This window comes from Lagenorhynchus albirostris, chromosome 10, assembly GCF_949774975.1.
Source record: "Lagenorhynchus albirostris chromosome 10, mLagAlb1.1, whole genome shotgun sequence".
Classification (NCBI taxonomy): domain Eukaryota; kingdom Metazoa; phylum Chordata; class Mammalia; order Artiodactyla; family Delphinidae; genus Lagenorhynchus; species Lagenorhynchus albirostris.
The window spans coordinates 45,757,271-45,818,218 of NC_083104.1; the positions used below are offsets into that span (position 1 = coordinate 45,757,271).

Below are 60,948 nucleotides of genomic sequence, written 5' to 3' on the forward strand. Positions count from 1 at the left end.
CTGCAGCCTCCTCTTCATAGTCTTTTCTAGTTCCCCGAACACGGATCGAACCCATGCCGTCTGCATTGGAAGCACGAGGTCTTAATCACTGGACCACCAGGGAAGCCCCTGGGTAGTCTTTTTAATATTAGCCATTCTGGTGTTAGTATAGATGTAACATATTGTGGTTTTAATTATATTTCCCTAATGACTAATTACGTTGAGTACCTTTTTCATATCCTTTTTGGCCATTTGGATATTCTTTTTGTGTAGGTAGTAGCATTGGGCTGAGGGTTCTAACTGTACCTGCAGGGGCTGGCATGGTTTGAACTTCCACTGGCACCAGGAGAGGGAGCCCCCAGGGTTTCTTACAGGCCCGTCGAGGTGTGGAGCAATAGGAGAAGAGGGAGGAAAGAGGCTTGAAAGCTGTTAGTGATCAAATATCAATAATGAAGTTAGACTCTTTATTACAATGTTGCTCAGATCTGTGGTGGTAAGATAATAAATCTGAAATAGCCAATACTCACCTCGTTGCCTACACTTGGAACACAAGATAAATAAGTATGAAAATGAGATACTGGTTATCTTAACCCTTTGGTCTGGACCAGGGAACTAGCCCTTAAATGTGATGTGTCCTGCTTGGCTGAGCTGTGACTGTTTTCCAGGTGAGAACTAGTGGTAGAATTTCAGGAAAAAACATACAGTCGTGACATAAGCATGGATCCTTGACTCCCCAAGTAGTACTAAGCTTAAAGAATATGTCTTATGTAAGTTATTTCTTCTCAATTCTCACAGAGACTGTGGAATAGAGAGGGAAGGCATCATTTTATATTTGCTTGTATAAGGAATATAAATGTTAATTAGCTCGCCTGTAGTTACTGCTTTCTGGAGCAGTAATTTCAGACAAGGATTTTGAAATACAAGGTCAAAGTGTATTTAAACATTCTAATAATGATTTCATTATTTTAACATTAAAGTACATGCTGACCATAAGGTGGTTTACAGCCTCATCCCTGGTCATGTGCCTTGAGTCTAAATTTTCTCTGACCTGCCATTAGAGACAAAGTTTAAGAATTACTGCATAAGGGATGCAACTCTTAATAAACAAGGTCCTAATGTTCCAGAAACAAAAGGAGCCACCTGGAGGGCGCAAAGGGCAGTGGGACTGGCAGGCCCTAACTCGCCCCTCTATAATCTGTTGTCTTTCCCTGAGAGTTACTGAATTTTCTCCTCTTTGACAGTGTGTCTGACCCCTAGTTTACTCAGATATGGTTCCTCTCTAGCCAAGGCAAGGACAAAAATCCATTTTACACTTTTCCCCAATTCCATGAGTGGTAGAGCCTAGATTTTGAGGCTTACTTTTTCCATCTATAAAATGGAGACTATAACAGCTACTTGTGGGGATATTATAAATATTTTTTAAAAAATTAAATGCGCACGAGAAAACCTTGCACTATACACCTGATCATTGTGGGTGCTCGGTAAGTGTAGCTAATTACTCGTTGAATTCATCCATTCTGGAAGTTGATATAACTGATATAGACTCCGAGCTTCCTTTAGGCAAGGGTGACTAACCCCCTGGCTTGCTCCGTACTGTCCCAGTTTTAGCACTGAAAGTTTAGCATCCCAGGAAACCCCTCCTCAGGACACAAAAAGTCCCAGTTTTTGGTGATGGATGTAGAAGTCTGGGGGAGAATATAGAACCCCACAGGGCTACATGAAAAATAGGGGCTGAAAGCAATGCTATTTTTAGTGTCAGATGGATATGGCGTAGATTATCTGCCTTCTGTAGTTGCTGTTGCTTATTTTTTCCCCTTACCATTGATGCAGGCAACCATGATTTATGGTTCACAAAAATGGAGCATTCATTGTAACATCACTCCAAATGATGTGACTTAAACGTCCACCTTAAGAGTGTTGTAATCATGAGCACTAACAGTCTATTTTACATTTTGCTTGTGAATTAACTATTGGACTTTGTATTGAGATAGTGCTAGTTTAATTTTTGACACTGAATATCATGACCATGTTTTCTAAGAGTTCAGATAATGAAAGCAAGAATGATTATCCTACCAATACCAGTATGACACAGACATCACTGAAAAAGAAGGCTAAATGGCTTATTTTTATTGAGATATAGTTGATTTACGATGTGGTGCCAGTCTCTGCTGTACAGCAAAGTGACTCAGTTATACACATACAGACATTCTTTTTTTTATATTCTTTCCCATTATGGTTTATCCCAGTAGATTGGATATAGTTCCCTATGCTATATGGTAGGACCTTGTTGTTTATCCATTCTAAATGTATAGTTTGCATCTACTAACCACAAACTCCCAGTCCATTCCTCTCCCTCTCCTCTTCCCCCTTGGCAACCACAAGTCTGTTCTCTATGTCTGTGAGTCTATTTCTATTTTGTAGATAGGTTCATTTGTGGCATATTTTAGATTCCACATATAAGTGATATCATATGGTATTTGTCTTTCTCTTTCTTAGTATGATAATATCTAGTTGTATCCATGTTGCTGCAAATGGCATTATTTCTTTCTTTTTTATGGCTGAGTAGTAGTCCATTGTATATATGTACCACATCTTCTTTATCCATTCATCTGTTGATGGACATTTAGGTTGTTTCCATGTCTGGGCTATTATGAATAGTGCTGCTATGAACATAGGGATGCATGTATCTTTTCGAATTATAGTTTTGTCCAGGTATATGCCCAGGAGTGGGATTGCTGGATCATATGGTAATTCCATTTTGAGTTTTCCGAGGAACCTCCATACTGTTTTTCATAGTGACTGCACCAACTTACATTCCCACCAACAGTGTAGGAGGGTTCCCTTTTCTCCACACCCTCTCCAGCATTTGTTATTTGTAGACTTTGGAATAATTAGTGATGTGGAGCATCTTTTCATGTGTCCACTGGCCATCTGTATGTCTTCTTTGGAGAAATGTCTATTAACGTCTTCTGCCCATTTTTCGGTTGGGTTGGTTTTTTTGGGCTTTTTTTTTGAGTTGTATGAGCTGTTTGTATATTTTGGAGATTAAGCTCTTGTCAGTTGCATCAGTTGCAAATATTTTCTCCTATTCCATATGTTGTCTTTTCATTGGTTTCCTTTGTTGTGCAAAAACTTGTAAGTTTGATTAGGTCCCATTTTTTTTTTTGTGGTACGCGGGCCTCTCACTGCTGTGGCCTCTCCCATTGTGGAGCACAGGCTCCAGACGCACAGACTCAGCGGCCATGGCTCACGGGCCCAGCCGCTCCACGGCATGTGGGATCTGCCCAGACCGGGGCACGAACCTGTGTCCCCTGCATCGGCAGGCAGACTCTCAACCACTGCGCCACCAGGGAAGCCCCATATTATTATTTTTAAATTAAATCTAGGTAATATCTGTTTAAGTAGTCCTATTACATTTCTGTTATCTTTTTAAGCAATCTTACATTTATATAGCTTAAGAATATACAATGATATAGTTTATATAAATATCCAATAAAGAGTTTAAATAAATTACTATATGAGAGGAGAGAAAGAAACCAAAATTTTGTTATATTTTTCTCACATATTTTTCATTGCTACTAATTACTATTGCTAAGTAGTCCTATTTTTGTTTTGTTTAAATAATAGAATTTATGAAACAAAAATAAATAATATAGAATAATAGATAATTTAATATGACATCTGTTTCTATATTTTTATGTTGAAGTAATAGCACATATATGTATAATAATTTGTTATATATTATGTTATTATGGGACTTTTTGGTATGATAGGGCTTTTTTTCTGACCTGGGAACCCTTTTGTCCTAGATTGACTCTCCAAGCGCTTGGCCCTCCTACCTGTATGCCTCAACTTTTACTATAATAATGTCATGGAACAAACTTCTCTAAGACTCAGTGATTTCCAGCCGCAGCGTTTATCCTCATGCCTCTGGGGTGGCTGGGTGTGACTCCAAGCAGTGAATTGGGCTCAGGTCTGTCCCACGTGTCTCATTCTAGGGCTCAGACTAGAGGGTAGTGGCTACCCAGGGCTTGTTCTTTACATGGTGAACCCCCAGAATGAAAGCCAAGTGATGCTGCACAAGCAGATATAATGCCTCTACTTGCTCCCATTCTAACGGTTATGGTGAGTCCATGGCCAAGCCAAACGACAGTGGCACAGACACATGTTCTGCTCACAGCAGGGCGAAGGGGAGTGAATATTTGCTGAGCGATAATCAAAGCAATGCCAGCCCCCTGGGAAGAGCTTCCTGTGGGCCCCACTCAATGACTTCCATTTACTTCCCATCGACTGTCCCTTTTCGCAAGTGGTGTTGTGAAATACGTAACTCTTTTGGCTGAATATACTGCTGCCCTCTAAAATACAGGGATTCAGTGAGCAAAGATAAAAAGAGAAAATGTAAACTGGATGTTAGCCACAAAGGAAGCTTCTTTCTTATTCATTCATTCCTTCATTCATGGATTCAACAAATGTTTTTGAAAGTTTGTCATGACACAGGCTTTGTTCTGGATGATGTAATTTATATGAACCCATTATATGGTTGTAGGAATCCAGGGAGGTGGGCTGGGCAGGGATGATGGTTCTTATTTGTCAGGCGAGGAACGTGAAGCCATTGGAGCAGAGTTGCTTTACTGAGTACCCATAATTGGTGAGCGGCAGATTCATTATTGAACCCCAGTCTTCTCTCTTATTCCTTTATTCAAAAGCATTTACTGAGCAGTTACTTGGTGCTAGGCAAGTGGACACAGAAGGCCCAGAATGGTCCCTTCCTCTAGGGAGTCCAAGGTCCATGAGAGAGACCAACAAGGTAATAACTTCAGGGAACATGCTGTGCTGGGTCTTCAGAATAGAGAGGATTTGGGGGTGGGGGTGAATGGCGGTGGAGGTGTGTCCGGTTAGAAATGAGTGTATCAAGAAAAGGCTTTGAGGGACTTCCCTGGTGGCGCAGTGGTTAAGAATCCACCTGCCAATGCAGGGGACACAGGTTTGAGCCCTGGTCCGGGAAGATTCCACATGCTGCGGAGCAGCTAAGCCTGTGTGCCACAACTACTGAGCCTGCACTCTAGAGCCCACGTGCCACAACTAATGAGCCTGCACTCTAGAGCCCACGTGCCACAACTACTGAGCCCACGTGCCACAACTACTGAAGCCTGCGCGCCTAGAGCCTGTGCTCTGCAACAAGAGAAGCCACCGCAATGAGAAGCCCATGCACCACAATGAAGAGCCGCCCCTGCTCGCCACAACTAGAGAAAGCCCACGTACAGCATCGAAGACCCAACGCAGCCAAAAATAAATTAATTAAAAAAAAAAAGGCTTTGAGGTGAAGGGAATTGCACTTAAGAAGGTTTAGAAATGTGTAAGAGGCCTGAGAGGTCATCAGAAGTCAAACGCTGAAGGACCTTGAAAGCTATGCTGAGGAATTTGCATTTAATCCCAAGAGTTATGGGGAGCAGGCCAGTGGCAGGTCCACATTTACATTTTTGTAGTGATGTGCAGGATGGATTGGAAGGAGCAAAAGCAGGGCCTGGGAGTCCCTCCAAGAGTTCTGTGAGTGAGACAAGAGTTTGGGTCAAAGAAGTGGCAGTGAGAATGGATAGGAGAGAGATTCCAGAATCATTTAGAATGGCCATTTAGACGTGGGAGCCAAGAAAGAGGAGTTGCTTAGCTCAGCAGTTCTCAGCCTGGCTGTGCTTTAGCATTAATTATGGTGCTTAAAAAAATGGATAGATTCTCAAGCCTTGGAAATTTTGATTTAGTAAGTCTGAATTGGAATGAGACATGGAACCATACCAAGGAGTGGGCCAGTTGTGGGAATTCCCTGGTGGTCCAGTGATTAGGACTCCTCGCTTCCGCTGCAGGGGGCACGGGTTCCATGCCTGGTCGGGGAACTGAGATCCTGCAAGCGCAGGGCACAGCAAAAAAAAAAATAGTAGCCAGTTGGGCAGCTGTCTGCGGTACCAATTTATAAGGAGCTCTAAAAGTCATTAGAGCAAATTGTAAGTCTGACTCCTTGGGAACGGTTCAGGTGAAGATAGATTCACTCCGCGATGAAGTAGGAAGCTCTCTCTGGTGGAAATAGTAAAATATTCCTCACTAGCACCAACCTGTCTCAGTTGAATGTTTCTCACTTGCAAGCTCCACTGTGTAACCAGAGGCCCTACCAGTATCCTGGGAGCAGCCAACTTGCAAGCAGCCCAAGTTCTGAAAGTAAATACTGCCTGGAGTGCTGTTTCCTAGAAAGGAGGGATTCATTGGTTGTCTAAATTTAATATAACTTCATAGGATTTCAGAGCTGGAAGGAATCAGTGTCAATTAGGAGTTAGTGAAGAAAGGGAAGGCAGGAGTCTAGGCAGGATCTTGTGGAAGGCAGGTGGATGATTGCAGAGCCCACGTGCATCCCCAGCTGGATAGCTTATCTGCTTCCTCAGCTGTGGTCATTCCTGGACACTGCTCACGGTCATTCTGGGTTGTAAAAGTGGCAGTTGTTCATTTACGAATGGAGTTCCTACATTCACCATCTGGGTAGTTGATCCTTCTCTGAGCAGAGTATCAGGTGAACAGAATGGTGCTGAGCTTGGGAGTCGGGCTTCAGAATGTAGGGTTTTCACTCCCTGTTCGTATGCGACCCTTCACTTGTCTGGACCAGGTCCTGGAACAGCTTTTCCCAAGGGTGTCCCATGAGTCCTGAGAGATGACTCCTCTGAAAAAGAGTTCTACATCCAGTAAACCTGGGAAAAACTGGGCACTATCCTCCTGTCTCAGAAAACCTCAACATATATTAGCATCAAAGGCTCTGGCAAGTCCTATTGCCAAAAACAAAAACAAAGAAACTGTGCTCAGTGTTCTCAAACTTGACCAACAAAATCCCTGCCTTTAAAATTCCTTTTCTATATAACAGATACATTCTGTAGAAGACCACAAAGCTCTTTGAAAACATTAAAGAAATGTCTCTGTTCTACTCTCAAGTACAGTGTTTTTCAAACTATACTCAGTAGTGGATGTTAGGGAAATAGAGTGATTAGAGACCACCGTTAAAAATAATTAAGATGTGGCTTCCCTGGTGGTGCAGTGGTTGAGAGTCTGCCTGCTGATGCAGGGGACACGGGTTCGTGCCCCGGTCGGGGAGGATCCCATATGCCACGGAGCGGCTGGGCCCGTGAGCCATGGGCGCTGAGCCTGCGCGTCCAGAGCCTGTGCTCCACAACGGGAGAGGCCACATCAGTGAGAGGCCTGCGTACCACACACACACACACACACACACACACACACACACAAATAATAATAATTAAGATGGAATAGAATTGAACATATTGGAGTGCACTACGGGTAACAGTGATTTATAAAACTTTGTTTTAGTTACGTTTGTACGTGTATGTTTGTGTAAAAGGTCATGACAAAGAATGTACATCTTATGTGGGTTGCAGTCAGAAAAGGAGACTCAAAAGACCACGTCGTCTCCCCAAACATCTGGAGAGAACACAAAAAAGTTTGTACTGTCTGTCCCTCTCCCCCGTCCTCTACATTCCTCAGCCAGCACTCAGATTCTCAGTTCTCGCCGTCCTCCCTATGCACAAATAAGCTTTGGTTTTCAGCACCGCATCCTGCCTCCTGTTCCTGGCTTATCGATTTCTTCCTCTTTCTCACGTGCTCTAGCAAATAGACTTTGGTTTACTAAACTACTAACTGACTATCTGGCCTCAGGAAAGTCACTTCAACTGCCTAATCCTCAGTTTCCTTATTTGAAAAATGATGGTAATAAAATTTCTCTCTTAGGATTGCTTGTGATGATGAAATGAAATAACCTCTGGAAAGCATCTGGAACAAGATAAGGACTGAAAAAAATACTTTCCTTTCCATCTGTTGTAGCCCCAGCACACACACACACACACACACACACACACACACACAATTTAAGGAGACCCTCTTAAGAAGCACTGTCATCAGTGACAACCTCAAAGCATTCTGTAGCAGGGAACTTCTGGGAACATACCAGTTTTTGTCCATCTAACATGGTTTGTACTAGTTTCAATCTTGGAGGGTAATATTTTAGCCTGGTTCCCAGATTCTGAGTCCTACTGCTGACACTATCTCCACCTCCACCTTCTTGCCTGCAGGCTGTTAAGAATCCTGAGATACAAGGTTGGGCTGCTTAGGGACACTGGTCTCAAAGAGGTCCAGGCACTGGTAGAAGGTCACTGAGCTGTTTACAGAGGGGCCAGCCCCCAATTCCAGGGCTATGGGCTCCAAGCCCAGTCTTCTCTCCAACAAGGAGCATGAAGACCCCGGGGACACAGGGCCCTGCGTTCACATCCTTAGCAGAGAGGTTGGTATCAGTGGCTTACTGCAGCAACTTAAACACTGATTAGTTCTCAAGGAGAAAACCTGTTCATCGTTAATGATCTTAAGTGGTCAACGGATCCTCCTTCCGTGTTTCCTTCCAAATCGCCCTTGGGGACTGGGCCCAAGCAAGGCTATGAGATGCCAGTAAAGTTGTCTTTCTGAGGCTTTGCAGGGGAAAGCGATAGTTTGGGAGACCCTCCGCAGGAACCCCCGGGTTGCCAGGGGCTCACGGTGCACCGCACCCCTTGGAGGAGAGATCGAGGCGATGTCCCCAGGCCTTGCGCAGCGCCCCTCGCCCCCCAGCCTCGGCTCATCACCCAGCGGACCGGCGGGCGGGGCCCATTCCTTCCTAGCACCTGGGCCCCTGCTTCAGGCGGCTGCGGCTGCTCGAGCCCGGGGCAGGGCTTTTATTGTGAAAGGAGCTCCCCCCTCCCGCGCTTTCGGGGAAGTGGGGAGGCTGGGCCGGGACTCGACGCCAGGACTTTGCAAACTCTGCAAACGTCCCTAGCTGATTGAGGAGGCTCGAGGCTGCGGGAAGGCTACCGCAGAACGACAGATCCCGCGTGTGCATTCTCCTAGACCTCCTCTAACGAAGCCTAACCTCAGAGCATCCCGCCACGCATCGCCTGCCCCGGAATTGGCCGCTAGAAAGCTGTGGCCCCTCGGTCCGGATCCCGCATCCCGGGAAGCCCGGAGAGCCACGGTGCCGGGGGCGGGCCGGGGCGGCGGGATGAGCTGGCGAGCAGGCTGAGCGCGCCGAGGAGCCGGTCCAGCCACCGAGGGGGACATGGTAGGAACCACGGGAGGGGACGCGCGTGTGGGGTGGGCACCCAGACAGGTGACCGTGGGAAGCGCCCCCGCTCCGGGCACGCGGAGCCTGCGCAGCCTCCTGGGGCCAGAATTGTTCCCCGAAAGTTGCAGGAGGGCGGGGACTTAGGACGCTGGCAACCGGCTTTTCTGTTTGCCTTGGGGGGGAGGACCGTAATAAGGCGGCTTTCCTTCTGGACCTGCACACCCTGGCTGCACTGTAACCCTCTGGCAGCGCTGCACAAACTCCATCCAATCCACAATGCAGGGAGAGGAGAGGATTCCGTGGGACACCCAAGGCAGCCTTTGGAGTCACTTTATTCCTCAGAAAAATGCGTGTGAATTCTGTATTAGCTTATATCTTAGCCATGTTTTAATATTAAGAAGTAATGCCTTGGGACTTTCCTGGTGGTACAGTGGTTAGGAATCTGCCTGCCAATGCAGGGGATGGGGGTTCGATCCCTGGTCCGGGAAAATCCACATGCCGCAGAACGACTAAGCCCGTGCACCATAACTACTGAGCCTGTGCGCTAGAGCCCGCGAGCCACAACTACTGAAGCCAGCACGCCTAGAGCCCGTGCTCCGCAACAAGAAAAGCCACCACAATGAGAAGCCCGCGCACCGCAACCAAGAGTAGCCCCTGCTCGCCGCAACTAGAGAAAAGCCCGTGCACAGCAACAAAGACCCAACACATACAAAAAAAAAGGAAGTAATGCCTTACACTTATTACCATAGAATTAATTTGGCCCTGGTAAAGTTCAAATGCCTGTCTCCCAGTGTCCCATTTCCCACCACCTCCTGGGACCACAGGGCAGGTATGGGAGCACTGGACGGCCTGGGGCATCATTCATGAAGCCAGGGACCTTGTGAACAGTGGCCCTTCCATCGATAAAACTCAGAAACACCAACAAGCAGGAAAAATAGGCCCTTTAAAAATGTGATCCGGGCAGCTTAAAGCACAGGTGCAGCCTCAGGAAAGGGGCTTCCCTCAGCACTGGCTGCTCTGGTCAGCTCTGCTTCCAGGTAGAAGCTACATGGAGCTGCCAGCCCCCCACCCCTCCTGCAGTTCACCATCCTTCCCCGGGGGCAGGGGCTGGTGTCAGCTACTAGGATGACTTTGAACTCTGAAGGAACCCAGAGGGGCTCTCCTGTCTGCTTCTATGGACAGCCCTCCCCCTCCTCACCCCAAGCTCATACAGGGCAGATTGGAGCTCAGGGGAGATTCTCCTCAAGGAGCTTAGCTGTGGGGCTGGAGTTGAGAAGGTGCCCAGAGATTCCCCTGTAGGATGGATGGTCTCTGGGAGAATAGTTCCCTGTGTTCCAGGGTGTCCTGGCAGTGTCAGAACCAAAGGCAGAAGCCTGGTCACCAGGAGCGGGGGCCTATGAGGCTGGGTGTGTGTGTGTATTTCACTTTACCCCTGCATAACACCTTCTCCACAATCCTCAGAGTTTTTTGTTTTTTCCCCTCAAGGCTGCTAAAGAGGAATTAATAATGGAATCTTAAGGTTGGAAAAGGGGAGTGATCAGAGGTACAGGATGTGAAAAGTGTGCAGATTTTTTTTTACCACAAAATTCCCTATTTGGTGGCCAGAGTGTTTGCAGAAGAGAGTACGGGCTAAGGCCACCCACTCAGGGCTGTTACTGCTGTCTACAGGAGTATTCTGTCCATGGCAGAGCCTCTCAGGCCTCCTGTGGTGGAGGCCGGTGCAGGAGGGAGAAGATACCTGCCTTCTGCTTGGGCAGCCTCTGGGCGCCACAGTGATGTGATTGCTCCACTGCCAGGGTGGGCTTCCTGTTTCCGTGAGCCAGCAGCCTCCTGGCTTCTCATCCTCCATTCTGGGGTGTGTTAGGAAGAGGACTTGAGTCAGGATTTCACTGTGTCTGGGTCCACTTGCCAGAGAGAGGGGCCTGATGGGCAACCTCTGGCAGCAAAATGGCCTTGGAAATCTGAAGGTTTCCTTTGCTTCTCCCTCTGAATGAAGGGTGTTGTGGTCCAGAGGCCTGGGGGCCCAGCATTGGCAGGAACCAGTATAGGAGGAGACAGGGGACCAGGAGTCCTCAGTTTCTTCCTCTGTAAAATGAGAGATTAAATCAGATGTCCTTTGAGGTGGCATTTAGCTCCAAAAATGGATGATGCCTGAATAATTCCGAGGTTGGACCCCAGCCCTGGTGTTGACCTCTTCTTCTCATGGGTAGCTAAGAGGGTGTGAGGGCAAAGTGGTTCTCAGCACTGACTCTCAGTGCTCCCTAGACCAAATCCAAGGTGGGACCCAGACCAAGAAGTTTTTAAAAACGAAGTCTCTCTAGATGATCGCAGTATGCAGCCAGGACTGAGAACCACCAGGGCTAGAGGGCTGAGGGAACAGAAACTGCGCCTACCCAGGTGTCCCTGCATCTATGGAACTGCTACTCTTTGAGATAGTCCTAAAATAGAAGGCTTTGGTGAACTTCAGCTGGGAAATGATATATGTTATATGCCCCTCTTGGAGTATCTTTCCACAGAGAAACTTCTTTTAATTCATTAAAACTGAGACGTGAACTTCCCCAGCTTGTTTGAATATTCAGTAATTCCTTAACACCATCTTATTACCGATCCAAGGTACCTAAAATGGGAAAGCCTGAGTTAGAAATATAAAAAGTCTGGAATCCTTAAATGTCTTTTTTGCAAAAGTGAACATTGAGCTGCGGGACCTGTAAGGGCATTTTTGATCATCATGAAGGGGCTGTGAGTCTCTGCCAGGGCTTGGTGTGTGTATTTCTAAAGCTAAGAGTGGGACACTTGTCCCTTTCCTTACAATAATGGTGGGAGACTTGATGTATGCTGAACACTTTGAACTTGGATGAAAAATATTGATAGAAGAAGTTAAGACTATTACTGCCAACTTAAAAAAAAGTTTTCTTTCTGGTCCTTGGGGGATAAAAAATATATATGATAAAAAAATATATGAAATATAATATATTTTATATAACAGCCATACTGCCAACTTCTACAGGTAACCTTGGTTATCATTTTGGTGTATCTTCTACTCTCTTTGAGTATTATTTTAAAGAGTTGTATACCAAACATGCCGTTTTGCAGTCTGATGTGTTTTACTTCACTTTTTGTCAAAGCAAGTTTCCATGTGTACATCTCTAAAAAGATCTTCATCGCTGTACTTTCAATGCTCAATACCATGATTTTGATAATCATCTCCCTGAGTGTGGACTTCAGGTCATTTCCACTTTGGGGCTGTTTGCAGTGGCATGGGGCCAGCTTCTGATCATCCATGGAAATGGAAATGGGGATCTGAGTGCCTGGTGAAGTGGCACAAGCACAGATTCCTTCAGCCTCTTCGTCAAAAATTGTACTGCAGCCATGCTTGAGGACCCAGAGTGTGGGTGTAGGAGGAGTTTCCTCTTGTCTCTCTTCACTCTACTATGAGCATGTCATCACGCAGGCCGTGGAGAGAAGGGGGTTCCAGGAGAGCCCACACATAGGTCAGTTCTCCTCGGAAGAACCAAGACCTCAAGCCCCTGGAGGTTAAGACTCAGAGGGGAATCTCTAGGTGAAGGGGCTAAGGCCAGAGAAGCGGTGTGACCTTCTCAAGGTCACTCAGAGCCGGGCTAGAGCCCAGGTCTCCTAGTTCTTCACTCCCCCACCCCAACCCTACAGGTTCCATCAGACACTGTGGCTTCTTCATATTCTTGAGGCCTTTGGTGCAGCTTGGAGTGGTGGAGCAAAGGCACAGGGTTTGGAATCAGAACGAGGTTCGTGCCAGACTAGCTACCGTGCAGCTTTGAGTAAGCACTCTAGTGCTCTGAAGCCCAGGCCCCTCGTGTGTAAAATGGGCTCATACTAAGGGGTTGCTCTGAGGAGCAAAAGGAGTCTTGGAGGTGAAACCACTTGGTACCCCAAAGGTGGTATAAGAATGGGGGTTTGACAAAGAACCCACAAAAATAAGTTTTCTTTTTGTCGGGACTTAAAACAAACAGTAAGGAAGTCATCGATGTATTTCATTCAGTACCTGACTAGGGGGTGCTTCTGGGACTCTAAGTGTGGACCAAGTGTAGACAGATTCTAACCTAAAGTAGTTTTCTTGCTCCTTTAGATCTCTCTTCTCACCAGGCAGGAAATACCCAGCCCGTAGGAGATGTTTGCCCTCTGTGTGCCCTGGGCCTCCTTGCTGAATGCTGGCTGGGTGAGAAGGCAGCCCCACTCAGCCGCAGCCCCTGAGGTCTAATGATGGGGTGCCCTGGGAAATCACCCTGCTGAAGGTCTGGGTGAAGCCCTCAGGTTCTCGGGCTCAGCCGGAGAAGAGAAGAGGTTAACCAGTTTTGGAATCAGAACTGGGAATCAGGACTTCCAGCCCTTGGAGCCTGCCGGGAATTTGATACCCTCTCTTGTGGGCACCTCCCTCATGGAGCAGCTCCTAATACATACACAAGCCAGGTTCTGTAGGGCTGGCTGGGGGGGAGCAGAGGGGTTTAAATAATCCACTGATCCCAACCTGACCAAGCAGGAGTTGGTCCAAAAACAGGGGGTTGGAAGGGGTAGGAGGGGGGTGGGGGAACTGATAGGCCTCACAAAGAAGTGAGCAAAGGCCTTAGCAGTTTCAAGGGCCAGGGAGAGAAATGTGCTTCAGATGGGCCGCAAAGATGCTGACAGTCCCCTCAGAAGAGGTCTGGGAGGCTAGCCCGCCCTCCCTACCAGGGTGCTGACGTAGAAGCAGGGTGCTTCCGGTTTCTTTGAGGCCTGGGTGCCTGAGTCACCTGGGCTTTCTTTGCTTGGATTGTTTTTTTGATGTGACTGCTAAAGTGTTTCCATCTGGGGCCTTCGGGGTGCAATCCCTGTATTGTCTGAATGTGTCTACATAGGCCTGCGTCTGATGGGCCACCTGGCCTGAGAGTGAGGATGGAGCAGGGGTTTGTGGGTGACCCCCAGGCTGCCCTTCTCTGTGTGTCCCCCCCCCCCGCACCATGTGCACATATTCTTGGAAGTGGCCTTGGGGCTCCAGAACTGCTTATGTGAGGGAGCCAGAAGGTGCTTTAAGGTAGCAGCCGGTGAACTCAGAGGTGAAGGGGGTAAGAGTGAAAGGCGGGGAGAGGGCCTCCGCTGGTCTCCAGGCCTTGACTAGTTCTGAACCGACATGGGTCTCCTTTGGCTAGGGCCTGAGTCGTATTCCCTGTGGCTTTGGAATTTTTTTTTAATTAATTTATTTATTTTTGACTGCATTGTGTCTTTGTTGCTGCACACGGGCTTTCTCTAGTTGCGGCGAGCGGGGGCTACTCTTTGTTGCGGTGCGCGGGCAAATTTTAGTTTTACTGAAAAAATAATAGAAGAAATAGTTAAAAATAAGAAGAAGAAGAGGGAAAAGCAGTCTAGCAGAAGGAACGATGTGAGCAAAGCCCTAAAGGCAAAGGTGAGCTATCAAAGTTGCCTGGGAGGGAGTTGGGGGAAACCTTCTGGAAATGGAGGCAGAGCCTGGAAATGGGGCACAAGTGGTGTAGCCAGGAGGGAATTTGTGTTATTATTCTGAGGACAGAGCGGGCAATGGAAGGACTTTGGAGCTTGGAGAGGTGGGACTGTGTTTGCATTTTATTTTATTTTATTTTAATTTAATTTAATTTTATTTTTTTGCAGTATGTGGGCCTCTCACTGTTGTGGCCTCTCCCGTTGCGGAGCACAGGCTCCGGACGCGCAGGCTCAATGGCCATGGCTCACGGGCCCAGCCGCTCCGCGGCACGTGGGATCTTCCCGGACCGGGGCACGAACCCGCGTCCCCTGCATCGGCAGGCGGACTCTCAACCACTGCGCCACCAGGGAAGCCCGTGTGTTTGCATTTTAGAGAGCAGTTTCCAAGGGAGGGGAGACTCCGGGGTGTGGGGTGGAGGGGGAGCGTCTGGGGAACGATTATGATCCCAGTGGACCAGAGGGAGGAATGGCCCTGTGGCTGGCCAGAGGGAGCAGGGGTGGGAGATATTTGGGCAGGAGAACCTCCAACCCTTGGCAACCTGAGGGCAAGTCAAGAGCAACTTCTGTTTCTTGCTCAGGCATCTGGGTGCAGAGGTTTCTGTGCCTTTCTCCTCTCTCCTCATCTCTATTTTATTTATCTTATGGGGTCCTTTAACTAGTCACATTTAGAAGTAACCATGATATAGAAGGTACTTATTTAAAAATGATACTAACCATTTCAGCTGTATAAAATGGATCACTATGGTATATTCTTAAGAGCCACGGTGAAGTGTCTGACATTTCTCCCTTCATCCTCTGGATTGGTTTTGCCATTATAATCATAAAAATAGGCTAGAGGTAGTGGCAATGGTAAGTGAGTACGGTGTTATTTATGCCGCTCCAGCCACCTTGCCTGCAGCCCCTGAGGCCCTCTGCCAGGCAGCGCAGCCACAGAGGTCCCCTTCCTCCTGGCCTCCAGGCCCTGCTGGAGGGTGGGCAGGGCTGCGGCTGCTCCATCTCTCCTGGCCAGCTTCCCTGCCTGCCATGGGCTTGGGCTTGGGTTTCTGCTAAGTGGCCGCAGGAAGGGCTATGTCATATGCTGTTTACTTGCGGCCAGTTTTTGTTTGGCTTTCAAGGGTATTTGCTTGCAGTGAGCAAACAGCTTCTTCCAGAATCATCTGGAGACTTCAGATCCTTCCATCTTGGCTTGGGCAGCATGGTCGTGGTTCCACGTTCAGAAGCCAAGTCGGGTAGGGGTTTTTACAAAAATGCCCTCAGCCAAAGAGCTGGTCAAAGACAGCAGAGGGGTTAGGGCTAGAAGAGAGAAAGGGAGAGAAAAAAGAGAAGAGTAACAGCTGGAGGTGTATGGATGTGAGACGAGTAGACTGAGGCTCAGAGACAGAAAGGACGGCCCCGGGGAGCCCTTTCACCCCTCGGCAGGCGTGTGGAGCCCACAGGTGCCCCTCGAAGTCTGAGCATGCCAGTCGGGGGACACAGGATCGGGGCTGCGCTGGGCACAGTGCTCCGGGCTGGATTTCAGCAGCGCGCTGCCCTCTGGCAGAGCAGTGATGCTCTCTGCTGGCCTGGCTGCCTAGGGCTGACGGCCACTGCCTCTCTGCGCTTCCTGTGTCCCCGTGTCTGCCCTGTGCTCCTGCCCGGGAGCTTTATCAGCAGAACAGACTTGGTCGTCCAGCGGCTGGCCTTGCCTCTGTCCAGACTGGTTTCGCACCCATGCTATGAGTTGCCTTCCAGTGCACTAGGTACCGGGGAATTCTCAAGACATTCTGTCTCTTATATCTCAGTCTCCACGTTTCCTGAAAGGAGTTTATCCATGAAAGTCCAATCCTCCATTCCAAGTTTCCTTCATATACACACACAGGCAACTTACACCTCCCTCAGTAATTTCTACAGCCTAAGTAATTAGTGCAGCAGTGTTGTGTATGGTCATGTTCTCATCTGGACTGTAAACTAAAGGCAGAGGCCGTGCCTTTCTTCTTCATTCTGGCCATGATTTAAAACCTGGCTTTAGTACTTTTAAATGCTTGGGGTCTTATTTGAGGTGGGAAGGGAAGACCCACATACAGTTAAACTTGTAACCTTAGAAGGTCATAATTTCAGAAAGTACAGGATCCGTAACCCCCTTCATCCTTTTCTCCAAAGGAAATGAAGGAACTCCAGCCCCAGTGATAATGTGATAACTGGTTTCCAGCCAGGTGGATGGAAGAGGCGGGGGGAGTAACAGACTCACGCTGTGCCCAGGCTGGGATGAGGGCTTTGGGTTGTGCTGCCTGGGATGCCTGGGCCCAGTGGAGGTGGAGGCTGCAGCCAGTTTGAGGCTGGGATGGCCAGTGAATAGGCCATTTGGATGCCCATCCCTGTGCTGGGAGGAGAGTGGGGGCAGGGCACACAGGCCTCTTTCTCCAGGACAAAGTGGCTCTGTTGTCTGTTCACACAGAAGCTCAGTGTGTACCTGTTGGGGGACCTGGTTCCCGGCTGGGGAACTGGCCACCGGCAGCGGTGGCCTCCTGGACAGTACTCCCTCCCGGCCTCCCCTCACACCCAGCCACTGTCTGCAGGCCCCAGTCCGAGTCAGCTCCTACAGTTCTGTCTCCCCCTCCTCCCCCCTGCTCTCCCCACTTCTCCTGATGCCCTAGAGATCCTGTTGCAAATACAAAGATGCTATTGTATTCCTTCCTTTCAGAACATTCTCTCTTGAAACTCTAGTTTAAATCTCCTCATTTCCCTTTGGGAAGGGCGTAGGGAGGGCTGGGCAATGCCACCCTGTTCAGCCACTTCTCTGGGTGTCAGGAAAGCCTCCTGGTCCTTGTTCACATTCACCCATCTCCTGGGCAGTGGCCCAGGGTAACTGGGCTTAAACTGTAATTGTCACAATACCTTACTTGGTATGGTTTTAAAGCATGAAGGATTCAGAGGTGAGATGTAATCAGAATTGAATTCAAACCCTGCTTATCACCTGGGGCAAGTCAGTGAACCTTTAACCTCTCGGCCTCTGTTTCCTCTAAGATAACACTGCCTCCTTGTGGGGTTGTGTGTTCTACCTGTAATGAGCATAAAGCACCTCATACAGTAGTCATCAGCACATAGTAAGTGCTCAATTAATGGGAGCTGTGGTTACCTTGTCCCTAGACAACAGATAGAAGATGCAGCAAGGCCTGGGCCACTAGGACTGTTAGTAGGATCCTTCAGTGCATCAGGGGAGCAGGAGTTGGGGGGTATCCTTGGACCCTAGCTCCCATGTAGAAGAGATTCTGGAGTGGGGGAATTAGGGAAATATGTGCTATAAAGGGCCTGCCTTTATATAAGCCATATGGATCTATGCCTATAACGGTGAACTAGAGAAAGGCAGAATCAGATGGTACCAGGTCAAGGATACCAGTTCAAGGATTCTTGACCGAGATCCATGCCTAGAATTCAGAGGAGCCCTAAACTTGGATGAAGAAAAGTTCCATCTTTATTTTCTCTGATCTCTAACAGAAATTCAGCATTTCTTTAATAATGAATGTAGGCACTGACCACAGTAGCCTTAGCAAGACCTGTGACTTTGTCACCAAGAGGAATCAGAGAGTTTACAACGTGAGAGTAGAACCAGATCCTTTGAAATATAGTCTTTACTCCTCACTACTTTGAAAGTGCATTGGTTATTAGATGTGCTGACAGATCTCATTATTTAATGGGTTAATAAAGAAGCACATGCATTATTATATCACAAATTTGTTTTTTGGAATATTTTGATGACTGTGTTTCAGTATAATTGATTGCCTTTGTAACCCTATGCCTTTTATTTATACATTAAAAAAAAAAAAAAAAAAGCATCCTGAGAAAGAGCCATGTCTTTACCAGGCAGCTGAAGTAGTCTTTGGTACTAAAAAGATTCAGAAGTCCTGCTTCTGTGTAGATGTTTGTCTGGGTGATCTGATCTTGGAATATGCCAAGAGTCCCCTTTGTCTAAAAATGTCTTTCCTCACCTTCTACTCCGAGATCATTAAAAAATAATCTTCAACAAACTTCTAGTGAGTGCTGGCCTCTGTGCTGGCTGAGGGAAGATCATTCCCCCTCAGAGCTAATAACAACAAATACTTGTGTTGGGCTTTGTAGCTTTCTTATCCATTATCTCATTGAGTCTTTAATCCTTCAAGTGTTAAGGCTGGTATCATTAGATCCATTTTAGAGAGCAATAAATAAAGTAACTTAGAGATCAGTGATGCTGTAATTGCTGAGTCATGCAGTTCATAAGTATGAAGGACTTTAAGGTGGGCCCTACAACCAGAAATCTGAGTCTCTTTCCACTTGATCAACCTGAAAATTCTCACACTTAGATGCAGCTGTTTTCTTTTGGTAGCATCTATGGAAATTTTCTGTTGAAAGTAAATATTCTTGGAAATTAGTTTCTTGTGTAGAGCGTTACCCTGAGGGTCTGGGTCCCAGGAGTGTCTTGTTTAGACATAGGGGAGGGAAGGGCAGTGGCTGGAGTAGGAGCCCTGGGAGTGGGCGAGATCTGGATTCATGGAGAGGACAGAGGACAGCCTTGAGGGGCATGAGGGCAGGAGACACAGGCAGTGGGGTGTGTTGGAGTTTGACTCTCCTTGTGTGTTTCGCTTGGGGAGCCTCTAACACTTATGCCAGACATCAAAGCAGCATCACCATGACGGGGCTGAGAGAGTCCCAGTCTCTGGAAGCCTCTGAGGAGACTGCCTGGACTGGGCCGAGAGGGCATGCAATGGGCAAGCAGAGCATTTTCTTTGTATCATGAAAACAGAGACCTGCTCCCCTTCTCTGGCTCTGAGAGGGTCACTGTGACACCAAGGGGTACTTCCTGTCATCTCTTGTCGCTGGCTATGGCTTTCTCCCTAGTTAGATAGTGAACCGCTGGAAGGCAGCAGCTCTCCCCAGAGCTCCCAATGTGGCACAGACGTAGAACTCAACAGGTATCTTCACTGGATGGTAGCCTCCACATCTTATATTTAAATCTCCCCAGAGTCCAGCCTAGTACGACTTTCTGAGATAATGGAAATGTTCTCCTCTGCGCTGTCCACCACGGTGGCCACTACTCCCAGGTGACTGTTGAGTACTTGAAATGTGGTTAGAACAACCAGGAATGGAAATTTTTAATTTTAATTAATTTAATGTAAATAGTTACATGTGGCTCATGGCTCTCATATTGGACAGTGCAGCTCTGGACCAAGAAGTATAAACTGAGGTGCTTATGGAGCCTGGGCTGCTGGCATAAGTGAAAGAAGTGGGCTGGGTATAATGAAGAAAAAAACAATCTATGTTTTGTTTTCTCAAATTGTCTTGAGCTGTGGTCAGAGAAGTGTTTATCTCCTATGAAAAACAATAAAGCAAGTGAGATTCCAAAGGCAACTGTCCTTCCTTCTCTTGGGAGACAGACAATAGGGAGTGGTGGAGCCTGTGGTGAATGGCAGAAGAGCATATCATTGAGAGAGGGAGCCATACTTGACTCCGGCCATATGAGAAGGTGGGCCCAAGTTGTGGCTAGAACTTCCCCCTTTTCAGAGGAAGCCGGAAATCTGGATTTTTGTGGGAAATATCCTGGTTTTTCAACATAGGCTCGAATTTATTCAAAACATTTCAAGCCAAACAAAACACATCTGCAGGCCAGATTTGGCCCAAGGATCCCAGTTTACAAACTCTCCTCTAGGCCTTATTCTGGAGAAGTCCATATGACCTGCTGTGACTGGGATGGATTTAAGGCAAAGAGTGAGGTGGATTGTCCCCTTAGTGTCCCTCATTGGCTCAGCCGCGTGTTGTCACGGGTTTGGTTGGAATTGGGGGGAAGTGTGTATGTAGGAAACAGACCTGCTCCCCCCCCGCACCAACTCTTCTCTGGGGCTGTGTCCTGGCCTCTGAGCAGCCAGAGAGTAGAAATCTCTGGAAGGCTGGTACAGAATGGCCCAGAGAGAAACTTTAGTTTTTCAGCCTCAATCCTCACTCCCAGGCCTGAGACCAAAATGTATGGCTGTTAATACCAAGGCAGCCAGAGAAAATTTCCAACAAATGGCAGGGTCTCAAATATTCCATCAGGCCTGCGGTGTTCCCACACTAGTGCTCTTGTGAGCTGGAACAAAATGGTAATTCAGTTATGGGTATGGAGAGGGCTCTCGGGGCAGCCAGCGGGGCTGGAAAAGCCCCAGCATATAATCAGCGTAGAGATTGGAGCAGAGCAACCAGTTGGCAGGGAGGGGGAGAGAAAGGACGTGTCGTTTAGCCCCCTCCCATCTCGGGAGTTGGGGGTTCGCAGGCCCACGTGATGGGCATGTGTTGTGAGCGCAGGTGCCAGGAACCCTGCCATGGAGGTAACCCCATGGGTCCTGCTAGAAAATTATGATCAGTTATGAGTAAACATAACTATATTTCAGGTTCTGTTTTGCATGTTTTACCTACAACAGCTCATATAACTTTCACAGTACTTGGTGGAGTGATCTTATTTTTATGAGTGACAAGTCACATTTTTTTGCCCACCAGAATGTCACCATCATAAGGAGAGTGACTTTTGTCTGTTTTGTTCATGATGTTTCACTTCTGCCTGGAGCAGTGCTTGGCTCAGGAATATCTGCTCAATGAGCTAGTGAATGGTCCACCCTATGAGGGGGGTGCCATTCTTATCGCCACGGTACAGGTGAGGAAATGGAGGCCCAAGTTCACACAGCCAGGATGCAGTGGAGCTGGAATCAACATTCAGGCAGCCTGCCTCTGAACCTATGTGTCATTAAGGGGCTGGTGGTGGTAGGTGAGCCTGGGGAGCTGCTGCATCCCTCTGGGACCAGAGATGAAGCTTGCCAAACAGCTTGGGAACTGGGGGAAGGTCGTGGTGAGCAGATTTGCCCTGGGGGTTGGTCCTGAGGTCAGGGACTGAGTGGGGCCCCCGGGGACATTTGGATGTGGGTGTTCAGTCCCTTGCTCAGCCTATACCCCCTTGCTCAGTGGGCTGTGGGCCGTCCTCACTAAGCCTGAGGGCAGGGGGCTCCCTGGAGAGTGTGCACAACCCCCAAGAGGCTGTTTGTCTTTCTGATGACAAGTAGGTCACTCTGTCCTGGAGCAGAGACCTGGCAGCTGTGCCCCTGCGGTGGGAAGACATCTTAAAGACTGTGTGGCCCATCCCTGCAGCAGCCAGGGTAGGGACTGTATTAGTTTCCCCTTGATGCTGTCATAAATTACCATAGACTTCGTGGGCTAAAACAACACAAATTTGTTCTCTTACAGTTCTGGTCAGAAGTCCGAAATCAGTTTCACTGGGCTGAGGTTAAGGTGTTAGCAGGGATGCTTCCTTCTAGAGGCTCTAGGGTAGAATCCTTTTCCTTGTCTTTTCCAGCTTCTAGTAGCCACCTGTATTCCTTGGCTTGTGGCCCCATCTTCTATCTTCAAATGGAACCACTCCAATCTCTGCTTCCATCATCATACTGCCTTTACCTCTTCTGTAGTCAAGTCTTCTTTCGCCTCCCTCTTATAAAGACACTTGTCATTACATTTAGGGCTCACCCAAGTAATCCAGGATAATTTCCCCATCTCAAGATCCTTAATTTAATCACATCGGCAAAGTCCCTCTTTGCACATAAAGTAACTTTCACGCGTCCCAGGCATTAGGTCCTGGATGTCTTTGGGAGCCCTTATTCAGTTTACCATAGGAGTCATCCAGCCTCTGCTTTGAGGATCATGAGTTACTCCCCCCTCATCAGCTGGCCCTGCGAGGTCAGGCTCGGGCTGTGCTCTCCTAGGGGTCCTGTGGGACCAATATGACTTCAAATTCCCAAATCAGTAGTAATTAGGTATTTAACAAATAACTTCCAGAGTTAGGTTTACAGCTCTTCAATCGAGTTCTTTTTTGAGTCTGTGGAAACACAGGGAGCTGCAGAATCTCAGAAGTAGAAGGAACTTAGAGAGCGTATAAACCAGGGGTCTCAAACTGGTGGCCCCTGGGCCAAATTAACCAGATTTTCCAGGCTTGGTCCTTGATGCTAAGGAGAGATGAAGGAATCTGGGAAATTGTCTTTCAAGACAACAGCCTCATCTACAAGTCTGTGTATTTCCACATAATTCTATTTTGCATGTCAGAAGTTAGAAGGTCTAACTCCTTGTACCTTTTTGTAACATTCTTCTATATCATTCCCAGATAGATGGATAAGATGCAGCTCAGGGTCTCAGGAATGCAAACAGGAATTAATACTTTGTAAACACTATCCTTCTTACACTTGTTTTAGAGTGCTACTCCCAAGAGATGAACTGTATAATCATCTAACAAGTGGCTGAGGTTATGGACAATTTCGTTTTCGATGTATTTGGGGATAGAATGGGGGCATAGAGGACACTGAAGACTAATATCTCCTCCTTGCTAGTTTTGCCTTTTAAAGTCTTGCCCTGGACACACCTCCCTAACTACATTTTACATGTTCTTGCAGATGGGGAAAAATCTCATTCTTTTGTCATACACTGATGAGGTACCCAGCGGATGCCTGTCCCAGGAGGGAGATGGAGTTCAGCCACATTTTCCTGCCTAGGAGAGCTCTCTCCTTGGTTCCTCTTCCCTTTTTCCACCTCTGCCCCTCCCCCGGTGTGTCCACCGGACACACATCCCAGATGCTCCAGTGTTGGGAACACCCAGCACCAGATCTTCACCTTGGCAGAACTCTGTCTGACCAGGGCTCTGGCATGTTTGCTTGTTTATTCATGAATACAAAGCTGCAGATGGGGGAAACATCGACTGACTTTATCCCTTTCAAAGAGGAGAGCTGAGATTCAAGGTGGGGCGGGGGCGACAGCTCCTGACTTCCAGAAACACCTGATTTTGCCAGGAGCTTCAGTGAGAAATTAGGGAAACAACGTAGGTAAGGGTGAAGGTGGGCCCCTTGGGTTGTCATCAGAGAGCTGGCATTGGGGGGTGTCTGGGGCAACATTACTTTTAAAAATTTACATGACCAGTGAGAGGGCAGTCAGGCTTGCTTTGGAGAAAGAATTTCTGCAGGCTAGAGAGGCTTCCTGCCAACTGGAACCTAGGCTCACTTCTTTCTCTTATCCTGCAGGCTGCTGCCCCTCTCCTCAGGCACCCTTTTTCCCACCTGAGGTTGTGTTTCCTCAAGGCCCCCAGCTGCCCTTGAGGCAGCTCCCTGACCTTTTTCAAGGTCACACACACCCCCCTCTCCTTTTTGGATTCTTCTTATTACCAGAAACTGCACAACATGGAAACTCTGCTGATTAGAAATCTGGTGTTAATTATTGCTAGTCTTCTTCCAAATGTGAATGGAGCTAAGTGGGTCTGCATTCAGACCTCCCTCCCCCAGAATCTCTTGGTAGATGGTCCAAGTGTTTCTCAAGACACATGGTCTCAGAGGCTGAGTGTGCTACTGGAATTTCCCAACTCTGTGGTTTTATTTGTTTGAGACAAAAGACTCAGCCTCTGTTCTAAGGTTGGAGGAAAACTAGATGTGTATAAATTTCTTTCTTTCTTAAGGGATTTTCAAGGGTAGTTTTGATTTAGACTTCAGTTTTGCCTAATTTGCTCTATTAGAATCTAACTCTCCCGTCAGCTGGAACCCCATCGCACTGCAAATTTTATGCTTGCCTTTGTGTTTGTGTTGACAGCTGCATTGGTCCAAGTGATCTGGTGCTGAGGAGTAAACCATTAGGAAACATTGTATGTCTGAAACTGCTCTTATTTTACCCTCACAGTGGGATTGATAGTTTGGCTGAGTATAAAATTCTAAGGCAGAATATAAAACTCTAAGCCAGAAATCATTTTCTGTCAGATTTTGAAGGATTTGCTCAGTTGCGCTCTAGCCTTCCATGTCGCAGTAATGAGGCCAAAGCCTTTCTTATTCTTGATTACTTTGTATAAAACCTGTTTCAGTTGTTTTCTTTCTCTCTGGAAACTTGTAGGGTATTTCCCCCAGTGTTCTGAACTTTCACAATGATGATGTGTCTTGGTTTGTCTTCACCTGGGTTTCCAGTAGCTGAGCCTGAGGCAGAAAGTTTGTGTGCTATTGTTTTGTTGGAGAGTGAGTGCAAGCTCAAGGAACACACAGAGACGCAGGGAGAGATGTTAAGAGGATCCGTTTTTAAGCTGGCTGCTGCTAAGTGTAATGGGCTGCAGGATCTTACGGCCCTACCGAGATGCTGCACAAATTGAATTCAGGACCACTTGAATTTATCCGCTGGGTTCATTCTCCCAGTGATCAAAGGTTTGCTCCACTCGACCTGAATTTCGCTGTGCTTCCAGGTTGTGTAGTCGTGGGTACCACCCACCTGCTAGTCATGGGGGCCAGGGGAGGGGCAGGGGAGAGGCATAGCAACTGTGGTTAGGCTGTCAGGATGTGCCTAGTGGTGGCTGAAAGAGCCTCAAGTAGCCACCGCTGTGGAAGCTTTGGCGTTGGATGGCGGCAGCAACAAACTGACTCCATGACTATGGGGACAAGCCAGGCCATCGCTAGGGCTGATCCATCAACATGCAAATGTGTGAATGTGTGTGTGTGGTGGTGGGATGCAAATAATTGTGTTCACTACTACTTGGGTCTTCTTTTCAGCCATTTTCTTGGCTACCTGGGGTGGGGGGGGCCCTGCAATATTTCAATGTTCAGTGTGTAAATGCTTTCTTAAAGCTTCTCTTCTCTACTCTAGGGCAGTGTAGTTCCCTGCCCTCAGTTGTGCCGGATGCTCCCCAGTATACAGATTCCCTGGCTTTCTCTCTCCAGGTCCTTAGCCAGGTGCAGGGGTGCGTTATCTGGCCAAGCAGCATGCTAGCTTCTTCTTAAGTAGACTTGCAAGCAGCCCTCTTGTTTTTGACTCACCTTCACCCCCTCCTCTGGAGGTACTTGGTGGCACCTCTGGACATGTTGGGGTGGCTTCTGCAGGGTAAATCGTGGTGAGTCTTACCCTTCCGCCTTCCTGTTTAGAATCCAGCCTTCGTGGTCTGCTAAGTCCATTGCCATTCACTCACCTATTTTCTAGCGTCCTGAATTTTGCTTCCATTGCCTCCTGCCCAGTTCTCTTTATCCTTGTGGGTTTGTCCCTTAAAAATAAGAGCCCTTTACTGTCATTTTTATGAGGTTTCAGGAGGGCAGAGAGGAATGGCATGTATTTCATCCACCAGTTTTAGATGAACACCAGCATTGCTTTTTCTAAATTGAATTGTTTGGCTCCAGTTGAGCCCTCACCTAGGTAACCCAATACCAGACAGAAAGCCTAGCTTAATTCACCTCTAGAAGCCTTGGCTTTTGAAAACAAAGGCTTTTTATTCTCTCTTGGGGCAGGATGAGGCCAGCTTTCCAGGTTTGCTTGCTTGCTTGCAGAAGGGTGGCAGGGAGGGAAACAACTCTTGTTCTTTGAGGCTTCTGTAATAGCAGGGACAGAATTCTAGTTAATACACTGATGGAGTCAGCCAGACCCAGGTTTGAATCCCACCTCTGCCACTTAGCTATGAGGCTGTGAGGACGAGACGCGAGCTCCCTGTGCCTCAGTTTCCTCAATGCCTGATGTGAACAGTGGTGCCTTCCCTAGAGGGAGGTTGCAGGCAGTAAATGAGCTGTTGTGAGTCAAGTACCTGGCATGGAGCCTGGCACAGGAGGTGTTCCACAATGCTGGCTACAGCCGACGTCATGGAGTTTCCTGGAGGGAGGACCTCCGTGCCTCCAAGACGGTTCCATCTGTGCCCCTAGACATGGCTGCCCAGTTCCTCCCTAGTCCTTTTGAGCCCCAGGCCTCCTGCTGGAAGAAGTTCTATGCCCCATGGTTGTCAGGAAATGCCCCATGAGCCCTCCCACAGGAGGGTCCCTTTATTTCCCCTTCAGCCCACATACTGCCCATCTGATAAACTTGCTCAGGTTCCAAGGGTAGCTTTGTTTTAACCCTCCCAAGGGCTAATCTTCAAGGCATTTCATGGCTGAGCCCTGCTCTCCTGCTGGCAAGCTTCTCTCCAAGAGTATTTAACCCTCTCTGGGGCTCCACAGCCGATGTCCAGAAGTTTGGGGCACTGGGCTGGCCAAGCTGGAGTCAGTGGCTGCTCTTTTGGTCACTTGAGCAAATGGTGGCTCTGAGGATATATCTTAGCATCAGTTCCTGAGACTTCCCAATGCGCCTTCCTCTCAACCATGACTCACCAGTCCTCAGAGCGCTGTGACTTAACCATTACCAGCTGTTCACAGTTGGAGAGAGTGAGGCACAGGATAGTAACCTAAAGAAGGTACTGGAGTCGCAAAGCTCTGCAGGGATTTAATAATCCTGGGATTAAATAATAGTGCTGAGTAATCACGATAAAAATACATGCAGTGCCCTGTTCTTAGCACTTTATTAAAATTAATTGAATCCTCCCCACAATTCTTTGAGGTCGGTACCATTATCATACCCATTTTCCAGGTGAGAAAACTGATGTTATATGACACACTCAGTAGTGGTGGAGCTGGGGTTTGGACCTAGAGAGTCTAGCTCATGTGTGTCCTCCAGGGTGTCCTTTAGGATTCTGCCTTTCTGAAGTGGATGTTTGGTTAAGTATTTACTGAAGGATAATGAAGCCCATCATCTCCCGTGTCTCGGCTGGTATCAGGTTCCCAGCTCATGTAATGAAGAGACAGACGTAGGAATTTCTCAGGTCTTCTAAAGCCTTTTGCTGGCACTGGCTCCCCCATGTCAGCTGGGAGCATCAGAAATGCTTCTGAGAGAAAAACAAATACCGTATGCTAACACATATATATGGAATCTAAAAACAAAAAGGGTTCTGATGAACCTAGGGACAGGACAGGAATAAAGATGCAGATGTAGAGAATGGACTTGAGGACGTGGGGAGGGGGAAGGGTAAGCTGGGACGAAGTGAGAGAGTGGCATGGACATACATACACTACCAAATGTAAAATTGCTAGTGGGAAGCAGCTGCATAGCACAGGGAGATCAGCTTGGTGCTTTGTGACCACCTAGAGGGGTGGGATAGGGAGACGCAAGAGGGAGGGGATATGGGGATATATGTATATGTATAGCTGATTCACTTTGTTATACAGCAGCAACTAACACAACATTGTAAAGCAATTATACTCCAATAAAGAAGTTAAAAAAAAAAACAGAAAATGCTTCTGGATGAGCACCCAAGGGCCTTAGCTAATGCTTCCCGCGTGTGTTCCCAAATCCCCAGGCCTGGCTCCTGTGTGCAGGAAAGCAGTTGGTCTCTGGAGGCTGAAGACCTGAGTTGGAATCCCAGCTCTTCTATTTAGTTGGTGTGCCACCTTGCGCAAATGGCTAGGTCTCTCTGAGCCTCAATTCCTTCATCTGTAAAATGGGCATGGTGAGAATTCCTTCTTCCCTTCCAGGGTTGTTGTGAGAATGTCTGGAAACAACATCCTTCTAGCCATATAGTGAAAAACACTAAACAAATGTGAGATATTATCTGACTGTGGTGGAGTCCTTGGGGAGTGGCACCCAGTTCTGCTCCCTGGCTTTCCATACTCTGCCATCTGCACCCCTTCAACTTTAGGAAGATAGATGCCCTGGATGTAGGCAAGGCCAGTTTTGTGGGGGGCTTTGGGGTGGCCAAAACAGGTTTGGGGCAAATGATTGTATCATTCACATTTTTACGATGAGACAGTGAGTTGCTTAAGGGCGGAGCCAAACCTTCCTCATGCTCATGTCCCTGTTTCCTGATCCAGTGCCTGCCCTATTGGGGTACGCAGTATAAAAGGGTAAGATTGTGATGTAGCAGAATTTGGGGAGCAACACTTTTCCTTGCCTCAGCCCTACACTGTCCCTTTGGAGGAAGTTGCCTGCCTCCTGCCCTAGGTACCTTGAATCCCCACACTTGTGCCGTGAGGGTCTCAGAAGTGCCTGACATCACATGGCTCTCCCAGTGTCCTCCACTTCATGGTGCTCTAGTCACGTGTTGGTTTCCAGGCAGTTGTAGATAACAGCTCAATTGCCACTGACAGAAATCACTACAGTGAACGATGGAGACTGAAAAGGCAAACCCATGCTCAGGTGTTACCCAGCCAGAGCCTCCCTCCTGACGGGCGGTGTCCTCCAGTAGAGCTCTAATGCTTGCAAGGGCCACTTCCTAGGCTTTCTTTTTTTAAGTTTTTATAAATTTATTTATTTATTTTTGGCTGCATTGGGTCTTCATTGCTGCTCACAGGCTTTCTCTAGTTGCAGCAAGTGGGGGCTACTCTTCATTGCAGTGCGGGAGCTTCTCATTGCAGTGGGTTCTCATGCAGAGCACGGACTCTAGGTGTGCGGGCTTCAGTAGTTGTGGCACATGGGCTCAATAGTTGTGGTTCACGGGCTCCAGAGCGCAGGCTCAGTAGTTGTGGCGCATGGGCTTAGTTGCTCCGCGGCATGTGGGATCTTCCCGGACCAGGGCTCAAACCCGTGTCCCCTGCATTGGCAGGCGGATTCTTTTTTTGTTTTTTGGGGTTCGTGGGCCTCTCACCGTTGTGGCCTCTCCCGTTGCGGAGCACAGGCTCCGGACGCGCAGGCTCAGTGGCCATGGCTCACGGGCCTAGCCGCTCCACGGCAGGTGGGATCTTCCCGGACCAGGGCACAAACCTGTGTCCCCTGCATCGGCAGGAGGACTCTCAACCACTGCACCACCAGGGAAGCCCTGGCAGGCGGATTCTTAACCACTGCACCACCGGGGAAGTCCCCTAGGCTTTCTTAAATCCCCAAATCTGAAAACACCTTACAGCCCCTTATGTCCTAAATAAAATGCAGCCAAGTGGGTGGAAAGAGTTGAAATTTCAATTTCTGTTAAAGTTCTTGAAAAATAAGTTTTATTTTGGCTGAACCCTTTGCTGAAACAATTTCTTGAATTGCTTTTCGTATTTTCATGAGGGTGTGGCGAATTCATTTGGCTCATAGATGTCTGCTATCTTGAAATGTAACATTCTTCTCTTTATTGTTTTTAGAGCTTGTATTTTCTGGGGCTCTCCCCACTGTTTCTTTTCTTTCCCCGGAATGAGAACCATCACTTTCTGAGACCTCATTTGGTCTTCCTTTCTATCTCTAGCACGAGCTATTGCCATTGTTCAACCAGGAAGTTTCCATCACATCACAAGGTTACTATGTGCCTGAAGTTATGCTGTGGAAGCTAAGCGGCAGAACCTGGGCAGAGAGCCATGGACTCATTTGCTTGGGGTGAATGAGATTCAGATCTGAGCCTTAGGAGAGCTTCAATTTATCCCCCATCATGAACCTTTAGACCCCGTCTCTGCCATAAATCCCCCAAGGCCGAATACCTGTAGTGCCTTTGTGTGTTCAAAATGCTCTATTTCAGGTGTGCCAAGGAGAGCATTTACTTGGGCAGATTAAGGAAAGGTGAAGAGGTAATGAAAAGAGATTTTCATTTTTTTAAAAGAATTGAGGTATAGTTGCTTACACTGTTGTGTTAGTTTCAGGTGTACAGCAAAGTGATTCAGTTTTATATATATATATATGTGTGTATCTGTATATACTTTTTCAGATTCTTTTCTGTTATAGGTTATTACAAGATATTGAATATAGTTTCTCATTGTTTATCTATTTTAAATGTAGTAGTGTTATCTGTTAATCCCAAACTCCTAATTTATTCCTCCTCCCACCCCTTCCCCCTTTGGTAACTGTAAGTTTGTTTTCTATGTCTATGAGTCTATTTCTGTTTTGTAAATAAGTTCATTTGTATAATTTCTTTAGATTCCACATATAAGTGATATCATATGATATTTGTCTTTCTCTGTCTGACTTACTTCGCTTAGTATGATCATCTCTAGGTCCATCTGTGTTGCTGCAAATGGCATTATTTCATTCTTTTCTATGGCTGAGTAGTATTCCACTGTATATAAGTACCACATCTTCTTTATCCATTCCTCTGTCAATGGACATTTAGGTTGCTTCCATGTCTTGGCTATTGTAAATAGTGCTGCAATGAACATTGGGGTGCATGTATCTTTCTGAGTTACACTTTTCTGCAGATATATGCCCAGGAGTGGGATTGCAGGATCATATGGTAACTTTGTGTTTAGTCTTTTAAGGAACCTCCATATTGTTCTCCATAGTGGCTGTACCAATTTACATTCCCACCAACAGCGTAAGAGGGTTTCCTTTTCACCACACCCTCTCTAGCATCGTTTGTAGACTTTTTGATGATGGCCATTCTGATAGGTGTGAGTTTTGATCTGCATTTTTCTAATACTGATTAGTGATGTTGAGCATCTTTTCATGTGCTTTTTAGCCATCTGTATGTCTTCTTTGGAGAAATGTCTGTATATGTCAGATATGTTCAGTTTCCTGGCTACAGTCTTGAGAGTGCTTGAGCTGGAAGGAACTTGGGCACCATCTTCTTTTGGACGGAGCAGGAGACATAGAACCTGCGTGGTTTTGAGTCAAGCCCTAGGTTTAATTTGAGGGTAACAGATTATTAGAAACCTGCTTCTAATGTTACCTCTCAAGTACGCCCAGAGTTGAGTGGGTCAAATGGTGGCATTTTCTCACTGATATTCTTCTATGTAATAAAGTAGAGCATGAAACACAATAAATTATTTTCATTTTTAAAGAAGAATAAATGTAGCCTGAAAACGTTTTATTTTCCCTCAACTTGTCCCAGTGCAAAAAGGCTGTCACCTACCATTGATCTCACTCAAGCTTCATTTTACAGATGAACTGACCAATCCCAAAGAGCTAAACCTTTGAGAGCAGGGCCCACCCCTGAGACCCAGTGCAGTCCTCTGGAATCAGGGCTGGAGCAGGGGCTGTGGGTAGCAGCCCCTTTCTAGAGTGACCCAGTTATTAGGTCACTGGCTCTGGAGCCAGATGGCCTGGGTTCATGTCATGACGCTGTCCTCTGTGAAGTTTGGGTCGCCTCATTTCTCTGTGCTTTGTACTCCTTACCTGTAAAATGGGTTCGTAATCCTCATATCTGCCTTGTAAGACTGGCACACAGATTAAATGAATTAATAGAAGTAAAGTTCTTCAAATAGTCTCGGGCTCATAGTGAACACTGAATAAATGTTAATTATCATTCCTTTGGGTTTCCCCTGCCTAGAGATTGGCTGGACCAGAAATTACAGGGGCAAAATTTCCTTTCTTGTCTTGAAGTTGCTGATGTGGAAGGAAAATCACAGCTCTCCAATGGAGCTGAGCAAGGGGCCTGGCTGGGTGGTGGCCTAGGAGACAGGCAGCCTGGGGTTCTGCCCACAGTAGCACGAACAGTTCTGGCCTCCCAGGACCCAGAGATCTGACTGAGAGAGGGACGCCTTGTGCCTGGAGGGTCCGACTGGCTGTGCCTGTCGCCTTTGCCCCCAGAGTCTTGGGCCAGCCCAGCTCCCCCTGCCTAGGGCCTGATTCTGGGTTCACCCAAGAGAAGCAGACTTTGAGCAGGTCTAGGCTGCAGTGTTACTCACAGGACCAACATGTGGTTTTAATCCAGCCCTCTGAAAATATGCTTACGTATTCCCTCTCACCCGAGCCATGGTTTTGTTATGAAAATTATTTAACTGGTCTTTAAAAAATGGAACAGAAATTCCAAATTGCAAAATCTCTGCCAGTCTCACCCAGAGTCTGAGTAGTGATGAATCAGTGATCAGCCAGTGGGGGCTGCTAAGTAGAGGGCAGAGGTCGGGGGATGGAACAGAAGGGGCTGTCACACCTTAGTGATGACTCCAGAACTAGAGCCAAACTTGATTCTTATTACGCACACACATGCACACACACACACACACACACACACACACGCACACACACACCCCCCCATGTGGCTTTCCTCTGCCCCTTCTCCCACCCAGGAAACTCCCACCAAGAAACACTGTACAAGTGCTTTGTGATTCTGTCTGTTGTGATGGGGAGAGGAACATGCGATCTCTGTATTCTCCCCACCTTCTCTGCCCTGCATGTTACCCCACCTGCCAAGGCAGTTCAGTGGAGGACCAGGTTTTCATTGTCTTTTTTTGATATCTGGGAGTTGAGAAAAGATGGCTTTGCCTCTGTCCCTGCCAGCTCGTTCCTGTGCAGCAGCTGGTGAAAGTCATATTTGATGAGCCTGGGATGTCAGAGTTTACAGCAGGGCATTCTGGGAGGTAGTCTGGGAAAGGGAGAGCTGGTGCCCCAAAGTGAGGCCAAGTCCTGACTAATTTTCCCAAAGAAGAGCTTTCCTTTTCCTGTGGCCCTTTAGAAATAAGAAAAAGTCTCCTGCTGGTGGTTACAGTACTAACTGTAATCGAGCCCTTTTCTCTAAATGTTCTAGTTTCTCAAACTGTGTCTGTACAAAGGCCACCAGTGTATGTTGGAATTTTTCCAAAAAGTTCTTCTCAAAAGACCGCTCTGGTTTTCATTTGACAGAAGGCATCCTCCATGCCATCTGCCCATCTCATGGGGGAAACTGGTTCACGGGATGTGTCCGTGACCAGGTTGCACCATCATCGTCGTCAGAGTCTGTCATGCATCTGTAGTGACACCACTATGCCCTTATTAGTCAAGGGAAGGGCACTACATTACTAAACTGCCTTACTGTTTTCTGACAAAGGGCACACATTGAGCCCAAAAGAAATCACCAAAGGATCTGTATTAGTTAGGGGTTGCTGTGATCATGCTGCATAGCAAACAGCCCCACAATCACAATGGTTTACAACAATATACACCCTGATCTTGGTTCCAGGGCTGTGGGTATGCTGGGCCCAGTAGTGGGTGGCTGGGTTAGGTCCAGGCTGGGGACTGGGTTCAGGTCTGCTCCAGGTGCCTTGCCTGGGACATGCTCCTGTCATGTTGGAAGACAAGTTTGCAAGGTGGCAAACACCACACAAGCACAGTTAAAGCCTCCAGTAGGACGTGGCCTGTGTTTTGTCCACTTATATTCCATTGGCAAAAGCAAGTCACACGACTGACGTCAAAGACAGTGGGTGAGGAAGTGTATTCCATCTTCAGTGAAGCCATGGCAGGGTGAGGAGGAAGGAATAGTGAACAAATGATTCCATCAGTGGGGACTTCCCTGGCGGTCCAGTGGTTAAGACTTCTCCTTCCAATGCAAGGGGTGCAGGTTCGAACCCTGGTCAGGGAGCTAAGATCCCACATGCCTCGTGACCAAAACAAAACCCAGAAGCAGTATTGTAACAAATTCAATAGAGACTTTAAAGAAATGGTCCACATGATTCCAAAAGTGACACTGTCTTTCACTTCATGTTTAAGAGCTGCCTGCACCCTGTATGGAGGGAGGCGATGATGGGGAGTTTGGTGGCGGCTCCTGTGTCCAGCCCAGCACAGCCCACAGCTTCTCAGTGGACCGGGCTCTTTACTACTCTCCTGGGTCCCCTTCCTACAGTTATTAGGGAAGCCAAAATCTCAGTCTTTTCCTTTTAGGCCTTGTGCATACGTCCTTCTTGGTTCCCACCCTTTCTCTCCTCAACTTCCCATATACTTTTTTAAAAATTTTTAATTTATTTATTTTTGGCTGCATTGGATCTTGTTGCTGCGCACGGGCTTTCTCTAGTTGCAGCGAGTGGGGGCTACTCTTTGTTGTGGTGCGCGGGCTTCTCATTGCAGTGGCTTCTCTTGTTGCGGAGCATGGGCTCTAAGTGTGCAGGCTTCAGTACTTGTGGCATGCGGGCTCAGTAGTTGTGGCTCAAGGGCTGTAGAGCGCAGGCTCAGTAGTTGTGGCACGTGGGCTTAGTTGCTCCGCGGCATGTGGGATCTTCCCGGACTAGGGCTTGAACCCGTGTCCCCTGCATTGGCAGGCAGATTCTTAACCACTGCGCCACCAGGGAAGCCCTCCCATATACTTTTGTTTTGTTTTGTTTTGTTTTGTTTTGTTTTGTTTTGTTTTGTTTTGGTTTTTTTTTTTTTTTGTGATATGCGGGCCTCTCACTGTTGTGGCCTTTCCTGTTGCGAAGCACAGGCTCCGGACGCGCAGGCTCAGCGGCCATGGCTCACGGGCCCAGCCGCTTCGCGGCATGTGGGATCTTCCCGGACCGGGGCATGAACCCTTGTCCCCTGCATCGGCAGGCGGACTCTCAACCACTGCGCCACCAGGGAAGCCCCCTCCCATATACTTTTAAACCAAGTGATTCCTTCCTGTTCCATCCTGGATTATCTTTGGATGGAGCCTCTGCAGGGCAAGACCCTTCTCACTGCCCAGGTGGCCTCCTCCTAATTTATGCTTGTGGCTTTATGATGAAAGAGTTTCTCTTTCTGGCTCTGCCTTGAGCTGTACTTCCAAATGTCCCCATTGCAATATGCCAAAACCCAGGAAGGGGTGGTGGTGGAAAGTTTTCAGATCCCAGAAAAACAGAGGGGGTTCGGAAAGTGGGGACAGAAACCCTGATCCCACCATGTAAATGTACCAAACTATGTAGTGGGTCCTTTCTATATTTTGACTCATTTTTTTCTCATGCCAGTCTCTGGAGGGAGGAATTATCTCATTCTCGCCCATTTTATAACTGAGGAAATGGGGCAGAGTGGTTGTGTATCTCACCCATTGTAACTCAACCCAGAAGGGCACAAGCTAATCTAGAACTCAAATGTGTCTTCCCCAAAGTTTTTCTGGCTACTCTCTTTTTTCACCCCGCTTCCTCTGCAGCTGTGAGTGGATGTGACTACTGGTCTAGTGGGCATCTTTTCTGAGAAGTTAAGGGGGGGAGTCTTGGTGAAAGGGTGGGAGGTGAGATTTGAGGAGGGAGGAGAAACAGAGCAAACTGTAGAACCAGACACCATTCTCCTTTCCCTACTGCCACCAGCGTCGTAAGAGACCGTGCGTGTGTTTTGGATGGGAGAATTGGGGGCGGGTTCCACTGGCCGGTGTGTAGCAGTGGGGTCAGTTGGGCTCCACCAGCAAACTTTCTAGTACATCATGCATCACTCCCTTTACTACTTTCTCTAAAGTGCTCTTTATTATTCAGCTGAATATTTCTCTTCAGAGGATGTTTTTACAGTTCAATCAAAGCAGCTTTTCTTTTCCCAAAAGCTTTGCTTGTGTGGCCCTACAGGGACATCTGCTCATGGCCGTTTCGAACCTTTTTCTCTGCGCAACTGCACAATTGCCAACTTTCCCCAGGTTGTCTGAAGCCAAGTGAGGCCTAGAGAAGGATCAAAACAGTCTGTCTTCTTGAAACATTTTTAAAAGATGATTTATTTTTCCCTAGTGGTATCCAGAACTTTGAGGGTCCAGATTGTGAATCCAACTTGAAAACATAGTTTTCTTTTTATTGTAGAAGGAAAAACCAAAACCAAACAGATTCTTTGTCCATGGCCATTTCTACTTTTAGTTTTAATTAAAAATACTGGTATTCTTGCCAGCTGTGTGACTCTGGGCAAATTAGCACTCTGGACCTTTCAGTTTTCTCATCTGTAAAAGAGGAAATTGAATAATACCCATTTCCCTACGTTGTTGTGAGGATTAAAGGAGATAATAACTCATATACAATTGAAAAGTTAACATCAATAATGGGATCTGCAGTTGGTTGAATCTGGGGATGTGGAACCCATGATCATGGAGGACCAACTGTGTTATCTGGGTTTTTCACAGTGTTATCTATGCATGTATTACACATATGTGTGTGTGTTAAATAGTAATAAAGATCATATTAAAATACATCTAATAAAGACAAAAATTTAGACTCTCACGTCAAAAGGATCATCAGCTAAAGGTGTCTTAGGGGGAGACAAAGATCATCTGTTTTATAGAAAAGAGGCTCAGTCCCACTGGGCATATCCTGTGGCATCATATAGGCTGCCTCTCAGAGTTGTCCCTTTGAAGGACGGAGGCTGGGCATTTACCCACTGACTTTTGTCACCTATGTGTTGAGGGTTGTCCCCAAAGGTGTTAATTTCCTCTGTGCCTCCCTGAGAGTGGGCAGGAAAGCAGGGAATGGTTCCGGGGCTTGAGGTGGGAAGCTGGCAGTGTACAGAGGGATTGTCCACTGTAGGGACAGCTGGAATCAGTCGGGGGCCCAGGGGAACATAACAGAGGGTACAAAAAGCATACTCTATAGAGAGGGGGCCCCTGGAACCCCAAACAGAAATTGGAGGAGCCCTTCTGAGGATTTATCTGAAGGAAAAGAAATCTTGAAGAGATATCTGCACTCCCATGTTCATTGCAGCATTATGCCCAGTAGCCAAGACATGGAAATAACCTACATGTCCTTCAATGGATGAATGGATACAGAAAATGTATACATGTATACAATGCAGTATTACTCAGCCATAAAAAAGAAGAAAATCTGCCATTTGCAACAACATGGATAAACCTGGAGGACATTATACTAACTGAAATAATCCAGACAGAGAAAGACAAATACTGTATAGTATCACTTGTATGTAGAATCTAAAAAAAAACACAAAAAACTTTCAGCTATAAAACGAATAAGATCTGAGGATCTAATGTACAGCATGGTGACTAGCTAGTATTGTATACTTGAAATTTGCAAAGAGAGTATATCTTAAACATTCTCACTACACACACAAAAAGTTCTATGTGAGGTGATGAATGAGTTAACTAACTTGATTGTGGTAATCATTTCACAATCTATACATAAATCATCATGTTTAATAATTTAAATATACACAATTTTATTTGTCAATTATACCTCAGTAAAGCTGGGGAAAAAATGAAAAAAAAAAGGGAAGGAAAGGAAAGAATTCTTAGGGCTCCTAGGCAGGGTAAAAAGCCAGTCTAATCTTAGATTTCTCCACAGCATCATTTGATGTTAGAAAACTGTGGAGCAGAACCTACAAGCTATTCCAAGAAAGAAACTGTGAGCAGTATTTTATATCTTGCCAAACTTTCTTTCAGGTATGAATGCTATAGAAAAATAGTTTTGAACATGCAAGAACCCAGAGACTATTATACCCATGAGTACTTCTTGAGAAAATTATGGAGTTTTAACTTCAGTCAACCAAGAAATAATGGAAAACTAGGGCGAAAGGGGACAGGCGTATGCAAAGAATATGTTTAACTGAAGAACTAAGACCGAACAAATGTGAGTATTGGAGTAATAGAGTAGAAGGGACATGTTTTATATCCTAACAATATAGAAATGACACAAATAGAAAACTTTGGAAGGTGAATGAGGGAAAAGTGGGAGAAAGAACAAACATGCTGTTTGTGAATAATAGCTGGGGACCAAAGAATATCATTTAAAGTTGACAAAATACAGTAGAAACGTAAGCATTTTAAATTGTACAACGGCAAACATTAAAAAAGATAATACTAGTGATTAAAATTGAATAGCAAAAGAATGGTAGGGAATGGGGGGAAAGGAAATAATCGTATGATTATTCTTACTCGGGTTTAAGAGCTACTGTTTAAAGAACTAGACATTTAAGGGCATATAATCATAAAGGTAATCATTAGGACCCAGATCAAAATTTCCTAAATGTTATAAGAAATATACACCCCAAAGCCAAAGTAAACATAACTGCAAACATAGTGGAAGGCTTCAAAAATTATAAATACAAAAAATATACCATTAGATATTATGACAGAACAAAGACTAAACGTGTATGGAATCTCAAGTGATGGAAATGGGCTAAATCCACCCAGTGAAAGAAGAACAGAGAGCTGGGCCAGCTCAGGACTGGAACCAGAAGCTTCAGGAAGCTGGGCAGGTGCTCCCTCCTGTTTGGGTTTCTGGTTTGCAGCTGTTTCTTCTCTCTCCCTGCAGACTGGCTCTCAATAGCATACGGCCGCTGCTGTCATCGTTAGCTGGGCAGCCACGTGCCCCTGATCTCAAGTGCACGAGCAGAGCAAGCCAACCTTGCTGACTCGTCACAAGCCTTTGTTCCCGGGGCAAGGTTGGGGCTGAGGAGCGATTTGGCCCAGTGTAGATCAGGGTCCAGGATGGCCCCATCAGCTTTGGTCAGGGGTCAGGGTGCCTGGACGGATGTAGCTGCTGGGGTGTTGGAGGGGATGGAGATGGCGCCTCCGACTCACAGTTAGGGGGGCTCCAAAATACAGTGGCTTAAACAGCTCTTGCCAGTTCTGCTCCCATGGGGTCACGCAAGTTCCCAAGTTCCTTCCTTCTGGTGGCTCCACGGTGCCCAAGCAGCAGAATCACCCGGAGAACTTGTTAAAACACAGGTTGCTGCGCCCCTGTTTCTGATCTAGTGGTTCCGGGGTAGGACCTGCGAATTTGCATTTCCCACAAGTTTCCGGGTGATGCTTATGCTGCTGGTGCAGAGATCACGTGCTGAAAACTCACTGCCCCAGGGTGTGTCCTTGCCAAGACGTGTGGAGCTGCCACTGCCACACCTGTGTGCCCAGAGAGGGGAAAGCCGGGGCAGCCAGCCTCCTTTTGGCTGCTTTGGGCCATAGGCAAGGACTTAGTCCCAGGGTCACACTTGGCTGCTAGGGAGGCCGGGCAAGGTCATCTGTAGCTGGGCGGCCGTGTGCCGCAGAAAAGGGAAGAGCGTGTTTGTGGGAGACGACTGCAGGTCCGCAGAGTGGGATCACGTGGAGACGAAACGACAGGGGCCCGCACTTGGTGGTGGGGGAAGATGGGGAAAGGCTCTCAGTGCGTTTGCTGACTAGAGTCATCATGGCAGTTTACTCAGAGAGGAGAAGCCTAGTCTGCCTGCAGGCATCGGCCAGGGCTGTCCTGGGGACAGAGCAGGCTGAGCTTTGAGGCAGGAGCACAGCTGGCTCCCGGGCCTCTCGAGGACAGCTAGGCGTTACTCCACCTGGCTCTGCTCTTTCCCCTCTTCGTTCACCCACGATGTTCCTTCATCCACCGTCCTGTTGTCTTGTGGGTTAGGGCTGATGTTTTCGCAGGTCTCAAGCTTTTTTTTCTGCCCCATCCCCCAGGCATCTTGGCTCTGGAGAAAGCTGCGTGGCAAGAGGCGGTTGGTGACGGCATTCTGCCTCTTAATGGCTCTGTCTGTGGTGGCTGTCACCCGCTTCCCTCCACAGCACCCAGCCGCCAGCCCAGACCCTGGTCCCGTGGAGCCCCAGCAGGTAACTGGTGCCCCTGTCCCCCAGAGCAGGCAGGCTCTGAGCTCCGGCTGGAGGCGGCGGGCAAGAAACCTGAGGTTCCGGAGAGGCTGGGCCTTGCCTGGGAACTCCAACCTGGTGTGTGCTGAGGAGCAAGGCCACGGAGGGAGCGTGGACAGCAGCAGGCAGTCCCCAGGCATGGACAGCAGGCGTCCAGGGAGGGTCAAGAGGGGCATTACTTTGGCACCTCCAGGAGATCTGAGACTCAGTACCCGGCATCTGGTGCTCCTGAGGGCAGATGAGGTCAGGGGTCCAGGAACCAAAGACCTGGACCTCCCCTGGCACAGTGGTCCCCTCTGGGAGGCACAGAGCGAGACGGGCACCCCAGATGGCCCCCTCGCAGGGCACAACATGGCAGCATTACAGACTTGGAGAGCTACTGCTGGACCGACCCTCCGGCCTCATCCAGCAGAAGGCGGGGATCTGCCAGGACTGAGGAACAGAGCCTTGACTGGTGGACGACAAGCAGGGGGTCCCTCCCCGGCCACGGGGGCTCGTCAGTGGCCTGGCTCTGTTGGGGAGCTGCAAGGATCTGTGTGGTGTGACGCTGAGACCCCCAGGCTGTCGAGTGGCTTGAGGACCAGCGAACAGGTGCCCCCGTGGCTCACAGAGCAGGATGTACAGACCCTCCAGCTGCTGGTGCAGGGGCAGGTGGTGGGCAAAGCCAGGGTCCCTGGCCACGGGCAGGTGCTGCAGGTTGGCTTCTCCGCCAAGGGTGCCCTTCAGGACCTGCCTCCGGGGCTCAGCCACCTCTGCTCCCAGGGGCTCTGTGGCCTGATCAAGAGGCCTGGGGACCTGTCTGAGGTCCTGTCCTTCCACGTGGACCGCGTGCTGGGGCTGCGCCGGAGCCTACCTGCCGTGGCCAGGCGCTTCCACAGCCCCCTGCTGCCCTACCGCTACACGGACGGTGGCGCAAGGCCCGTCATCTGGTGGGCACCCGACGTGCAGCACCTGGGTGATCCAGATGACGACCAGAACTCACTGGCCTTGGGCTGGCTGCAGTACCAGGCCCTGCTGGCACGTGACTGCAGCCAGCCGGGCCAGGCCGCATGCCTGGGCATCCACCGCACGGAGTGGGCACGCCTGGCACTCTTCGACTTCCTGCTGCAGGTAAGTGGGTCCAGGCGGGGCGGGGGTGGGGAGCAGTGGAGGTAGGGGATTTGAGGTGAATTGAGACGCCGGAACTGTCCACCTGAGGATGGACGGTGACTTTCCCCCTAGTCCTTGTCTTTTGATCACCAAGCACCCGTTTTTGTTATTTTTCTGCCTCTGAGTTCATTCATCCATTGGTGTGCTGGAACGAGCTCATATAGGCTCACAAGAATTTCAGGAATTTTATGACCTGGCTGTGAAACACAGGCGTTATTAAAATTTAAATTATATAAACTCACAATATAATAAGTTATATTAGAAACGAAGGTAATAATACTCTGAACTCATCACTTCATAATTATTTTACATTGTACTATTATCTGAGCTCTTGAGGTTTTTTGCATCTACCCAGTAAATACTACATAATGATGAGTTACTGCATATCTCTTGCTAGCTCCACATTCATCCATGTTGGTAGCTTGAAATTGGCCAGCGTAGGAGTATTTACATCAAGGGAATCAGCAAATGCTACAAATCAGGACTCCTCCCTATTCCCTGAGAGCTGGTTGTTAAACATTTATCAGCACGCTACTGTTGGTAATGTTTTATCCTTGAATCAAGTAGGATTCAAGATGGTTGCATAATTCGGAAAAGAAAGTCGAGGTGGAGGAGAGACAGAATGGGAGAGGGGAGAGATAAAGGGATGATAATGGTCCAGCTTGGGCCCTGAAGAATGAGAAGGAAGCCACAGGGCCAGCTGAGGCCTCTGCTGGGCCAGGAGTTAACCCTGGAGTTTTCGGGGGTCCTGGAGAAGGGGTTGGCGATCAGGGCCCAGAGGTTAACAGGGGGACTGCAGCCATCAGCTATTTACTAAGTGACCTGTGAACAGCCAGTGTAGTGTGGCTGTTCTGGGACCTGTGAGCTGGATGTCAGCCGTGGAGACACGAGTGGGAAAATGTGGCCAGAAAGAAAGACAAAAAACGATTAGAGCGCAAAGCAGGTGGATATGTGTGCTAAATGCACACCAAGGCAGCCCCCATTTCTGTAGGGACCCCTGTTGAGGAAAGAGATCAATGCTAGCCCTAAATTTACCTACTGGGGTGAGTGGACGCACCACAGAACGCGTTCAGTGCCGTAACCGGGTAGCCAGGGACTGATGCGCCCTCTTTGGTCCATATAAGGTTGGTTCAAAATGTGTTTTAGAAAATTCTCAGACCACATTTAATACTCTGGAGATTTCTCATGAAATCCCACTTCCTTTGAAACATTGGATGGTTTAGTAACATGGGGCCTTCATTCCCACGTGGCAGGAATCCTCCTGAGCTGAGTAGCTGCTGCCCCCTTTAAAGGCTGCCATACTCTCCTTTTGGCCGAAGACCATACCTCTTAACTGTCTAACACCCACCCCCGAACGCTTGGATGTTACCTGTCTGCCTGTGGATGTTTGTCTCCAGTCACTGGACTAGCTGGGCTCCCACGATACTCGCAGCTCCTCTAACCCTTGTCTCGTGGCTGCCCTTGTGGAGGGAGGAGTGTGGGCCCTGGTGGTTGGCATGGGCGTTGGCATCAGACAGACCTGGGTTTGAACCCCCTGCCCACAGGCCCCTTGCCACTGTGTGACGCTGAGCAGATTAGTTTGCCTCTCTGAGCTTCACTTCTCTCACCTCCAAAGGGGACCGGGTGTCCCAACCTTATGCCCTTGGGCACATGGTAGCTCTGAATTGCCAGCATCTGCATCTTCGGGCTCTGCGCCCTGAGCCTGCTCTGCGCAGGGTGTGACCAGCTGAGGGCTGGGAATTAATGCCTTCCAGACAGTGTGGCCTGCCATCTAGCCTGGGATGCAGGGGTTTCCCGGACCAGACTTACAGTCCTGGTTAAAGTGGGAGAGCTGGTCATGCTCCCTCCAGGAGCTGCCCTCCTGTGACTGATGGGAACTGGTGTGTAAAAGCCCCTGGGGTAGCTCTGTGGTGCGATTCCATGTGTCTCTCAGTTCCCTACCAGGACCGAGCCCTAGTTACCCACAGTGGTCATTGCTGGCCCTCCCTGTCTCCCTTCCCTTCTCCTTGCTTGTGTTTTTGAATTAGCTCACAGATAAACTGGTTTTGCTTTGAATTCTTGTCTCAAGGTCTGTCTCTGGGGGGAGCCCAGCTTCCATCAGATAACACTGACCTTGTGTGCTTTGTGCATGCAAGGTCATTCACGTAATGTACTTCATACAGCGCCTGGCGGGTGGCCCAAGCTCAATAATAAACAGGCACTGTCTCCAATACTTTACAGGAATTAACTCATCCAATCCTCATGGCAACCTTACTAGAGAGATACTACGTTTCTCCCTGTTTTAAAGTTGAACAGTTGAGGCCGAGAGAGGTTAAGTTACTTGCCCAAGGCCATGGCTAGTGGAGCTGAGATACAGCCTGGACGGTCTGACTCCAGAGCTTACCCACTTACTCACAGAGTCCTCTTCACCTAGCCATGAATGAGGGCAGGAAGAGGGGGTGCTTACAGGGATTCCCTGGGGCTTTGAGCTCCGAGGCCCCTCCTTGCAAAGCCCCAGTCCAGCTGATGTGCAGGCAGCAGCTTTCTGCCCACACAGAGCCCCTATGTCCATCTGTGGAGGCTGTGGTGTGGAGCCTTTCCCCAGCTGCCAAGCCCTGCCATGGGGGTGGAAGGTTCAACAGCCAAAGCACACGCAGGTTGGGTGTGTGTGGTCAGACGCAACTCGGCTGGCCTCGTGCCACCTCTTCCTGGGTTTGCTGAACACCAGGCAAGTCAAACACCCCTGTCTGGAGGATGCCGCCTTCCTAGAAACCACAGGCAAGTTGGAGAGAGGCGGGGCTGTGGGTTTCCCAGCCCAGGAACCTGAGGTCCCTTCTGACCAGAAGCCAGGTACAAACTCCACATGCAGCGCACTCTGCAGTATGCTTGCTCGTCTGTTTTGTCTCATCCAATATAAACCCTTGTTATTCTGTGTTTATGTATCACAACATAACATTTGCCCAGACACAAAATACACAAACACTGTACTCAGACACATTCCTCGTATCCCACAAACCATACCCCGTGCTTTGCAAATCCCGCATAACACTCTGTATTAGTGATTGCTGAAGTAATGCCACGTAACAAACCTCTCCGAAACTCAATGGCTTGAGACACCAGCTCTTGATTTCTTGCTCCAGGGTCTGTGGGTCAGCTGGGCTCAGCTGAGCTTGGCCCAAAGCTGTGGGTTCAGGTCTGCTCGTCGTTTCTCATTCTGGAGCCCAGGTTGAAGAGGAAGCACCACCTGGGGCAGTCCTTCTAATGGGGAGTGGAAGAAGCCCAAGGGCTCAGCCAAACTGCAGAAGCACATTTAAGGCCTCTGCTGATGTCACTTCTGCTAATATTCCCTTGGCTAGAGTGAAGTCAATGGCCAAGCCCAATGTCAGGGAAGGGAAGTGCACTCTGTTCAGAGTAGAAGGGGGAGCAAACACTTGTTAGACAATAGTCAGATCAGTCACACACGCCCCCAAAACACACACTGTACATGAACTTACACGTGAACATAGCCACATATGTGCTATAGCCACATATGTGCACACCATTCACATCAACCCACAGACTCTCCATGTGGTGCCTGGACACTGCTGTGGGCAACGGGCTCAATCCCGCTGAGACCTTTGGGGGAGTATGTAGAAAACGCCTCAAGTCGTCCCGCCCAAGGGCCAAAGAAGCTGGGCCACTAACTCCCAGCCATCGCTGGTTGAGACTGCTCCTGAGGGCATTGACTTCCTGGAACCTCTAGACTGGTCCATGCTCCTGCAGCCAGAAAGGGGCAAAGGCAGAGAGCTGCAGGCACTTGGGGTAGAAAGCCATCAGTATGCACAGGAGTAGTGAGTGCCAAGGAGCGGGGGTGGGTCCCAATAGCATCTGCTGCTGCCAGTGAATGATAAGTCAAAACCAAGTTTCAGCAGGCCGGCGTGACCAGGATGGTGTTCTTGATTAATAAACTGGTTTCTCTAAGAAAGATAAAGGACTGATAGTGAGTGGGTGCCCTCCCACCCCACCCTGGGCTGTGTCATCAGGAGAAGTAAGACCAAGAGAGAGGGTCAGTGAGAAGCTGGTTGTACTCGCTGGACACAGTGGGTGGGAGAGTGTGTATGTGTGTTGCTGGGGGGAAGGGGCCCAAAGAGCTCTACTCGCCTTCCTGCCAGGGCTACTTGCTGCCAGAGTTGCATTCACTCTGGTGAGAGACACAAAGTCCTCCTCCTCTTGGGACAGTGAAGGTGGCACAGCCAACTGTGTTTGGGAGGAGCCATGACCATCACATCCGCCGTAAGCCAAATCCAACCCAAGGGCTGTTGTGCCTGGACCCAAGAGGGCCTTCTACCCAGAGGCCAGAGGGAGAGAAGGAAGTGCTGGGGGCTTGGGCACATTTGCATTTTCCCCTTTTAGACAGGCTTCTTTTCTCACGCCCTGCTTCCTCTTAGGGGGCATGTGCTTGGCTCGGCTGGGTGAGAAGCTATGGAGAACTCGGACAGCCTGTGAGAGAGCAATGTTCGCTCACGGAAGTCATTCTGCAGCTTCTGCTTATGAAGGGCCTTCATGTTCTGGAAAGTCCAGACCCCAGAAAGCCTCGGCTCCCACCAACCTGGTCCAGGCCGCCATCTTTTCTTACCTGGACTTGTCTCCCCACCTCCGCTTATGTCCCCCTCCAATCCAGTCTCCTTACAGAAGCCGGAGTGATGTCTTGGTTTCGTTTCCCCCAGGCAGACCCTGAGACCAGGATTCCACTGTGGTGGTTCATCTGCAAGGGGACCCCAGGAAACACCTGTAGTGAAGAGGAAAGTGAGATGGAGGGAAGGCAGCCAACAAAGGGCGTCAACAAGCAGGTCACCACTGTGGGCGACTGGGGCTTAGTTCCACAGGAAAATTCTGAGAAACGGTATAAAATACACGTTCAGAGTTAGCCCACGAAGAGGTGAGGGATGCGAGGTATTTATAGCGAAATCTCCCCTTGGTCTTTGGTTGAGGGCTGTTCCTGGAGGTGTTAATTCCCTGGCATTTGGAGAAAGCCCCTGGGCAAAGCTTACAGCAGCTGGAAGTTGGAGGGAGACCTCTGAAGTTCACAGACAACTGGTCAGGTAGAGAACATACCTCTTTTACGATTGTAAATCAGATTGTGTTACTTCCTCGTTACCATAAGGCAAAGCATCTCAATGCCCTCGGTATCAGGTTCTGCAAGGACCCACGTGATCCATCCCTGTCTGCTGTCTCTAGCCCCGCCTCTTGGCACGTGGCCTCGGTCAGTTTCTTCAGGTGCAAGAGCCTGACATGCCTCCGACTCCTCCTCCCTGGGGCCTCAGGTCTCCTGACTCTACTTCCCCGTTGTTATCCTCTTTCTCCTTTGTGCTATCCTATCTATTTCCTTTCTGACTCCCAGCACAGTATGTAAGTTTTATTTTATTTATTTGTTCATTTCTGTCTCTGTGTTTTGTTCACTACCACATCCCCAGCACCTAGCACAGGGCCAAGCTCTTGGTTTGGTCCTAGATAAGCACTTGTTGAATGAGTGAACGAGTGGATGAATGGATGAACAAGTCAATGAATGGATCCAGGGTCTCTGTATGACTTCCTATCTAGGTGCTGCTGTGTTCTGTTTCCTCAAATGTCACTCCTTCCTCTAGACTGAGAAGAATCCCAAGGCCTTCTCCATTTCTTTTCGGGTCTGGTAGAGACTCTTAGAGGCAGAAAACAATGTGACAGTCATTTGTCCAGCCCTTGCCTCTGGCACGTAATTAACTTATGCATCCAGCACAGATGACAGCATAAAATGCTGCCTGACGGCCTCCACATCAGGTCCCATGCCAGCACTTAGCATGTGTTGATGCATAACAGCCCTAGGGGGGCACAGTATTTTTAGCTCCTTTCCACAGGTGAGGAAACAGTCTTAGAAGGGCTAAGGAACTTGCCCACAGTCATGAGGCCTTAAGTGTTGGAGCTGGGATCGAATCTAGTGCGGCTTGGTCGTAGAGGGCATACCCTTGCCCTCTTTGCTGACTTAACTGACTCTGGAAAAGTCATTTCTTCTAGGTCTCTTCTGGGTTAAGGTTGGCCCATTTCCTTCCCGGGGAGCTGGGTTCAGTCATTTGTGATCCTGTGTGTGTTCCTTATTTTGTGTTCAAGTCTATGGTTCATGGCATCTCCTCTGGCTTGGGCTCCCTGGAACATCAGGTGTTGTGGCAGTTAGAGAGGATCCCAGATCTGTGACCACTGCCGACCTCTCAGGCTTCCAGCCGGTGACGTGAAATATAATAGTAGCTACCGTTTATGGAGTGCCCACACATGAGCTCCTTCAAGTCCTACAACAGACCCAAGAGATGGGTGCTGCACTCCTCCCTCCTGCACAGGTGGTGCAGCCAACGGTGGAGGGGCGAAACAGCCCGCCCGGACAAGGGTGTTTAAAGGGTGACATCAAGCATCTTTACATATATTTAAAAGCAGGACCTCGATTAGGGTGAGGTGTGATGGGCAGAATTCTAAGATGGTCTCCAAGATAACCACCCCCCTTAGCGTTAACTCCTGTCCTTGAGTAGGAATGAGACCTGCGAATAGATGGAATATCATTTCAGTGATTAGGTTATCAATCAGTTAACTTTGGGTGTTTCTTTTTTAATTGAAGTGTAATTGACCTACAACACTATGTTAGTTCCAGGTGTACAACATAGTGATTTCATATTTCTGTACATTACAAAATGATCACCACGATAAGTCTAGTTTCCATCTGTCACCATACAAAGTTATTGCGATATTGTTGAGGTTACCAATCAGTTAACTTTCAGTTAATCAAAAGGGAGATTCTCCTGGGTGGGCCTGAGCCAATCAGGAGAGTCTTTCAAAGATGAAGCATCAGAGAGATTTTCCTGAGGGCCTCGAGGAAGAAAGTAAACAGCCGCGCTATGAACTGCCTATGGGGAGGGGCGGCCTCTGGAAGGACCCTGAGATCTCGGGGAACATAGTCTTAAAACCACGAGGAATGGTTTCTGCCAACAACCTGACTGAGCCCAGGAGAGGAGCCTGAGTTACAAAAGAGATGCAGCCCCGCCTTGGGTTCAGCCTGAGACCCTGGGCAGAGAAACCGGCAGAAACGGGACAGAATTCCGACCCACGGAAACCGAGTTAATGAGTCATTTTTAAGTGACTAAGCTCATGGTCATTTGTTATGCAGCAATAGAAAGTGAGTTCGTGAGGCAAGGGAGGGGCCCCAGGTGCAAACATTTTAGGAGTGCCTGTCTGCTGTGCATGTCCCTGGCAGCGAGAAGCACTTTCTTCTGCCTCACCCTCATCCTGCCTCTTTTTAGATTTTTTTTTAATCGTTCATATCCTTTGCCCCATTTTCTGTTGGATTGTTGATCTTTTTCTTAATGACTTTAAGAGCTTTGTATAGATTAAGGAAATTAGGCTTTTGTTTTCATTGCATTGTAATATTTCTCTCAGGTTCCATTGTCAATTAAACTTTGTTTCTAGTCTTTCTGCTGTGCAGAAATTCAAAAAATTTTTTAATGTTGTTAACATTATCAGGTTTTTCTTTTATGATTTCTAGGTTTGTGTACTATGTTTTAAAGGGCCATCCTCATTTCAGGGTTATTTGAAAAATTCTCCCATGTGTTTACATATATTTTTGATCCATCTGGAAGTTATTTTGGAATAAGAGATCAGGTGCAAAACAATGATTTTTTTTTTTCAGATGGCAACCCAAATGTCCCAGCACCATTTGTTGAAAAATCATTCTTTCCCCCAATTTGAAATGCTGTCTTTATCATATAGCCAATTTCCATATGTACTAAAAAGTCTATTTCTGGACTCTTCTGTTCCACTAAAGGGTCTATTTATGTGTCAGAATCACACTGTTTTAATTATCATGCTTTATATTTTAAGTTAATAACTGGGAGTGCTCGGTCTTTCTCATTGCTCTTTTTTAAGATTTTTCTGATATTCTTGCATACTATTCTTCTGTGAAATTTAGAGTCAGCTTGTTACTTCCTTTGCCTTCCCAAGTCCTTTTGGGACTTCACTGGAATCAAATTAAATTTGCATGGACTAACAGAGAGAGCATTTACATCCTAAAATACAGGGTCATTCTAGCCAAGGACAGGCTATGTCTTTCCATTTATTCCTGTTCCTCAGAAGCATCTTGATGTTTTCTTGAGCTAGATCTTCACTTCCATGTTGGGATGATACTGTTATTTCATCTTCTTGTACCACTGAAAATGACCTCTTTCCTTCCATTATATTGTTACTGACCTGGGTTCTTGGACTCTTTAATCAATAGAAGTTTTTTTAACATCTTTATTGGAGTATAATTGCTTTACAATGGTGTGTTAGTTTCTGCTTTATAATAAAGTGAACCAGCTATACATATACAACGAAAAGACAACCTTCAGAATGGGAGAAAATATTTGCAAACGAAACAACTGACAAAGGATTAATCTCCAAAATATACAAGCAGCTCATGCAGCTCAATATCAAAAAAACAAACAACCCAATCCAAAAATCGGCAGGAGACCTAAATTAATAGAAATTGATAAGAAGTCAGATGAGAAATTCAGGCAAGGCTTTACTGGAGCTCGTGCTGCAGCACACGGGAGCGAAAACAAGAAACAGGTGCCCTTGCTCACTTCCCAAGGCGAGGGCGAGCTGGTCCCTTAAATGGGGTGAGGCTGGGGGCGGATGGGTGGGTTGGACAGGAGGCGTAGCTTAGGTGGTCTGCACACCCCCTTGGTGGTGCTGTGTGCAGGGATCATGCGCGTGGGGCCCTCCTTTTGCTCCCAGCACCTCAGAAGTGACAGTTGGTTTGTGACCTTTTTGTATCTTATTGTTCATAATTTGCCCCACTGAGCCTGTGTGCAGTTATTTTTAGTCCCTTATAGTTTCTTTGTATTGCAAGCACTCTGGTAAAGGGTCCCAGGTCCCAGCCTATCTCAATATGTTCTGGCCCGTAGCTCTTGGTCTGTGTGAAGGATATTGTTTTTGTGTCATAGTTTGGTTACTGGCCTCTTGCTTACTTCGTACTGCTTCTAACAGTTGCTTGGTTTATGCCAAGTATACGATCATTTCTTCTGTAATGAATGCACTTTGTCTCCTCATTGCCTCTTCTTTCTTTCTTCTTACCTCACAACAGTTGTGGTACCTCTAGATTAATGGTAAATAGTAATGGGATGGTGGACTTGACTTGTTTCTTTTTGGGACAATTTCTAGTGTTTTGCCATTAAACATCATGCTGGCTTTTGACTGAAGAACTATTTGCTATTCTTGTTTTATTAGAGTTTTTCTTGTCAGGAATGGATGTAAAAATTATATCAAATGCCTTTTGAGTATCCGTGGAGGAGCTCACAGTACTCCCCCCTCTAGTGTACTGATGTGGGGACGTTTTGTGAAAGGTGTTCCCATGGTGACTCATCCCAGCTTTCTTGATTGGAACCTATTTTGCTGTGGTGGATTCATCTTTTCACGGCTGCTGGGTTTTGTGTTGATGTTTAAAATGTAGGGTGATCTACAGATGTCTTTTCGGCTAAGGTCTAGTTCTTCTCAGACCATCTCCTCAAAGCCCACCAGCCAGTCTATTCACCCACATCCAGAGCCGGTGCTGAGACCTCTGGCCTCAGGCTTGGGGCAGATGAGGCATCCAGATGTTCCTCCTCTGGGCCTCCGGGAAGGTTGCCCTCTGTCAGGACACCAGGGGAGCACTGCAGAGGGAGTCATCAGAGGAGAGTAAGAGTCAGTACAGAGTAACCCACACCTCCCCCGCCCCGACCTCCCCAAAGCCTCACGAATTCTTTAACAGACCAGCCTGCTGCCCTCCTTGGACAGAGATGCTGCCACTCTGGGGCAATCTGGCAGTGAGCTGGCCCGGCCAAGAGCCACCCTTCCCATCCAGAAGAACCTGGGCCTGTGACTGTCCCCAGGTGAGGGGAAGGTCCTGCATAGGGGGCAGGGCCACCAGGGACAGCAGGCAGTTCTTCTGGAATCCACCAGACTCAGATCAGGCACTGGCTGAGGAACGCGTCTTGGCCCAGGAGCCTGGTGGACGGGTTAGAGGACTCGGGCCACCCCTCGTGCCCTGTGCTGGGCTCCTCCCAGACCTCCCCTCCCCACAGCTGGGCCTGGTGTCCCTCTTGGCAGACTGCAGTGTCTTGTCCCACCAGGTGTCCTGTTTGGGGACCCCAGAGCCAGGCCTCCCCCCGAAGCCTTCTGGTGTTGGTATCCTGGGCAGGGATGTGGGGCTCACCTGACAGGCAGGCTTTCAGTGGTAGTCCTCACGTGAAGCACCCCCCGATCCTTCCTGCTGTCAGCCAGCTATGCGCTTCATTCATTCAGCCTTTCACTCAGAAAACCTCAGCTGAGTCTCGTTGTGCAGAACAAGTGCTGGGGATCAGGCTGAACCATATCTTCTCTTTTGCATTGGGGAGCTTGTACTCTCTGGTGCCAAAAAACGTGTACCTGCCACCCAGTCTGACTCAGTGGTAGAGCCAGACTTGCCTGGGTCTGAGTCTAGGCGCCACCGCTTTCTTTCTTTTTTTTGTCCACGCAGGCATGTGGGGTCTTAGCGTGGCGTGTGGGATCTTAGTTGCCTGACCAGGGATCAATCCCGCGCCCTCTGCGTTGGAAGCGTGGAGTCTTAACCACTGGACCGCCAGGGAAGTCCCTAGGTGCCACCACTTTCGCTCTGTGGGACCCTAGGCACGTTACTAGCCTCTGTGACTCAGTTCCCTCATCTTTGAAATGGGGATAATAACCGTATCTGGCTCCTGGCTGCTGGGAGGGGTTAAATGAGTGGTGATGGGTAAAGCACTCAGAGCGGTACCCAGCACAGAGTAAGGGCTTCACAACTGTTTAACTAGAATTAAACAAAAACTTCACGATCATCCAACTCTGCTAGGTTCATCAGAAAACCAAAACTGCAAAGGATTATCATTTTTTCTTGGTAACTCCTCATTTTTTCAAAAAGGGGGAAAAAAAAATCAAATCCTGAAGCGATTTGGGAATGAAGCTTAAGCTTGGTCCTGCTTGGCTACTGCAGTTTAAACTGAATTTCTCTTAAGTGGAAAAAAGTTCCCAGACAGCGTGGCAGATTAATCACACTGGCAACTGCACCTGGCCAGCCCCTTCCTGTTCAGCATTCAAATGGGTGTAGATTTGGGGACGCCAGCGCCGCCTGTATCACGTGGGCTGTTATTCCTCGTAGCTTCCAGCATTTCAACTTGCAACGCTGCAGCGAGTTGAAATCTGCACAGGGTCAGGGAGCGTTTGGCAGGAGAAAGGGGGTTTGGCTGGCTGTGCATCAGGCATCACGTGAAATCCAGAGCAGTTACCGTATTTCAGTCTTGCTAGAACTGTCCTGGCATTTATTCTCCCAGCCAAAGAGGACTTGGTAGGTGGTGTCCATCTCACAGATTTGTCTGCACTCCAGAAACCAGGCCTGCACGTAGAAGAGAGTGGCTAGATTGTCATGGCGTTGCTTTATTTCAGACTCTGGTTCTCAGGCCTATAGGTGGGGTGGGGCCGGGGCTTCTGGAGGGAGGAACCCTGAGATTCCTCCAGGCCTTCGGGCCTGTCCCTTCCAGGGCCCTCCAGGACAACCACCCTTGCTTTGTTTACATCATCACCTTGTGTGGTCCTCAGTGAGGTCCTGAGGGAGCATCACTGCTCCACTTTGTGGATGAGAAAACTGAGGCGTAGTGGGGTTAGCTAACTTCCTTAGGTCATGGAGTTAGGACACAGTGGAGCCATGATTCACCCCCAGATCTACTGGGCTCCAAACCAGGGTCACAGGCATGGCCCAGATTGTAGTCCAAATTCCCCTCTCTGCGTTTCTGTATGGCCCATGAGCTAAGAATGGGTTTAGCATTTTTAAGTGGTTGAAAAGCTCAAAAGAAGAATATTTTGTGACATATAAAAATTATATGAAATTAAAATGTCAGTGTATGTAAATAAAGGTTTTTTGGAACATAGCTATGACCATTTGTTTGCATATTAGGTAGAATACGTACAATATGCTCTACAGAGGCAGAGGTGGGTAGTCGTGACAGAGACCGTATGGCCTCCAAAGCCTAAAGTATTTACTGTCTGGCCCTTTATAGAAAAAGCTTGCCGACCTCTGTTCTAAACCTCTGTGTGGGCAGCCTCGTAAGGCTCCTGCTGAGGAAGGCATGTGTGTGAATGCATGGAGGAGGACCACCCTCACCCGCTAAGTTCTAGGACCATATGGAGAAATATGGGGGCGTGATACTAGCCTCAGGTGGATTCAAAAATAGTTAGGGCAAATAGAGGTCTCTGGGGCATAGGCCACAGGGCTCCGTCCTCAGCCCTGTCCCGGTCAACACTTGTGTTATGAGCCTGAGCAAGGATACTGGGGCTCCCAGCTGATTGCTCTCGTTCCTTCTGCACAGAGCCCTGGTGTGATTCACCTTCCCCCCATGCCTGGGCTCAGAGGTCTGTGCATCCCTGGCTGCCACTGGACCAGGGATGATCCTGTGTCCAAATATGGTCCAGTCAGGCTGAAAGGAAGGACTTCTATTCCGTGACTGTTGGGGGATAGCTTCCTTTTCTCTCCTCGCCTTCCCGCCCCTCCCTCCCTCCCTTCCTGTGTCTCTATCTCCTTCTCTCTAGACATAACAAGGAAAAACATACCCACAACAGCCACCTGCAGGCTTCCTGAGACAACAAAGGGATGTCCTTAACATTGTGCGGGTACAGTGAGAAGCAGAAAGAAACCCGAGTCCTTACCGTGACAGTAGGAGCTGCTAAATCCCCCCGCTGCCCCACCACGAGACTTCCTGTGGTAGATGATCTTAATTTCCCCTACAGTTAAAGCCATTTTGAGCCAGGCTTTTCTGTTACTTGTAATTGTTGTTCTCCAAAGTCTGGGAGACCAAAGCAGTGACTGTCTGCGCCGGGGGCTCGTTCGTGGGCTCGCTGCCTGGACAGGGCTCTGGCCGTTTGCCCCCGGCCAAGCTGGGCCTGTCCTCCAGGTTTGGGACAGTAGCTGGGACTGTTTAACACTGTCTCGTTTCTGGACTCCGGTTTTGTGAGGTTGATTGGTGAATAGAACTATAGTTATTTTCTGGCTTGTGTAGAAGGAAATCAATTTTGTATTTCTTCAGAACATGTGAGAGTTTCCTACAAAGGGAGATGGAAATGGAGGGAGACCTTTTCCGGCCAGCGCTGAGCTGGGCCCGAGTGGACTGCGAGGGGGCTGGCCCGGCTTTGATGAGCGCCGCATCCTGGGGCTTATAGGTTGTGTCGTCCCCCCAACCCCGCCCCCGTCCCCTCTGCCATTTGTGGAGGGGGTTGGCTGCATGTGGCAGAGGGAGGCACGATGGTGGTGCTGGCTAAAGCTGGATCAGATCTGCGGCTTGGGTTGGCAGAACAGCCTCCTTCACAGTTCTGAAAGCTCTTCTCCAGCCTTAACTAGTGTAATGATGGGGACCTCACTTGACCTCTAACTGGCTCACCCTTCCTGACCTTCAGGGAAGCAGGGCAGGATAACAGAGAGCACTGGGCTCAAGCCAGGCAGACCTCAGTTCAAATCCCAGCTGTACTGCTTTCACATGTAGGACCTTGGGCAAGTCTGGGGTCAGTGTCCCCCTGTGTAAACGCGGACAATAATGTTTCTATTGCAAGGCTGCAGTGAGGAGTGGGTGAGATAGAGATGCAGCAGTGGTGCCGGTCATCTGAGTGATGTCTTCTGACCCCACCAATTCTCCAACTCCAGCTGGGTGTACAAGTTGATTCTGACAGTATCCACCTGGACTCAGTGTCAGATCCCACAAGTGAAGGGCTCATTCCCACAAGACTGCTGATTCAGATACCAGTCACAAATCCTGGGCCACCCGGACTTCTGACCAACTGGCTATAAGTTGGGGGTTCTCATGACCCCCTCCTCATGTTTAATTATTTGCTAGAATGGCTCATAGAACTCAGGAAAACGCTTTACTTTTGTGTACTGGTCTATTACAAAGGATGTAAGTGAGCAGTCAGTTGAAGAGGTACATGGGGTGAGAGGTCTGGAAGGGTCCCAAGTATACAACCCTGTATGTCCTCATGGAGTCGGGGTGCATCACCCTCCTGGCATGTGGGTGTGTTCTCCAACCTGGAAGCTCCCCAAATCTCACTGTTGAAGACTTTTTATAACCCAGTTTCCAGCTCTCCTACTCTTCCCAGAAGTTGGAGGGTAGGGTTGAAAGTTCTGCTCTCTACTTGTCTATCTGGCAATCAGCCTGAAGTGATCTAAGGGCCCCGCTGAGTCACCTTATTAAACCCTGATATGGTCAGAGGGTTTATTATGAATAACAAAAGACACTCATATCACTGAGCAAATTGCAGGGGTTTTAGGAGCGCTGTGCCAGGAACCAGGGAAGAGACCATATTTCTTATTAAAGCACATCGTGATCATCCCTGAGGGAGCGTCATTGCTCCCATTTTAGGCATCCAGTGTAACAGGAGCCAGGAACAGGAATGCTCTCCTTCCTGACTTTGATTCAGGCCTCCTGCAGGGTGAAAGCACTGTCCTAAGGCAGGAGCTGCCTGGATGGTCATTAAAAGATTTTTATCTCTGTAAAGGGAGGAATCCCTGATGTAGCATTTGCTGATTAAAGAGAAAGTGGTCATGTGTGGGTCTCCCCAGGCAGACAAGACAGTCAGCCCCAGGCTGGAGCTCAGGGCCAGTGGCAGAGATTAAGCAGTGAATGTTGGGTGGAAATCCACGCAGTGTGAGCAAGCAGTCCTGGTGCAGGGCAGGCTGGCTGAGGAGCAAGCAGAAGCCCCGTCACAGCCGGAGGCCAGCAGCAGAGCTGACCAGCGCCAAGATCCCTGAGGATGGCCCCCAGTGTGTGGCCCCAGGGCTCCGGCGGCCCTAGTGCTGGGCCCTCAGAGGACAGTGTCCCCGCAGGTCCATGACCGCCTGGATCGCTATTGCTGCGGCTTCGAGCCCGAGCCCTCGGACCCCTGTGTGGAAGAGAGGCTCCGAGAGAAATGCCGGAACCCGGGGGAGCTGCGGCTGGTCCACATCTTGGTATGTCCCCAGGTCGCCCCAGACTCAGGTCTTCCTGTCTCCATCAGCAGATGCTGTTCGCAAGTGTCAGAGATCACGTGACCTTGGGGTGTCCCAATCCTGTTCTTTTCAGCAGCAGAACCCTTTAAATGTTTTCAGGAAGCCTTAATATATAGAACTGACACAGGTGGAACTTTGAGGATGTGGTTTAGGTAGGTATGGGGTGTGGGCTGGAGCTGTTGTCACTAACTCCTCTGAGCCCTGAAGACTCCGGGGACGCCCTAAGGCTCCAGGAAGCAGAGTGTAATAACTGTGTGTCTAGTAGGGTGTCCTCAATGTGCCAGTAAATATGGAAATTGGGGCCTGGAGCGGGGAAGGGGGTTTCCCAAGCTGCATGTCTGGTTGGTGGCAGTGACAGGGCGCTCTCCTGGCCCCTGATGGCTCACAGGCTGGGGCTGTTGGAGGAACACTGTGCTGCCTCCTGTGAAAACTACAGCCCAGGGTGGGAAGCCGTGTGCCGTGGCCATCGATGAGAGGCTGGTGGGGCAGAACAGCCGCTTCTCCTGCACGAGGAGCAAAGTGCCACCCTAGGGAGGGGCTGCTCTGTCTTCCCCCAGTGAGGCTGGTGTCCTCACCGCCTCACCTTGGCCAGCTGCTTTGGACGGTAGCCGTCAGATGCTGCCCTGGGCCGAGCGTCAGGCAGCCCCACCAGCCCGCAGGCCAGGGCTGCCTCATGGTGCTGCTGGGTGGTGGGAACTCTCCCTCCCCTGCCCCATAGCCACCTCTCTCCTTCCCCAGTAAAAGGCAAATATTCCTGGGAGAGGGAGGGCTTTTATATCCATCCTTTCCCCCTGGTGGGCAGCTGTCTCACACATCCTTCCCGATATCAGTTTTTGGAGGGAGGAGTCATTGAGTTTCGAGAAATAGATGATCCCTGGTGTGTGCAGGGGGGTGAGAGGTAGAAGAAGCAGAGAGAGGGGAAGCTGAGGTCCTGAAGACAAAAGTTCATAATTTAAGCCCAGGTTGCTGAAGAGAATTATGGGAAACTACCAGGGAATCTTGGCAAATGTGTAAGAACGGAGTGTGTGCATGGAGGTGGGAGCCAGAAGAGATGGCCTCCTGTTCCCACCATACCAGAGTTTTAAGGTGCTAAAGAATTCCCTGCTGCTGATTTCAGTGTTTGTTTTTTGTTTTTGCGGTACGCGGGCCTCTCACTGCTGTGGCCTCTCCCGTTGCGGAGCACAGGCTCCGGACGTGCAGGCTCAGCGGCCATGGCTCACGGGCCCAGCCGCTCTGCGGCATGTGGGATCTTCCCGGACCAGGGCACGAACCCATGTTCCCTGCATCGGCAGGTGGACTCCCGACCACTGCGCCACCAGGGAAGCCCTGATTTCAGTTTTGAAGAGTTTTCGGAGGCCCTAAAACTGTGGGGACAGAGGATGGGCAATGCTACCTGAGGATGGAGGGTGTCTTGTGTCCTCAGTGATGCTCAGGGGAACGCCTGGGACAGGGGCACAGGGCGCACGTGGGCGAGCATACGTGTGTGAGGGTGTACATGTACGATACATCCCGCAGCCTCAGCCCCTGGGTGGGCTACCTCTGCTCCTTCCCATTTCCACCCGTGCTCCTCAGCCCTTCGGCCACCAGAACAGGAATCAGTCCCTCTGCCTTGCAATTTTGCAGAAGGTGCTGTGGCTTTTGGCTACGGGTCCAGGTTTGAACCAGCCAGCTACTGATTAGCTGTGTGACCTTAATGCAAATTACTTCTTTGTGCCTCTGTTTCTGTAAAATGAGGCTAATATCAGTGGCCACCTCCCAAGGTTGCTGGGAGGGTTCACTGAGAGGGTGCCTGGATGTCCTAAGCACGGCAGCGGCATGGAGTGAGCTCACTGCTCAGTGCGAGGGGACCATCTGGGCGAGTAGCAGGCTGGGTGGTGGGACTGACAGCTCAGGGCTCCCCAAGCTGCTGAGCCCTGACAGAGTCCAGGGGCACCGGCTAGGCTGCTCCCTGACTCTCCTCTGTCTCTGTCCATTTCTTGCCTGAGGTCCGGAGCAGTGATCTCTCTCATCTGGTCTACATCGATAACGCCGGCAACCTTCAGCACCCGGAGCACAAGCTGAATTTCCGGCTGCTGGAGGGCATCGACGGGTGAGGGTCAGAGCGGTTGGGTGGAGGTTCAGGGGCTGAGGCTTGATGGCCCTGCTGTAGACCTTGAACTGTGGCTCCAGAGAAGCCCACAGTCCCTCAGACAAAAGCTGCTGGGTGAGCCTCAGAAGGGGGTGAGGAGTCCTGGGAAAGCTGAGGGGATACAGCCAGCAGGCCCTTCCAGTCCATGATGGGCTGCCCCCTCCCCAGTATCCAGAGGGCCTCCAGGCCCTGCACAACATGGGCTGCCCTGCTGGGGAGTGGGCAGGCTGGCCCTTCCCTGGCAGGGAGCTAGCCTGGGAGACACCTTCCCTGCTCACACCTGCAGCGGCTGGGCCTTCCTCGGGTTCCTCCTCATTTCACCCGGGCCAGCAGAGTGGATTCACCCGCCCAGGGAGGTGGGACCCATCGAAAGCTCTATCCCCTGCCTGCTGTCACAGCAGAGCGGGTGGAAGGGTTCCTGGATAACTAGTCAGCAGGTGGCCCCGGAGACTTTGCGGGCTGGCTTTGCGGGCCCCCAGCTGTGCAGGTTCTGGCCGACTGGCCTGGCCTTTCACGGCAACTCTCTGAGATGGCTTTTGCTCTTCCTTTCTGTTATGGGACCGGGGGACCTTCCTCCAGGTTTCCTGAGTCTGTTGTGAAGGTTCTCGCATCAGGGTGCCTACAGAATATGCTGCTCAAGTCGCTGCAGACAGACCCGGTGTTCTGGGAAAGCCAAGGCGGGCAGCAGGGCCTACGGCGGGTCCTCCAGACCCTGGAGCGGCGAGGACAGGTCCTGCTGAGCCACATCCAGACGCACAACCTCACGCTCTTCAGGGACGAGGGCCCGTAAGCCCCCCACGGTCTGGGCGGGACTCTCACCTCACTGCAGGGGGAAGAAGCGGGGGCATCTCACGACATGACCTGAGTGGATAAGTGCCCATCCTCACGGCCACATTTTCTTGGGTTTACCCGCCTTGAAGACAAAAGGGAAAAGCCAGAAATCAGGAGGGCACCATGGATTCCACAGGACGTGTCATCTGGTTGGGATGGTGGAGGAGGTGGTGGGTGTTGGGTTTTCAGTCTCATCACGTTCTTTTCTGCCTGCTCAGCCCTGGCTATTTACTCCCTTGCACCAATAAATACACAAGAATGTTCTATGAACTGCCCCAGGTACTGTAAAGTCGTGCGTTCCACATGCACATGCGGAGCTGGACAACTCTGTGTGTGTGTGTGTGTGTGTGTGTGTGTGTGCGTGTGCATGTGTAGAGGTGTGTAGGTAGTTGTGCACGTGTGGTATGTGTGTATGCCCGCATGCATACATGAGATGAGCCTGATTAAGGATCTTCACAGAGTTGTACTTGTGGCCCAGAACTGCTCTGGCTGAAAGTGAACTCAGGTCCAAGAAATGAAACACTAAGCATTTTGTCTTTATAGGCTTTAGATGGTCAATCCTTATTCACTTATGTTTTTGGTTTAAGAATTATGAAAGTAATACATGCTCACTAAAAACAGATTCATAAATAATAGAAGCATGTAAGATAAAAAGTGAGAGTTCCAGAAACCCCCTAGAGATGTGATACGCATTTTAGTCACACTCACACTGCATGCAAATGAAAATATAATAAAGTAGGATATCTTTGTTTGTCAACTCACTATTTGTACTTTACTATGTTTACTATGTTCTTTATCCGCCAACTGGGTTGACCCAATTCTTATTCATGACTGCATGGAACTCCCAGGCAGGGACGTGTCACATTTCATTTAGCTGTTCTCATTATGATGAACATTTAGATGGTTCAGACTTTTCACCTATTCTGCACAGTGCTGCCATGAACATCTTTGCATGGTGTGCAAGTATTTCTGCTAGCTAGGTTTCTATGGGTGGGTTTCTGCATCAAAGTATACGGGCATTCTTTATGTTCAGAGAGACTGCCGAATCCCCTCCAAAATGGTGGTGTCAATTTGCCCTCATACACAGAGGGTAGGGGACTTACTGTTTTCCCTACACCTCGTCAACACTTGCTATTCTCAAACTTTTTGTTTTTAATTCATCTGATAGGGAAACCTATTTCTAATTTTCATTTTTTATTGAAGTATAGTTGATTTACAATATCATGTTAATTTCAGGAATACAGCAAAGTGATTTGGTTATATATCTATAGTTTCAGATTATTTTCCATTATAAGTTATACAGGATATTGAACATTGTTCCCTGTTATACAGTAAATCCTTGTTGCTTATGAGTTTTATGTATAATAGTTTGTATCTGTTAATCCCAAACTCCTAATTTATCCCTCCCCATCCCTGTTCTCCTTTGGTAACTGTAAGTTTGTTTACTATGTCTGCAAGTCTGTTTCTGTTTTGTATATAGATTCATTTGTATTATTTCTCAGATTCCACATATAAGTGATATATAATATTTGTCTTTCTTTCTCTGGCTTACTTCACTAAGTATAATATTCTCTAAGTATAATATTCTCTAATATTCTCTATAATATTCTCTATCCATGTTGCTGCAAATGGCAATATTTCATTCTTTTTAAAAAAATATTTATTTATTTAGGCTGCACCAGGTCTTAGTTGTGGCATGTGGACTTCTTAGTTGCAGCATGCAAACTCTTAGCTGTGGCATGAATGTGGGATCTAGTTCCTCAACCAGGGATTGAACCCAGGCCCCCTGCATTGGGAGCATGGAGTCTTACCCACTGGACCACCAGGGAAGTCCCAATATTTCATTCTTTTTTATGGCTGAGTATTATTCCATTGCACATGTATACCACATCTTCTTAAACCAAATCGCCTGTTGATGGGCACTTGGGTTGTTTCCATGTCTTGGCTATTGTAAATCATGCTGCTCTGTACATAGCGGTGCATGTATTTTTTTAAGTATAGTTTTGTCTGGATATATGCCCAGGATTAAGATTGCCGGATCATATGGCAACTTTATTTTTAGTTTTTTGAGGAAACTCCGTACCATTCTCCATAGTGGCTGCACCAATTTACATTCCCACCAACAGTGTAGGAGGGTTCCCTTTTCTCCACACCCTCTCCAGCATTTGTTATTGTAGACTTTTTAAGGCTGGCCATTCTGACCAGTGTGAGGTGGTACCACACTGTAGTTTTTATTTGCATTTCTCTAATAATTAGTGATGTTGAGCATCTTTTCATGTGCCTGTTGGCCATCTGTATGTCTTCTTTGG

At 48.5% G+C, this 60,948-nt stretch overlaps 1 protein-coding gene across 1 annotated transcript; it reads left to right on the forward strand.

The window, feature by feature from the left end:
* The first annotated feature begins 8,809 nt into the window (after positions 1 to 8,809).
* GASK1A (golgi associated kinase 1A) lies at positions 8,810 to 58,903 on the forward strand. Its single transcript, XM_060162277.1, has 5 exons — positions 8,810 to 9,109; positions 39,318 to 40,613; positions 55,519 to 55,641; positions 57,666 to 57,769; positions 58,388 to 58,903. The coding sequence occupies exons 1-5, from the start codon at positions 9,107 to 9,109 to the stop codon at positions 58,596 to 58,598; spliced, it is 1,737 nt and encodes a 578-aa protein (XP_060018260.1). The 5' UTR covers positions 8,810 to 9,106; the 3' UTR covers positions 58,599 to 58,903.
* Positions 58,904 to 60,948: the final 2,045 nt, after the last annotated feature.

Coding starts and splice junctions, on each gene's coding strand:
- GASK1A (XM_060162277.1), top strand. Junction 40,614..55,518: donor TCTTCGACTTCCTGCTGCAG/GTAAGTGGGTCC, acceptor GTGTCCCCGCAG/GTCCATGACCGCCTGGATCG. Junction 55,642..57,665: donor TGCGGCTGGTCCACATCTTG/GTATGTCCCCAG, acceptor TTCTTGCCTGAG/GTCCGGAGCAGTGATCTCTC.